Source organism: Oreochromis aureus, linkage group 7 (genome assembly GCF_013358895.1).
Source record: "Oreochromis aureus strain Israel breed Guangdong linkage group 7, ZZ_aureus, whole genome shotgun sequence".
In the NCBI taxonomy this organism is placed as follows: domain Eukaryota; kingdom Metazoa; phylum Chordata; class Actinopteri; order Cichliformes; family Cichlidae; genus Oreochromis; species Oreochromis aureus.
This window is the reverse complement of record NC_052948.1, coordinates 44,531,934-44,604,022: the sequence shown is the minus strand read 5'-3', so window position 1 is coordinate 44,604,022 and position 72,089 is coordinate 44,531,934. Positions and strand designations below refer to the sequence as shown.

Genomic DNA, 72,089 nt, shown 5'->3' with positions numbered 1-72,089 from the left:
TAGGTCCACTCTATACCAGGGACATGTTGTTAATCCCTTCATTAGACTTTATGTAGTGTACTTACTATATGTATGATGACAGATGGATACAGAAAGATGCAAAATTTAATAGGAAAATGAACTATTTATTTTCAATTAAAAACCAACACAACTTGACTCTGAAAGTAAACTAGTGCTGAAAAGTAAAGATATGTGGATGTCTGGAACAAGAATAAAATAGATGTTTGTATAGTTTGAAATTACTGATCCTCATGCAGAATTTAGTCCTCCATAAATATCTTCCTCTGCTTCTAAAATTTTAAGAAATTTAGCATAAAAAAACAAAACAAAAATTTGTGTGTGTGTGTGTGTGTGTGTGTGTGTGTGTGTGTGTGTGTGTGTGTGTGTGTGTGTGTGTGTGTGTGCTAAATATCGACATAGTTAGCAGTAAATTGCGTCCTTATATTTTGCTCCTTGGAACTCCCCAAAACTTCCCACCTCTTATGCACAAAGTCTGTCTGTGCTGGTGCAGCATGTCAGTAAATCTGGCCTCTTGAGTCCAAAAGTCACCGCTGGTGGGCTGCTCCAGAAGGACAGATGGACTCAGGTGACAACTTGTGTCTCTCCCTCCGTAAGGCCGAAATGTAGACCTCCACAGCCTCCCCACAGCCAGTGTTTTCTGGCAGGTCATAAAAGATAATTGTGTTGCCTGGGCTTTTTAAGGGTTAGCCAACGAGAGCTCCGGGGTGGCCAAGAGAACTTAATGTGCGCTTACCATGACATAGAGACAGTGAGGCTCTACGTCTACACCAAAAGGACAGATAAAACATCAATCTGCATCATCTCTCCAATTTTAAGAAAGAAGGACAGGAAGGATGAAAGAACGGGAGGGGCCTTTTGATTGTTAGTTTCGGGCATGCACCATAACTATGCATTGAAGAAGTGTGTGTTTGTGTGTGTGTGTAGGTGTCTAGGTGTGTGTGTGTGTATTCCGACCTATGTGGGTATGTGTTTCTGTGTGTGTGGGCCATGACAGACCCAGACCTAGCAATCTACAGGGAGTCGTTGCCCTGTAGCCCCAACCCTGCTATAACTTCATTAGGTGCAGGTAATAGCACCGTAGTCCAGGAGCTCATAACATGGAGCCAGAGGCCCATCGGCTACCCGCCGGCCCAGCCCACACAGATACACTAGTGGTATTTCTCTGCCTAATCTTTGGCTATATGAGCAGAAGTATCATTTAGTGAGGAGCCTATATAACCTAATATGATATTGCTACTTGAAAGTTGGAAAAACTCACATTTTTTGAACAACACAGACATTACACAAGTCAATTCTCTCTATAAGTCTGCTGTGAAATGTGAATAAAGGCTAAGAGCAAATGACAGAAAAAAGCCATTGATTTTTAAAGTCTTCACAAATCCATATCTTTTCACACCACTGATGTAATAAAGCCAGGCCAAATGCGGTCCAAATTCTGCTGACAGCTAGGTTGTGGTTACTGCTTTGTTGCAGTCAATGAGAGAATGAGCAAAAATGTGCTGCTTCTTCAAAAATAATATATTAAACTCCTGGATAAAGCAACATAATCTTAAAATGTTGCACCCTAAGGTGTAACAATCGATTCCAAGTGGAAAGAATTAAATTACATTATGTCATTGTCTGTAGCCTATTGTTTTGGAAGTTGTCACTCACCCTTGGTGATCTGCCAGCTGGAAACAATGCCAGAAAAGAAGAAAGACTTGTTGTATAACAGCAGCATATTTATATAAGTCACAGGGTCACTTACATACTAGATCAGTAGATCATACGGAGACTTGAAAATGTTTTCCTCCCATTTATAAGCTCTCCATTTTTTTCAGTCCATTTAGGGCCAAACAACTAAATTCAAATTAGCTTAGTAACAATAAGTGAAACTAAAACTCGATTTAAATTTCAAACTATATTATATGTAATGCCTTAAATGGGTCCAAATAAAAGATATCCAGTACAGACTAAGGACCGACAGGGCTACCATCAACTACATTTTAGTGTGTGTATTGAAAGGCATGCCTTATTTGAATAATCAGCCTGGTCATATACCGCAACACACAAACACACACACACAGACACACACACACACTGATGTGAAGGAGCCCCTAGTTTATTTATTTGCCATGTGTCTGAACTTCCCTGTCTTGATGTTGTTGTGTTGTAAGTGAGTCAGAAAGGGGCCCCTAATTAAATCACGAGCTCTCCTGTTGGATTGAGACTATCCCATAGATCTATGGTAATACACAGCCTGGGGTGGAGGACAATTCCATTAGTGTAAGACAGGGGCTGTGGCTGATAGCGCTACAGATAGGGCCCCTTCCTTACTACAATACCTCTTGGCTGACTGGCCGTTTTCCTGTTTAGCCTCAAGTTTTATAGCGCTAATCAGCAGCGGTTGCCTAAATCAGAATACATCTGCCCCTCGCACTTGAGTGCTAGACATACAACGATGTAACGTCAACGGGCTCTAAGTACCTCGCTCTCAAGGGCACCGGAAATGAGGGGGCTAAGGGGCCACTGAAAGACATCGGCACCATCTCTTTATGCGGGCAGCCGATGTGCTGCTGCAAGGCAGTTGTGTCTCTTTATAATCGTCACACAAAACATGCGCCATTTAAGAAGATTTCAAGCTTTTTCTATGCCATTTCATGCTGATTTGTTCCCACTGTGAAAAGATCCCCCTAAACTGCCAAAACAGACAAGAAAAAAATCCACACTGGCAAATTGTCAGTGCTGATTTATGCGGTAGAGCACGCGGCCTTCATAAGGTCAAGAGTATGGTCCGTGGTCCCGGCTTCCCTTTGTGTCAATTGCTTTTTGATCCCACAGCTGTTGCGATAATATGATGTTCTCGCAGGTTCGTCTCTGTATCACAGTGAGAATACATAAGAAGAGCAGCATGAGAGGATGTTTTCATGAAATGATGATCTTATTGTGTTTCTATTCCAGAACCTGTGTTAATAATATTGTATTCAAAATGGTGATTGGCAAACTAAAATACTGTAGTTGAGTACACAGCTTTTTTTCTGCACAGTGGATTGTTTTTTGTGCCCTTACTTTTAGTTTTACCTCCCTGTGCACTGTGTTAGATTATCTGGCAGTGTTGTCATATTTACATGTGTTTTGATCATTTGAGTGTTTTGTGTTTCTTGCCCTGACTTTCAAACATCTCATCTCACATCTCAGCAGCCACATTGGTGAATATAATAAAGAATGGAAATGATAGCAAAACCTGTGACCTATTTTGAAAGTCAAATTGTTGCTTTTATTGCATTTATCAACATTCAGGGAGTGTAAAACATGCACGGACTACACTGTATATGCAGTTTTGAGCCACTGCTCATATTTATTTAGCTAATCTTCACAAAGTTATTCCACATGAGGGAACAAAAATAGGATAGGCTTTGGTAAAGCCTGTGATGAAAGCCCGCCACTCTTGTTTTTATTGTCCACTCTCCACCAGGCAGAGTGTTGTGGGAACTCTAGAGACTTGTGGCTGCTGTTTGATCACACTATAGGAGTCTGACCTGTCACTAAGTGGTGGCAAACATGGCCCACACACAGAGCAGCGAGGCTCTATGCATTCATATGTGTGCATGTGTTTCCCACACACAGTGCCACATACCTCACTAGAGCAGGCAGGTCATAACGTGTCAGGGTGTTGAGGATTCATAATGGCCATTTAGCCTTCAACAGCTAATATCAGCACTGCTGATTTACAAGGAATTGAGTTGTTCAGTCTCTGCGCTCGGAGCTGCTTCCATCACACCTGTTTGATATTAGCTGGTGTGAACATAGAACACCCAAATGTACAAACACATACAATGATTTATACAAAAACAATGTTGCATACATTTTCCCAAGACTGGACTTCATACCAGCGTATAAGATACACCCAAACATGTGGCAGCACGGCAATGGCTCTGGTAACCAGCTGTCTGCAGCCAGGCAGAGTGGCAAGGGACCACAGGGAGCCACTGAAACTCCAGGGACTATGACAGAAGCATGATGACAAGTGATGACGACGCCCCCCCTCATGCATGTGTCCCTAAACTGCATAGGACAGCACCCTCAGCAACAAGAAAGAGGGAGATCACGCACCATGCTAAGCTAATAGCCATGATATGCTCTGTTCAAGTCAGCTCTGATAGAGGGTCGACCCGTGATCACTGTTGATAGGCGAACAATGTGACTCGTGCATGTCGGATTGCATATAAGAAAATGGCAACTCGTCCCTCGAATAGTGTCTGAATTTGGCAATGAAACCCAGAAAACAAATGTTGAAGAAACTCCTGAGCTCAGAAAAAATCTGCAGTTGCTTCTGGCTATACAAATACATTTTGTTTTTGCAACACAAAGAAAGTGGTCCCTATCCAGAAAGACGCTTTAATGACGTTTCAGAAGCAACATCTAGAAAGACAAATACATTTTTACTTGCACTGCACATGTGTCTGTATTACTTGTATAAAATACTGTAGACTAAGGATAGCAACTAAGTCCAGAGATTTCGTTGGTGGGACTGATGAAAATATTGAACTTTTACTGAAAATTGCAGAGAAATGTAAGTGTAATCTGTCACTGTGGCAATGGGTCAGGAGTTTCCAGTTATGTACTGACTTGGCTATAATGTTTGACTGTTTAATGTTTACTTTTTGTGACTGTTAACACCCGACCAGCATATCGTCTGCACCATCGTATTTAAATGTGTCTGTTTCTGACCGTCTGGACTAAAACACAGCTCCATGCTTTTAAAACTGGTTTAGGGCTTTTCCAAAAGTTTCCATTTTAGGGCCTAAATTGTGGAGTAGTGTAAGGTGCAACCTTAACAAGGGTTAAACTTCTGCAACTGCAGGATTTGACCTCAAATTCACCCACAAAAAGTTTCAGAAATATCACTCGAGTGCTAATGGACACTGTGTTTGGTGTTTGTTAAATCTATTTGGTGCAGAGCCATTGTGCAAACAGCGTGCGCACAGAGGTTTGACTAGACACACACATACAAAAGCTCAATTTTGGCTCTTCAAGCTTCGGCTCTTTGCACACAAACATACACACTCGCTTGCCCCTGTGAACCAACTGGAGACCAGAGAGACATTGACATGACCCAGATAATAGGCCCAAAGTCTTGCCTCCACAATTTGATCAATTTGCAGTTTCCTCACAATCGCAGGCACCGTGCTGTCCCCCGCAGCTACTGTGTAGCCCCCCTCCCGACACACACACACTCAGCCATGCAGACACATCACTGCTCGCCACAGCAAGATGCTCTGCTTTTCTCCCCTTTTCCCCCCAAATCACCGCTAAGCCTGCCTGATGCCTGCTGCTTGGACACAAACGTCCTCTTGCTCCTGTCATCTCTAAGCAAGCACAGACAGGAGGGAAAAAGCCTGACAGTTTGTCTTGTACCATATGCCACGTGGCAGCAAAGCCCAACTGATATGGTCAGAGTTTGGGCCACAGCCAAGGGCTCTTTAAAAAAAAATCTATTTTATTTTGTTCTTTCTTGCATGTGCTTGAATCTTGGGTGAAAATGTGGAATAAAAAAACATCAATGTATGGCCGTCACAAGGTTGGATTTTTTTGGACAAATAGGTTCAGGAACTGATTTTTTTTTCTTTTTTTTTTAGCACTATTCCAGTAATACCACTGCAAGAGCCTCTTCCTTGCTCGTGTGAGAGCTGCCTTGCAGAGGAAACTCCCCAAGAAGAAAAATAAGATGTCTTATTGTCATTATCCCCTCCTTCCTTTCCTTGCCTGGAGAGATGTTAGTCTTCAGCCTCTCAATCAAGAAGTCACCTATGAGGTCTTTCTACACACAGCACCGGGACTGGAATTTGAGCAACACTGTCAGTGTGTGGTATGCTTGGTGAAGGCAAATTTGTTACTGGTGGTGTTTTTGACCTTTGAGGTAGCCTCGCGTCAATCATTATCCTCAGAGCAGAACGGCAGGTCAGAAACCCTCCAGCTACCTACAGATTTACAGAAAGTAAGGCTCCTACTCACAGCCAGAAGGGCTATAAGAAATATATGTGTGAAAGTATTAGGGAGATTAAGTATTTATTAGATTTTAAGTATAGATTTTTTTTATTTTTTAACATTAAACATTACTAAACTTTTTTTCTTTTCAAACAACAAAACAAGATATACTAAATCAGGGAAATACTGCCGTCATAATATGTTTTCCAACAAAAGCCCTTCACTGTCTTCTTTTTTATTTTGTACTTATTTTGAAAGAACAGACACCAAAGACGTGCAGCAAGAATGATTACACTTGACAGTGAAGGAAAAAAATGGGTTTTTTTTCCAGATATTTTATTCAACAACGTTTCCTTTTTCTATTTATTTAAATGATTTTTTTTTTTGTTTTGTGAATAGTACAGGCACTAGCTCAATCAACGTACCAACATGTGTCTGTTTAACTTTAATAGTGTCAGGGTAATCTCAGTTCAGGACTGAAATGTAAACTTTTTGTTCTTTACCTCATCATTCTCTCCTACTACATGTAACCATTCCAATATTTATATATATCTTCAAGAATGTCAAATCTTTAACTTGTCAATTTTCCAGGCTCCAGTGCTTCCACGGAGAAATGTGCTGTAGTGTGAAGTGGCTGTCAGTCACCACCTCCGTGATGTGTCACTCTTTGAAGCAGCAAAGCCTAGAACTGGGACAAAGTGGTCACCATTTTCGCTCCGATGGTTCCTTTTCCGCCTTCGTCGGGGCTGTTGCAAGAAGGTGGAAACCAGGAGTTGATGAAAGAAATGACAGGTGAGTGACAGACGCCTTGAGAAACAAGGAGGGGAGGGGTGGGTGAGGATAGTGGCGTGCTAGCCAACGAGGAATAGTGCCACAGGTGAAAAGGTGCCAGAGCAGTAAGACTGACGCACCTTGATGGCGCTGGCAGGCAGAGGTGACACAGGTGAGGGGCACCTTTGGGGAAGCTTGCAGGCTCCTCACAGCTGCTTCTCTTTGCCCCTGTCAGACAGATGCACAGAGAAGCACCCTTACACCGGAGACAACGCAATCATGTGTGTTCATTTGCGCAAATATGCTCACACTCAGAGTTTTATAATGCCAAGATTAAACAGAATAAGGAAACACAACACACAACAGTACAAAAAGCTAAAGCATTTATTTCTTAACATAGCAGTTTATCAAAAGGCTCTCCACAAACCGAGACACTGTAATATCTTCTGTTGTAAAAAAAATGAACTTTTGCTTGCATGAAGCCATAACTGTGTGACCTTTTAGGATACCCATTATAGATAATTAACCTCAAAATCAGTGATTGACTGCTGATCGGATTCTACCACGCCTTTATTATCTTTACTGCTCCTTGTTTCCCCTGTTACGCTCACAAGTTAATAACAGGTGCCTTCATAACAGGTCACTTAGCATGTCACCCTCTTCTTCCTTTTAAATCTCCATTTCCCCCTCGTTCTACACCCATTCTAATTACATTTTATTTTCATTTACCTCCAGATAACCCTAACATTAAGCACTTTTGGACTGCTTTCTAATGAATCAACTAATGTGGAGCCAGCGGATGACCCTGATGTGACCATTACGTTGTATGGAAATTAATGTATTTCCTCTCACTAAATTGTGCCATTGCTTTTGCTGACCTGTAATAACATATCCCACATAAGCCATATCAAAGCAACACGTCATGGGTATCAGTTTTACAGCATCGAGATGTGTCTTTTGTCCCATCTTCCTTCCCTTACACCACACCGGTGGATGGCTGCCCCTCCCTGAGCCTGGTTGTTCTGATGGTTTCTTCCTGTTAAAAGGGTTTTTTCTTTCCCACTGTTGCCAAGCGCTTGCTCATCTATTGTTGTGAATTTCCCTGCATTGTAGGGTCTTTACCTTATAATATAAAGCATCTCTAGGTGACTGTTGTTGTGATTCTGTCACGTCCGATGTGGCAGACGTGTGGAGTGTAGATAAGGACCCAAGATGCAGACTGCTTAAGTGGTGAGCGAGCTTTAATAACCAAAGGATGACACAAACGGAGAAGAGGTGGGCGAAAACCCAAAACCTAAGAATGAACTAAACTGGGAAAAGCTAAGCAAAAAACAAACCTGAAACCTTGAAACATGAAACGGAGATGCAGGGAGAATAATGCGGCCAGAATACGCAGGAAAATGGAGGGGAATAACACAGACGAAACAGCAACTAACAGAGGCAGACACGAGGTTTAAATACACAGAAGGATAACGAGGGAATGAGACACAAAAGGAGGGCACAGCTGGGAGTAATCAGACCTGACGAGACAGGGGAAGAGTAAACTGAACACACTGAGATAAGACACAGACCGTCACAATAAAACAGGAAACACATACACACAAAGACACAGACTAGCAACGCGGACTTAACACAGGGGTAGACGGCAGAACAGAACAACACTAAACCGGAGGAAGAACAGAACCAAAATGACACTGGTAGAAAACACAAAACGCTGGGTCAAAAGGACCCAGGATCGTGACAGTACCCCCCCGTCAAAGGCTGGCCCCAGACAGCCCAACAAGGAAACAAAACAGCCAGAGAGAAAAAAAAAAAACAAAACAACAAACAACCCGACCAGGGCGGGCGGTGGGGGACCAGGACGGAGGGCTCGAGGCAAAACCAAAACAGGAGCACAAGAGGGACAAAAACCAAAAGCAAAACACGAGCCAGCACCAAAAACAACAAAAGAAACACACTGGAGCCCAAGGAAACAGAGTCCAAAACAGAAAAGTTCAGGGGGCCGGCCAGGGGGCCGACCGCACAGGAGTCCAAACAGTTCCGGGGGCCGACCGTGCGGAAGGCCACGGTGGCGATGTGGACCCAGGTCAGGGGGCCGGCCTGGGGGCCGACAACCCAGGAGCCCGGACAGTTCAGGGGGCCGGCCGTGAGGACGGCAGCGGCGCCGACGTGGGCACAGTTCAGGGGGTCGGCCGTGAGGACGGCAGCGGCGGCGACCCAGGTGGAGGCGGTCCAGGGGCCGCCCACGACGGCGATGTCGCCTGGCCAGTGGCCTGAAAGGTGGCCAGTCAGCTGCGGACCCCGACGGGGTAGGACCAGGCGACGCTGAAGACTCGGAGGCCGGACCAGGCGACGCTGAAGACTCGGAGGCCGGACCAGGCGACGCTGAAGACTCGGAGGCCGGACCAGGCGACGCTGAAGACTCGGAGGCCGGACCAGGCGGCGCTGAAGACTCGGAGGCGGACCAGGCGAGGCTGAAGACTCGGAGGCCGGACCAGGCGAGGCTGAAGACTCGGAGGCCGGACCAGGCGAGGCTGAAGACTCGGAGGCCGGACCAGGCGAGGCTGAAGACTCGGAGGCCGGACCAGGCGAGGCTGAAGACTCGGAGGCCGGACCAGGCGAGGCTGAAGACTCGGAGGCCGGACCAGGCGAGGCTGATGAGGCCGCAGGTGACGGCGTGGAAGCCGGAGACGATGAGGCCGCAGGTGACGGCGTGGAAGCCGGAGACGATGAGGCCGCAGGTGACGGCGTGGAAGCCGGAGACGAAGAGGCCGCAGGTGACGGCGTGGAAGCCGGAGACGAAGAGGCCGCAGGTGACGGCGAGGAAGCCGGAGACGAAGAGGCCGCAGGTGACGGCGAGGAAGCCGGAGACGAAGAGGCCGCAGGTGACGGCGAGGAAGCCGGAGACGAAGGCACTGCAGCTGGCGGCGTAGATGGTGAGGCTGCAGCTGGCGTGAATGAAGAGGCGGCAGCTGGCATGGAAGCCAGAGACGGAAGCGCTGCAGGCGGCGGCGTGGAAGCCGGAGGCGGCGGCGCTGCAGGCGGCGGCGTGGAAGCCGGGGCGTTAGATGGTGAGGCTGCCGCTGGCGTGGATGGTGAAGCTGCAGCTGGCGGCGGCGTGGAAGCCGGAGACGGAGGCGCTGCAGCTGGCGTGAATGAAGAGGCGGCAGCTGGTGTGGAAGCTAGAGACGGAAGCGCTGCAGGCGGCGGCGCTGCAGCTGGCGGCGTAGATGGTGAGGCTGCCGCTGGCGTGGATGGCGGCGCTGCAGCTGGCGGCGTAGATGGTGAGGCTGCCGCTGGCGTGGATGGTGAAGCTGCAGCTGGCGGCGGCGTGAAGGGAGGCGGGCGCTGCAGCTGGCGGCGGCGTGAAGCCGGGGCGGGCGCTGCAGCTGGCGGCGGCGTGGAAGCCGGAGGCGGAGGCGCTACAGCTGGCGGCGGCGTGGAAGCCGGAGACGAAGAGGCCGCATAGCGGCGGCGTGGAAGCCGGAGACGGGCGCTGCAGCAGGCTGGGCGGATCCCTCGGACCCTCCAGCGGAGACAGGAGACGAAGGCGGGCGGTCCCTCGGACCCTCCAGCGGAGACAGGAGACGAGGCGGGCGGTCCCTCGGACCCTCCAGCGGAGACTTGAGGCGAAGGCCGGGCGGTCCCTCGGACCCTCCAGCGGAGACTAGAGACGAAGGCCGGAGCGGTCCCTCGGACCCTCCAGCGGAGACTAGAGACGAAGGCCGGAGCGGTCCCTCGGACCCTCCAGCAGAAGCCATCACTAAGCCAGCAGCCATGGAGGCCACTAGCACACATGAAAGCAACTGGCACTGCCCAGAGCACTGGCCCTGCCCAGGCAACGCTGACATGAGGTGGTACTCAGGGGGCTGCTTAAACTGCAGGGGTCCAGAATTAGCTGGGGCCTGACACCTAGCCTCTGGGGGAGCCCTGGAGTGGCAAACTGTACCAACGGCGGCTAACCCCTGAAAAGTACACTGAGAAGACGTAAGACTTCCTCCCTGCGTGGAGTGAACGGGTGAACCAGGTGGCCCTGGGGCCTGAACTACAAGTAACGGTGACACTGGAGGCACTGGGGCCTGGACTACAGGCGGCACTGGGGCCTGGACTACAGGCGGCACTGGGGCCTGGACTACAGGCGGCACTGGGGCCTGGACTACAGGCGGCACTGGGGCCTGGACTACAGGCGGCACTGGGGCCTGGACTACAGGCGGCACTGGGGCCTGGACTACAGGCGGCACTGGGGCCTGGACTACAGGCGGCACTGGGGCCTGGACTACAGGCGGCACTGGAGGCACTGGAGACTGAACTACTGGAGGCACTGGAGACTGAACGACAGGTGACACTGGAGGCACTGGAGACTGAACTACAGGTGACACTGGAGGCACTGGAGACTGAACTACAGGTGACACTGGAGACTGAATTACAGGTGACACTGGAGACTGAACTACAGGTGACACTGGAGGCACTGGAGACTGAACTACAGGTGACACTGGAGGCACTGGAGACTGAACTACAGGTGACACTGGAGGCACTGGAGACTGAACTACAGGTGACACTGGAGGCACTGGAGACTGAACTACAGGTGACACTGGGGGGAACTGAGCCGAAAGGGGCACTGGAGACTGCACTGAGGGTGAAGCTGGGGGCACTGGAAACTGCACTGAGGGTGAAGCTGGGAGCTCTGGAGACTGAGCAGAGTGTGGCACGGAGACTGAGCAGAGTGTGGCACGGAGACTGAGCAGAGTGTGGCACGGAGACTGAGCAGAGTGTGGCACGGAGACTGAGCAGAGTGTGGCACGGAGACTGAGTAGACGGTGAGTGAGCGACTGACACTGGAGACTGAGTGGAGAGCGGCTGCGTGGCAGCTAACTGAGCTGAGAGTGGCAGCTGGGCAGCTAACTGAGCTAAGAATGGCTGAGCAGGCGATAAGCTGTTTACATTGCTATCTGCAGCACAAAACACTGCCCCAGAACAAACAGTTCCACAATCCATAACGGAAAAAGAGTCCTCACCCACCACAGCCGACGATGTAGAAGTCCGAATGTCCGGCTGTGGGGTGGCGCGCCGGGCGGCGCGATCGACGTTCTTCCCGCAGCCGGCACTGACAGGCCGGTAAACTCGCATCCGGCAGGTGAGGCTGACGCGCGGCTGCTCGGGGTGGCTGTTGGCTGTCGCTGCTGGACGCCCGATATTTCCCAAGCTCGCGCCGCCTCCGGGCTTCATACAAGTTGGCCAATAAGTCCGAACATCCTCTGACCTGGCGGAGATAGGGATTTCCTTTGAGGATCTCCTCAATGCCATTTATCCCCACGATCCTAGCTCTCATATTCGAGGTGTGGGTTATCCACTCAACCAGGCGTTGGACTCGCATCAGATCGCTCTCCCCGGGTAAGTCTGCTGGATCCATGTGTTGGCTGTTTCGTGCTGTCACGTCCGATGTGGCAGACGTGTGGAGTGTAGATAAGGACCCAAGATGCAGACTGCTTAAGTGGTGAGCGAGCTTTAATAACCAAAGGATGACACAAACGGAGAAGAGGTGGGCGAAAACCCAAAACCTAAGAATGAACTAAACTGGGAAAAGCTAAGCAAAAAACAAACCTGAAACCTTGAAACATGAAACGGAGATGCAGGGAGAATAATGCGGCCAGAATACGCAGGAAAATGGAGGGGAATAACACAGACGAAACAGCAACTAACAGAGGCAGACACGAGGTTTAAATACACAGAAGGATAACGAGGGAATGAGACACAAAAGGAGGGCACAGCTGGGAGTAATCAGACCTGACGAGACAGGGGAAGAGTAAACTGAACACACTGAGATAAGACACAGACCGTCACAATAAAACAGGAAACACATACACACAAAGACACAGACTAGCAACGCGGACTTAACACAGGGGTAGACGGCAGAACAGAACAACACTAAACCGGAGGAAGAACAGAACCAAAATGACACTGGTAGAAAACACAAAACGCTGGGTCAAAAGGACCCAGGATCGTGACAGATTCAGTGCTATCAGTGGTGGCTTGTCAATCGAGGGTTTTAGGATCATGTGTTAAATTCTTGCGAATGATATAATTATGTATCGACCTTGTTGTACAGACGCCTTGTATGGACGAGACTATGGACGGGCCAACGGTTTTTCGGTCACTCAGAGGTTCTGAGGCTCAGTTTCAATTGGAGCTTGGAATTTGCCCCTCAGAGTGTAATTTTGTGCATCCCTGACCAGTCGATATGGATTAACTACCTGCTTTAAGAATTTGATTGGACAGTTCAGCATCATTCACACATTCACACGTCGTCACAGCGCAGGCACCCTTGTCTTGGTATTCACTCGTTAGCTAGCTTTTGACCGAGGATGGCTGCTGAAACAGTAAAGTTAAATTCCATTAATAGAGGCCACTTGTCCCAGTTGATCTTGTCTTGAAGTCTTCATTTGATTTGTGTAGATATTTGTGTTTTAAAAGGTTTAAGAAACATTAAAGTGCTTGTGTTGGGTGAAAATTAGTGGATTTTTTTTCCCTGACATGTAAGATGCTTTAAATGTTTGACTCGTCAGACCGAACTGCCAATCAGAAATGCACACATTGATTTTACACTGCTTTAAACACTAGAAAACTTTAAATATTACCACTCTTTTAATCATAACTTTTGTTCCAAAGGTATTTATATGGTGATTGGAATTCAGCAGCTTAACTGTACCATCCAATTATTACGTCAATCATCACTGATTTAATGGGCTTAAGAAAAGAAAATGTAATGAATGGGTCTGCATCAACAATAGACGGCATTCTAACAGCATCTAAAAACAATAATGCTTTTTTCCATTGCAGACGAAATATGAATTAATCAGAAGTGTGATATTTTATTCAGGGGCCCTCAGTGCCAAGCGAGGCACCCATCTGTCTCTCATCTCGCCAGTCAGCCATGTCATGTGGGACCTAAGTGAAAGAGAAAGAGAGCCTCTCTGATTGCCTGCCACCCAGCTCTTTGCTGCTGTTCAGTGTCACTGCCACTCACTCGCAGTTCTGATGTGTTCGTTCCTCTCCACCTCCATTACCGTCACTCTTGGTCGACGCGCTTGCAAATGGAAAAGCATACAGACTTTCAAAACAGAGTAAAGAGAAACGCTTCATTTATGTTTTAGGTGTACATGGACACTTGAAAGGCAGAACAAGAATGATATTCCGCCTTAACGTTGGCTTGCATTAACAAATATGTTTTTGAATTTCAGCATTGAGTTGTTATTCAGGTACCCTGAAAATCTAGTCTACAACTAACATGGTGCAGTTGTCATCTGAGCGAGCTTGCTTATAGGCCCCAACATTAGTGAATGGAGATGTTTCAAGCAGGCAGAGAGACAAGGTGGATAAGAGGTCAGCATTCTAAAGGGGTGACCAATTGGATCATGACCCATGAGGGACAGATATGGGCAAGGGATTTAGTCTCAAAGGTCGCACTGAGGTCAAGGAGTGTCTTGCATTCCAGTCTCCTAATCCTTTCCCTGCAGTCTGGAAGGCTGGCCTTCGCTGCTCTACACATGCATGCCCGCACACACATAAATGTCTACAACTCTCACTCTGCTTTGAATCGCTGTGCCCCTCGTACATTCAAACACAGGTTGTGGTGAAAGATTGGATAAAGGGACTTAAAATAAACGTCCACCTCCAAGTCTGGAGAAAGCACTGGCTTTGGGTGCTGTCCCCACTCAATTCCCTGACCTTCCACTTATCCGCCCACCTCCTACTAGGCCATCGAGTTTCCCCCATGCTGAGCCACCAGAGCGCCGAGGATGTAGGTAATTTGTCAGGGCGACCTAACCCCCACTTTTCATGCTTGTGTGTGTCAGCAGACAGGCATGTGTATGCACCAGGGGCTTTCTCTAGGAATCTCCCAGACTGTGTCGCCAGTCCAGGCAGTCCCAGACAAGTCATTGTCAATGGCTGCGTAAGCAGTGATCATTCTAGGAGCGATATATTGAAACTGGGGCAACCTGACCATGGCAATCTGAGCCATACATCAAGCAAGAAGTGACATGCGTGCCACTCAAAACTGTGCAGCATTTGTGGCTCCTCCCTTGGACACTTTTATGTTTCTTCCACACAGGGCATACAGTGAGTACTACATACCCCAGATGATTTTGTAAACCGAACCTGTCGACATTTACTCTGCAAATCCCACCACACACACAAAACACACAAACATGGTGACAGAATTGCTCCATCTGTGGCTTGGACTGCATGAAACACCGCAGTTTGTGTGTAGCAAAGAACACCAAGCATCAGCCTCCTACTGTTTGTGTTGGACTAGCCCTCCTGCTGGGCCTTCAGTAGTACTCCCCGCACCCCCTCCCTCACTTCCTATCCCACTACGCTATACCAAACAGAGCCAAATAAAACACAGGCTAACATAATGTAGCAGCATGTCAGTGGTGGGCCCTGGAGCAAGAGTGAAACTTGAGCCACTCTGTACCAGCCATTAGGACAAGAGTTAAAGCAGCTACGATTTCTTCCTACCCATACAGCCCTTATGTTGTCCACTGCAAGGCCTGTGTGTGTATGTGTGTGTGCGTGCGTGCATGCATGCGCTAGCAGCAGATTGAATGATGTATCCTGTGTGACTGTGGTGTGCTCAGTGGGTCAGAGTGAAGTCCCAGCAGGGGACTACTGCTCCCTTGGCCCTCTGGCCACTGCACTTCATCAATCTCTCCAATGGGAAAAGCCTGCCACTGGATCTCAAGACTTTTACATACATGATGCAGTTCACACAAAAATAAAGCAAAAGCAGGTAAACCAAAAAAACACTTTTGTAAAAAAAAAATGGGCAGAATCTCAGGTACATGATTTAGGTTTTGAGCATCTAGCAAACAATAAGGATGTTTGTATTTGGTAATATTTAAAGAAAGGCTTTTTATTCAGTGGTCATTTTGAGCAAAAACTATCAGCATGGCATCTTATAACCATTTATTCCCAGGTCACTTGATAGAACTGAAACTAAATTCAAATTTTATCACAATGTTAGTTCTTTTATCTTCTCTTAAGCTTCCATGTACTTTTAAATGTATTAGCAGGGGGATGTTTTGTTCAATTTTTTGAAAGCTTTTTGGTCATTTTAAGCAGCTTTGTGTTGAAATTGAATATTTTACATTTTTGATTTTCAACATGCTATGCTAATTCTTCCACAGTCTGTAGGAGTACATGTATTGCATGGAAGGTGTGTTGGACAGGGATTCTGGAACTGGATCCCATAACTGGCTGGAATGACACTGATGAGGTGACGGCTGATGAATGCTGTATTTAGGTCTAACTCTTCTCACGGTAAGATATACATTTGACTGCTTGCGGCACTGGCAAAATCCCAGTTGTGTTATGCCGCACATAACGCTAATGGAACAAATTAAAAAGACTTACGACCCACTGAAATTGTCGTCTGGTTTTGTTCTTATCAGTGGTGAGAATTTCTATAGCAGGTAGATTCCTGTTGGGATCTCTTGGGCCTGTAGACAGAGTTAAAAGGAAGCATGAGCACACATGGGCGTATGTAAAGGCACACAATCTGGCACAGTTCCTGGCTTCAGATGTGGGCTGGGTACACAGATTCAGGGAAGGTGAGACATAGCAAACCTGTTTTTGTCTTGGTGATGATTCTAAAACTTGTAGGGAATTTCTTATGGCTGAGCAGGAAACAGGGATCTCCGCTCACCCCTTCACTGAGTTCTCTGAATTCTATGTGGAAGCCTCTAAATGTGAATCAGATTTGCCAGCCGTGTAGGCTATGCTATGCTATTTTTGTCAAGTAAGAGGAGGCAAACTAAGCTGTGTTTCTAGTCTAATGATTGACAGATTGGGTTTATAGTTTATAGCTGAACATAACACGACCCAGACTCAATCCGAGCAAATGTATACAAACATCATTCATCTATTTCAGCTAAGCAAGCTTTTAAAAGTTGAATCATTGCTTTGTCAAGTCAAGAGGAAGCCGTGAAAGGGAAGAAAGGAAGAATGAACGAGCAAAACGGAACACGAGCCGGAGCGGGTGAGGAGAGTTGGTTTACAGTGCAATCAGCATTAAGGAAATTGGTTTGCACTAGCGGTGCAAGTGGAGAGAGGTGATTGATGCTAAGTTAGGCTAGCAGGAAGGAAGTGGAGAAATTAGCGGCAGGCCAGGGCACTGAGAGCTGTCAACTACTTCCTGGTCAATCTGAGGTGTGAGGTATGCGTCCACTGCCAGCCATAATGTACCACTTGTGCAGATTAAGAGTCGTACACAGGCAGGAAAATCGTACACAGGCAGTTTCTACAAAGCATTTAAAAAGATTTGCAAAGCATACACCCATCCGTATTTTTTAAATTTTTTAAGTATTTTAAATTACAAAGTTAACATATGACCTCTTTTTCTTGATCTCAGCTCGCTTGCCTCTGTAGACAACCCTTCAACAACACATCACCACAACACAGTGCAGTCTCCGGGGCACTGTGTCAAAACTTGGCTCTGTGCATGCCAACAGTGTAGCTATGTCAAGCCCCTGACAATAGCAGTACTAGCATACATGCAGTGTAATTAAGCAAGGCAACAGAGGACAGGCACAGAAGAGGAGAAGACACAAAGATGCCCTTGATACTTGGGTGTCGCACTGACAGCATTTCCTCTGACAGCTTCATCTCGTAGGCCACCACAGAAGCCCTTACGTCTTCTGACATGTGCTTTAGTCATTCCTGCCTCGATTCTCTGTTTCCTCAACGTGACGGGAAAGAATGGATAGTAGGACGGAGAGTTAGAGACGGGCGGAAGGATATTGCGGTGGAGGTTGGTATCAAAAGTCAAAGAAAGGAATTGGTGAAGACACAAACCATTCACCTACAGAGAGGCTGAGAAACTGCTATTTGAAATTGCGAAAATGTTTAAGATTCGTTCCCTGTGTTAAATATTCTAATGTGTATTTTTTTGAAGGTGTGGTAATGTTTTTGAACTTGGGAAAGCTTTCACAAAATAAAGCCATTAAAACAGAGCTAGAGCACATTGTTAACATAGTTTCCAAGCTGGCAGAATGAATTTAAATTTAAAACATTTTTGGGAGCGGCTAATGTACCAAAAATGATCAACATGGGGTTTGGTTAAATAACATACAATAAAAAAATATATAAAAACATAAAGAGGAATGTCAGATTGCATAGCAGAATGATATAGTGTTGCACTTCAATAGGAATTTATGTCAGCTCACTAAAATTATGACATGTAAACATGTTCATCACCCCTAAATGGCATCTAGCAAGATGTACTTAGCTTTTCTTTGATTTGCTGAAGCTGTAAGATATGGGAGTCATAATCAGTGAATATCAGTGATTAAACACTTAAATCAGGCATACCTGTCAAATCTGGAGTGAATGAAAATTTTAAGATGACAATCTGTACTGACTCAACATTGCCTAGCAACAGTAGTCAAAATCTTTAACCCTTTGAGTGCTGGATTAAAAAATGACACCAAAATTTAAATCAGGGCGGAGATCTGAATTTTTTTTTTTGCAATTTAGGTAAACTGATCTTTTACAGAAAGGAATCAGTGAGAGTGAGCGAGAGAGAGAGGCACAATAAATACAGGATTCCCATTTTTATAGAAGCCCATCTTTTACAAAGCACTCCGTTTCTCTCAGGCAAGATTGAGTAATGCCCCTTTCCTCCCTTTCACCCTCTTATCCCTCCACTGCCCCTCCTGTTTCTCAGTGACTTGCCGGCTTGATTTATCTGATGGAAGGAATTCTGTGCAGAGCTGTGGCTCTAGTGGTATCCCTATACTGTAACCTTTTCCCCTCACCAGATGTTCCGCTCTCAAAACACGGTAATGTTCGCCCCCGAAATCCTCATATAAACATATCAAGTGGTCGCTACATGCTTACCCAGGCCACGGCCGACAGAAGTGACAGGGACGGTGACACGATCTTTGGGGATTGGAGGGCAGGGGAGGAGGGAAAGGGAAAGAAAAGCAGACAGACATAGAGACCACGATGTCAGACATATGCTCACGCCAGCTGATGACACCAGGATGACCTGGAGGAGTAAGGGGAGATAGGGGGCACAAATGGGCCGATAACTCCCACAAATGTTGTAATGGTTGATACTTTGAGTTCAGCGGTTTGCTCGGATCTGAGTGCCTGAACTGATTTATTGTATCCTACCTTTTTTACACAGAATTTTCCCTTTACGTGCTTTTTGATTCAGTGCTGGAACGGTCCGGCAAGAGGTAAGGAAGGCTTTTAATGGACCTGCTGTAAAACCAGCTTTTATTAGGAACGAGAGCTTGACATGCTGGAACGTTATTACCATAAATATGTAAATTAATGTTAAAAAATATATACACAAGTCCCATTTCAACAAATTGCACTTGTGTTATGTTTTAAAACTCATAATACTGCTATGTTATTTCTGCTGAAAATGAACACAAATCAAATTTTGGCTTAAAAGCCAATCAGGAGCCTCATTCTTTCGTAATTGTCTGAATCCAAAGCTGTTGTCACTTGCAGGTAAATATGCAGTTACCCACTAAGATATGCCATAGCTAGCAGGTTACATTAGCAAGGCAGGGTATTAATCAATAAAACTAATGCAAAAATATAATTTCAGGTCATATGTTAGGTTCAGCACCAGCTTGAATAAGATTTTAAAGGGTTAGGGTTACAGTCACATTTCAGGTGTCTGTTTTATGCTGTGCTCACCAAGCCTTACACAGTATTTCTCCACAAGTATAAATTTAAGATATTTGTAGAGAATATATGGTTTTATGTACACTTTGCATATGTGGAAATTATCTTTGTGAAGAAAACAAGACAGATAAGATAGGGGATGCGGAGGGCAGAGATATAAAGAGACAAAGAGAGATGATGATGACTATCCTGATGATGATTGGGGTGGGGGGTGGGGTAACTTGTGTCAAGACCCCGACAGCTTTGACCGCCTCAGCCAATATTTGTCACTTTTGGTGTGCATGAATTCTTGATTTGATGTGCCTTAATTGATTCGGCTCTGCCCAACACTGTCTGGCTGCCCTCCCCACTCCCCAATAGCTAGTTCCCCTTTTCCTTTCGACCTTCCTATTTCCCTATCTATCTGTATCTCTATTGCAAAGGATGGGAAGTCAAAGCGGTGACTGGATTGGAGGACGAGGGGGAGTGTGCGCCGATGCTGCCCTACCTGTGACCCCGTCCATGACACAGTGAGCCCCAAATGGCAGACAAGATGGAGGATCAAGTGCTTCAAAGTAAGTTAAAACCCAACAGCCCCCCTTAGATGATAAACGAGTTTTGTAGCAGGAAAAAGCCATCATGTAGCTAGCATGACACCTGGGCTTTGGAGCACATGTCACATCACGTAGCGAAGAGAGGAAAGGGGAGGAAAAAAGACATGAGTCATTCCTGAGCTCGGACTGAACTTCTGGTGCAGACCTGTACTGTAGAGCTTGTGTCAATGTTGCTCCAGTAGTAAATTGTCAAGATTTAGTAGTGGGATTTGTGTTTCAAATACGGGTACTTTGTATCCAATAAGAACAAATTTTTGTAGTGCTTTTAACAGATTTTCATCTAATTCAATTACCAGATTTCAAATCGTCAGTTTCCAGGTATTTTGCTCCCAGATCATCTCTGTGTGCCCCGTTTCCATGGCATTCAGACCAAGGTTAGCCACTTCCAGTTTCCCTCTGTGTGTGTATTTTTTCAGTGTTACATTGTTGTGCAGCACTTTTACCTTGGTTATTCTCGAATGCCAAAACACAGACAAAATTGATTTCCTCTTCCCTTATTGTAATGGCAGTAGCATGCAGGATTTGAGGGGTTACTGCTAGATGCAGTGCTTTCCGCTCTCCTTAGCCTTGGACTGAATGAAAGGTAAGGGAGTGAGAGGAACAAACAAAAAAAAACTTGTTTCATTAACACCTCAATATATGTGGACGTGATGGTGGAAATCTTGGGTGGAAAGTCATCATTACAATAAGAAAAGTATAAAAACACTGTAAAACTCCGTCTGAACTGTGGTGATGATTACTTGGTACACTTCAGAAAACTTAGTGTAAGAGCATAATAATGCACAACACCCACCTATGTGTATGTGTTGAAAGCTGCTAAGCTCCCCACAAATCCCTTTTGAACAGAGTAAAGCTACACAGCTCACAGCTTGTGTAGCTGAGAGCTGCACAGTCTAGGATGAAACACAACTGAAACCGCTTTCATGCTTTTTACACAGAGCATAATATTATTATTTACCGTTTCATTTTCCGTTCAAATTCAAGTAATACGAGATTAGTTTAATTTCAAGCTAGGTTTTCCCACTTTATAATGAAACTTGGATCGCACAGAGCGACCTGTAATAACAGAATGACCAGGTCCTTCCTTACAGTAAAGCACAGAAGGACCTGTCAGCTCGAGATTTAAATGCATACTTGATTGCTTTTAAAGTGGTGTCACTGATATCCTGTCACGATGTTAAGTCTTCTTTGTGGGGTGGTAAAAGCCTGAGAAAAACTTCTTTCGGGCAAAGATCAGGAAGGTGTAATTGAAAGGAACAAGTTGCAGTTTTATTAAAAAAGGGCATCTTGTGCTCCCACCCAACTCCACTCCCACCCCCGCACATTATGTTACTGTGCTGATGTCACATTGATTATGCTGATCGTAAACTGCCTTTGTTTGTCCCTCGCCTCCTGCCGTCAGTCATCCATCTGCAGAAGTCACACTAAAAGCCATCTTTTGCATGTTTTTTGCATTTTTAGGTCTGGCTGCGGATACACCAAGTCCCTCCAGAGACCGAGGCGACTCCCCTTTTTCTTTGCACACCAGTATATTAATTGCTTTTTACTGTTTCCCTTCTCTCCTGAAAGTTGCCACATTCTGACAAATCAACAACAATAAGGTTCTTTTTTCTGTTGCAGGCCACAGCCAAGACTAAAAGGGTATAGAGTCACTGAATAATCCATGCAGGATGCATTGGAATGAAGGCTTTAAGCTGGTAACAGAGGAGTTCTAACAGGAGGCCATTTGGCTTTCTTTCTGCTTTGTCCCAAGTGTCCTCCGCTCCCAGCTGTGTGCATGTCACAGAATGGGACTGTGGTGCGAGCGAGGATGGGAAGATGTAATGCTGATCCAGCTAATCCAGCTCACCCAACGAAGCATTGTGACATGCTTCATCCCTCTTTAGCCGTAACTTCAGGCAAAATTAGAGTTTTTAGCATTCATTTTTAATCAGCACATAATAAGGAACGTTTCGCGTAGCTTTTTAGATGAAGCCTAACAATCCATTATGCTTGAATCTCAAGAAAACACACCACAGGATTTTGGTTGTGTGCTCAAACATTTTAAAACACAGATGTTGCAGCTAAAAAAAAAGAAGTAAAGTTTTATTTTTTGAAAAATACGCATTGTGGCCACATACAGAAAGATTTACAGCCACTCATTAGGTTTTATTGTTTATTCCTGATTTTAGTCATTGTCTTTTTGACAAAAACAGCAACTCCACCAAATATTTGGGAAATTACGGAGACAAAAAGTCTAACAACAAATTACATAATAATCTGAATTTGTTGCAAGCTTAACCAGCCTCTCAACACAGTAGCCTGCAGCAGAAACAAGAGCTCTCACTGCTTAAGCTGCTAAACTACAGCCTGCCACTACCGGTAACATGATTCTTACTCATAGCATATAGGAGAAGCAAAGATGGAGTAATCGGGTGCACTTAGAGTTATAGAGGTCTTAACTAAACTGCAAGATTGGTAGATTTACTCTCTTTAATATTAGTATTCAACAACATCCTTGAGATTTTAGGTCCTACTTCAATGAATCAACTTGATTAATTTTATCGGCCATGTTTAAAAAAAAAATATTGGCCTAAATTAATTAAATAGTTTAAAATGATGATCATAACATTGAGATAAGGTTAAATATGTATAAAAATTACTTGCTTGAGAAAGGAAATTACAGCACAAACTCACGGTATTGTTTTGTACTGGAGCATTAATATGCGAACAGTACAAACAGTACATCTAACTGTGTGGCTATGATATTTTTAAGCTTAGTAAATAGAAGTACAGTTTGTTTGGAAAGTACAAGTTTGCACACACACACACACACAAGCAGCTACTCTGCATTGAGCGAGGAATGCTAAGGGTGCAAGGGGGGTCATCAGCAAGTGTTTGGAGCTTGAGTTACAGGGCCAGCATCTGCCATCCGGCCATCAGGCCCTCATATCCATCACTGGCCGATGGCGTGGTGCAGCCCAGCGTTTGTAAAAACACCCAGAGGAAATGGAGTCTCTGAGCCAGACAAGAATAAAATTAGCTTGATGACTAAGTTCCTCCTCAGGTCCCAGTGGGAATAGAACTCTGCCATTTGTTTTCATTACTTCCCTTGGCTGTAGAAGGGGGACGACGTGCGTGTGACTGTTTGTGTGCACGTATGTTTGGACTAGAAGGTGTTTGTCTGCGTCTGCGTCCAACCCTGAAAAAACAAAAAAAACAAAAACATCATCGCACAAAAATAAGCATTTTGTCATTTGCGCTCTCGTGTGGGTTTAAGGAAACATATACAGTCGTAAAAACGCACCACTTTGATTTGAACGCTCAGTCCATGTGTAATATTTGTGCTCGGTCCTTGGAGGTGACATTACCGTTTGGAATTGTTCCACCAACCTTCATGGCATACAATATTGGCTTTGGCCACTTTATTGCATTTGCCTCAGAATATCTAATAAACACGCAAAGGTTATAAAAATTGATTTGCTCGCAAATGTGTTTTCATTCATTACCAGTGCTATGACCTAAGTCGAGTTTTGCTGAACCAAACGTGCACCCAGCTTCTTCTGGGTGGCTGCTTTATTGCTAAGAAAAAGCAAAAACATAATCAATTCAGGGCAAAGTTAAAGTTATGAAATTGATAGAAAAATGGCTGCTTTTCCTTTCGCTCTGTTTTCCATTTCCTTTTACTCTGATTTCTCTGCAGTGGATCATGTGCACATAATCAATTAGACTTTAAAAGATTATTTAGTATGCATGAAACAAATAATGAGCCTGTTCTGCTCATGCAATGTAATCAAGATCACCGAAGCAGATAAAGAGCAAAGCAAAATAAGGTAACGAGCAAAATGTTTTAAAAAACGACATAAGCTGAAGTCAAAAGGAAGCACTGAATCAAAAGGAGACATATGTACACGTTTTCTCATAAACACTGTATTTTCTGATGATGTAGACAATCTTTACGTATTAGCTGCTTTCCTCATTTTGCTTTAATTGCCAGCGATGGGCTCTTTCAGTGTGTGCTCACACTGCACAATAACTGGCCTTCTTTGTTCTAAACAGGTACAAAATCAAAATGCAGCAAAGAGGCGAAAGCCCCTTTCCTATTTGCGCTGAAGAAACAATGTTGGCGTACTGTTACACTGCGAGACCACCTCTAAACTTTACCTACTTCACTGCTTTCTTATGCTCTCTTTTACACATACACACACACACACACACGCACACACCTCAGATTAGTTCCAGCTTTTACCCAGGGTGCCTGTTAGAGCTGAAGTGAAGACATCTTGTACTTCTTTAAAGCATGTAGCATTAACACCTTTGCCCCCTGTGTAAACTCTGAGTGCTGACCCGCAGCGGTGAGTGAGAAGCGCACAGCTCTTTGGGATGCAGCAGTGTGTAACCCTTAGACCTGTGCGCAAATGCTGCTACCACCACAGAGACTCGCACTTTTTTCAGTCAATGCTCTGTAGGAAGGAAGGAATCAGGAAAGGGAATATTGGGGGTGAAGGAGAGAAAGTGTGTGTGCGTTTGTGGACGTGTGTGTTCTGAGAGAGGAGATGACAAAACAGGCCAATAGGTTGGCAAAGGCGGAGGCCTTGAACCTGAGGTGTGAACAGGGAGATCCGCTCACACGTTCCCTCTGTAACGGTTGCAGGTTACAGATGAGTTCATTTAAATCACAATAAAACTCAAATAAATTCTCACATGCGAACAATCTTTATTTGATTTATTTAGCCTGTTGAAAAAACTATGCACGGGTAAATGTAACAATGTTGGATTGGTAATATTAACAATAACAAAGGCAACTTATACCTTTTTCCCCCTTTATTACCCACATAACAAATAATATCTTCAAAGATTTTGTTTCAGTATAACTGTACATGCACAATGGCCCTGAAAAAAGTCTCTTTGATAAGCACACGCTGCAAAACACTTTGTTTTTCTGTTGCAGTCTGAAGCTGCTATTCAATACCAGCTTCCCGAGTGAGAGTGTGGGAGAAGTTGATGGTTTGGTTTAGTAGAGCTTCGGGATGTTTGGTAAAATGTGTGCATATTCTGTGATGATCACATGTTTTCTGTTGGTGTCATTGTGGTTATGTGTACAGCTCAGCTGCTCAGGTTGTTGTCTTGTTTACTTTTATTGTAGGGTTGCTGGGTTGATGACAACCTCTGTGCTTTCAGAGTTATAATCTCATGTTACTCCTGATTCTGGCTCCCACTTAAAATAATGTGGAATTTAAAAAAAGAAAATTAAGTTTTTTTCTTTTTTTCTTTATTTTAAGGCATTTAAAGCACTTCATTTAGCAGAATGAACAAAGGAATACTGAAATCGTATTGAATACATTTTTTTTAAAAATATAAAAGTTTTACAAAGACTATTACTGATTCATTCAGTAACAAAGGAACACTTATTAGAGATGAGCAAGCAGAAAATTTTGGAAATTACAATGTCTTTCCGGAAGCCATGTAATAATATCTCTGGTTAACACAAAAGTCCCTGTTTTCAGAAGTTTTCATCCAAAATAAACCCCCTATTCAGCCTGTCCTTGAGGACAGTTTTCTATTTATAAAACATCAAAATCACTTATTTTGGACATGTATGATTTTAACTGGACAGCAAATACATGCTGATGGTGAAAATGACCACAGGACACCGTCATTACCGACATGAATTACATTTTATTTACTTGTAGGTAGCCAAAAAAAATAAATAAAATAAAATAAAGACATTTCTAAACAGCTTACATGAAGTAAAACTGCATATATGTCTGTGAAGGTTCTCAGTCATCCATATAGGTAAGGTGCTTTTCATTACTTTCTATTGTTTTGCCATTTGTTTTAAACACTCTTTGAACACAATGCATTTCTATCACTTCCATCTGAATGTAAGAAAGCAACACACATTTCTTTCAAATAGAAATTAACGTACAAGTGGACACACACACTTAAAAAAGGAGAAAAAGGAGACAACGCAGATCACGGAAGAATTACACAACATCCCAGAGCCACTGCTGTTGAAAGGGGGAAGTGATTTTCTCTAATGTATATCTGTGTTGTGTCCTTGTCCTGGCTTAGCTGGTCTGGACAGAAACAGTTAGGGGGTCCTGCAAAAACATGGGTCATGGCAAGTGTGTATGTGTGTGTGTGTGTGTCAGACGCCAACAGAAAAAAAGAGAAAAAGAGGGAGAGAGGGAGAGGGAAAGAGAGTTTGCCGGTGACAAGGAAGCCAAATAAAGGGAAGAAAAGCTCCATTTCCTCAGCTAAATGTACCCCTGGGAGGCGTAAGGGAGGGACAGAGAAAAAGAAAGGTTATGAACCGACAACTCTCCTGAAAGGCTCCAGATTTACAACTACCAAGCCCTAAGAGCTCTGCCATGCTTGCTTCTACAGCCAGTTAAAACAAATTGCAGCCGTGTTTCAATCACCCACATCCCTTTCTTGCTCATCTGCTCTAGCTGTGCGTTTGGCTGCAGAGGTATTTCTCTCTCAATTAGTCCTAAATAAATACTTTCCTCTACTGAGGCAATCTTCATCCACTGGAAAGTCCCCACATGCTGTACGTACACCCACAATCTCCAGCTCCGAGTACTTTCGCTGCTCCCTTTTTTCCTCTTCCTATGTCATCACAGATTTGGACCTGGATGGGCTTCAAAAAGGGAAGGGCTTTGCTCCTAGAAGCTGTCGTCGCTTTTGATGTTGTTTACTTTTGTTTTGTCACTGTTGTGAAAAATTAAATGTTGAAAACTAACAGGTTTGCTTTATGGGGAAAAAAAATGACACTATCCGCTTCCTTTTGTTGCGCTTCGTCTCAAAAGAGAAGGAAAAAAAAGCAGCTGAAACAAAACATGCAGTGAGCAGCAGACTGAGTGGAATTCCTGAAGTACAGCGTGGGGGAACGGAAGAATGCACATAAAACAAATGTATACTCCCTGTTTTGTATGTCTGATTGCAAGTTGTGGTCAAAATCTTTCGTAACTCGATACACTGTTTGATTTGGGCTGAAATGAGAAAGAGCAACATCAGGCAGAAGGAGCGGGGTGGGGGTAGAAGATGGTTGGGGGCACGTACGGGGTCATACGAGTGTCTTTTTCATGTTGCAGATTAGAAGCAGATGTTGGTGGGATTACACCACCGGTGTCATCACTCACCCCACAGCTCCACCTCCAATTCATACACACACAATACACATGCGCACAAACACACACACTCACAAAGAGGTAAGAGAAGTTTCACAGTCCTCTCAGCCATCCATAAAGCTAAGGGGTAAGCGAGGAGCAGTAGTGACTGATGTGATGCCACTGCTAAATCATCCTCTTCTGAGGAAAACTGAATTGTATGAGAATATATTGAGCATGGAAGTCTGATTTTTGAACATTTTTTTCCTTCTGACAATCTAATCCTTCAAACTAATCAATCAAATCAATTCAAAAACATAAACAAATGAAATACAAGATGACACTGACGGTGCCTTAAGGCGCTACTGTAATGCATTTATCGTAAGCCAGCTGGAGGAATGTGATGTACATGGAAGTGTTTAGCTACTAAGTACTGACTTATTGCTTCATGAAAGTTAATCTTAATCTACAGTTGTAGGTTTTTTGTCTTTTTTTTGTCTTTTTTTTGCTGGTGGATCAGTTTGAAGCATTGCCGAGGTAGAATGGATTTCATTACAGCTCTGACAAAGCATGGAAAAGTTAAAGCCATTTCTATTCCTTAGGGAGGACGCTGTCTGGCTTGAAAGGGAGAAATCTAGCTCATGAATGAAGGATTTACTTCACTGAACCGAACACTCGCTGGGTCCGTTTGTGAATGAAAGGATCCAAGTGAATCAGACACTTGCTTTCTTGTCAGTGATCCGAACACCAAGAGGAAATGAAGAACCAGTGCATGTACACTACTGCAATGCATGAAGCATGCACAGTTTTTAGTGTTAAAAACGCAGAGAGGACCTGAGAAAAACTTACCCGAACTGAGGAAATAGGTTTTCTGAAATTCTGAGCCAATGGAAAGCGTTTAATGAAGTGATTAGTACGTGTACCTGTAACCACCAGATTTTTGTGGCACTCAGTCTTTTTTTTTTTTTTTTAAGCCAACAAACTTGAATTTTGAAACCCTCCAATGATTACATATAACACCTATGGTAACTTTAACACTGCTAGCTCATCCCTCACTCATGTTGCTAACTCTTTAGAGAGATCCACCCCCACCACTGACCTCAGCACCATGCACCTCTCAGGGCCTTGAAGTGGTCCTGGCCTGGATGATAAATGATGTGACTGAGGAACCGTTGTCTACACAGAGCTTATTGGAGTACCTCTGAAGGCTGATGTAATGGCTCTAATCTCATGAGGACTGCTCCCATGTGTTCAAATATGTGTACATGTGAAATTTTACAAATGCACAAATGTGTATATAATGCAGGCGTGGTTTGTAAAGTCTTAGCTGTGTGATGTCAGTGACAGAGTCGTGTATTCTGGTGCTGGTGCAGAGGACAGGAGCCTAGAGGCTCCATAAGAGATAACTGTAAGGAGAAACAGCTGAAAGTCACAGCGCTTATTGCTCCTGACAGGAACCACACTGAGGCTGTGAGCATGGTCACAGCTGCTGAGAATAAAACCACATCACTATATTGGTCTGTTATTTTGACCACTGTAACTGTATGGTGACGCCTGGCGGCCTTGTTCTGGTCAGGGTCAGAGGTCATAAGGGGATGTCAGAGGTAACAGGGATCAACTGTGACTGTAGGCATCCATAAAAGAAATTGTGGGCATGTGAATATGGGAACTGTTAGACTCGGGAGACGTGTGTTCATTGTAAATGGAGCAAGGGGTTAGAGACCACCTTGTAGGGGGAAAAAAGAAAGATGTCCATTAAAATCTCAATGTAAATCGAAAGTATTTCCAATCTTTAACAAGATGGGTTCACAAATATGAAAACATTGTGGAATTCTGGAGAGATACTGCCATTGGGAAAATATGAAAAAATGCTTGTTTTTGTTTAATCATCAGGACAGTCTTATCAGAATTGCAAGGAAACCTTTCATTTAAGAAAACATCCTCACTGTTCTGAAAAATAAGTCCTTTAAAGATCCTATGATTACAAGCTATATGAATGCTACATGCCAAACTATGTCTGCTATAGAAGAGGCACCAGAAGTAACAGTCAGCACAATGATTAGTATCTTTCAATATATTTTAAACCAAAACCTAAAAAAACAAGAAGATCCTAAAGAGACAGGTTGTATTTTTTTTTTATTTCCATGAACTCAGTCTTTCAGGTAAATCTCAGTATTTCTTGGTATTTTTGAGGTAATTCAGTGATTTAGAAAAACATTCAAAAGTTTATCATACTTTGACGTATTGTGAAAAGAATTTAGAAAGATGGAGTATTTTGTAAGATAATTGTTTATTCAGAAAAACTGGACATTGTATGCGTTTTACAGAGCAGACTGACTTCACACAAAACAATTTGCTTATGCACGTAAACTCGCTATGAAATGACTCAAAATCCACTAAACCAAATATAAGATCCTGAAATAACTGTTTGTTCGGTATTACCAAAACATGATTCATAAAATTTGATAATGACTTCATCTTCACAGAAGAGGATAATTGCTGTTGTCCACTTGCAAGTAAGAGTGAAAATTTTAACAATAATGTAGCAAAAAGAAATTCATGGCATGTAGTAAAAGCTTTTATTTTTAATGCTTGAATGCTTAAAGTGCACACATTTTAAAAATGTAAAGAAAAAAACAGAACCTTGTGTGATGTCTAAGGAAAAGCAGAAAAATAAAATAAAATAGTGTGTGTGTGTGTGTGTGTGCGTGCGTGCGTGCGCGTGCACGTGCGCCTTTGCGTGTGTGTGTGTGTGTGTGTGTGTGTGTGTGTGTGTGTGTGTGTGTTCTGAGATCAGAGGCTGTAGACAGTTAAGATGTCTGAAGGTAGGAAGACATTTAGAGGTGCTGATGTTGAAGAGACAGGCCGCTGGAGATTAAAGAACTTAAGGCAGACAGTCGTTCGGGGCAGTTCAAAGGCTGGACTTTTGTGGGGGGGGGGTTAAAGAAAGGCTGTCTCCACAACTAACCACCACATCACTTTAAAGGTACAGAAGCAATCACTTAAATTTGCTTATACATCATTAACCGTTATATATTTATTTTTCTTGTTTGTTGAGAAAATTTTAGCACCCAAGACCCAAAGTATGCATATGTAAACCCACGGGAACAATGCAAACCTGTGTTATTGGACCTCTTTAACTCTTTATTTTCACTAAGAGATGTCAGAGCACTTAAGCTTACTAGAATACCAACTTAACTGCACAACATTAGAAGAATAATAAGTATGAGACTGCGGCATTATGAGAATGAAGGACAAACTAAATGCTGCTTGTCATAACCTATATTTAGTTTCAAAGTGTAACTCTGTGCCCCCTTATCTCATCCACTACATGGTAACTGCATGCAAGCATCGAGTGCTTCCTGAGAACAGCCCTAGAGCCCCGAGAGCCTGCTCTTGAGTGAGTGTCTCCAAGCTCTTGACCCAGCGGTACAACGTGTAGATACCCCTAACAATGGCACCTAATGCACAGCAACAACATTTTGTTAAAATTCCTTCTTAACTAACAGGCTGTTGTTCTGTTCTGGTTTTAAAGTGGGTTGTTATGGGATCTGCTGATATTTAGATGATGGTTTCCTTTTAAAAAAAAATTTAATTACATTGTGAAGCATAATAAACAACACTGTTTTTTTTTTTTTAAAAAAACTACAGGAACTAATTAGCAACATGTACAAGAACCAGGGTCTGATAAGTAGACACTAAAAGGGTGCATCTATTTTAGCACCTCTGAGACACATGATCCCACTATGTCATTTCAGGGGTGCATAACTCTTAATGCAAAACTGCCAATTATATCCAGGTTTGCATCATCAGAGTATCACATGATACAATATGGAAGAACCATGTATGATACCCCAAGCCTGTTATTGAAAGGGATTGTAACTTTCTGATGCACCCAGTTATAAAAATGGACTGTATTTCTTCTACAATGTATTTGTTGTGTTCTTGTAAATTTCACTTTTTATTAGAATGTGTTTTTTTCCTGCTTTTGGAAGACTGAGTTGTTTCTGTCTATGAAATAAAGGCCTTATTTAGCTTTTTATGAATGATGGTTAGCCATCACTACATTCTTGCAATTATCACTGACAGTTAAAAATATTATAGTTTCACGGTAGTAATGATTTGTGGCCACATGCCCTAGCTCCCTGCCCTAATAGCAATTACTGTTGCCGCACAATCCAGCTAAAGGCAATATTTTCATGTTTAGTTTCTCTTCATTGCCTTGACCTCCACGGTATCCTGGATTTATATCCCAGATCTGCTCCCTCTGACCTACAATCAACCTTAATTAAATCAGCAAGACGTATGGTCTTTTCTTTCATTTCTATATGTCTCTGTGTATGTACACATGCATGCATGTATGTTTTTCCACATTCTATCCCTCTCCTCTTTTCTTTTTAGCTCCTCCACGTTACTTTTCAGCAATTGAAATCAAGGTAATGACTGGGCAAGGAAAAGGAATGTTCTTTCAATAGATAATTAGGGAGATTGGTTTACCAGGGCCACTCAAAGCCTTTTCAAATGCAGGGCTGAAGCCAGGCCTTGTTGTCGGGTGAGCCCAAAAGACTCCCAAGAGAGGCATTCGCCTTGGCTTCATTTCTCAGAGCAGGTGCCTGGCAGGTAGTCAATGGAGACGACCAGTCGAGATATATAAGAAACCCATCCCCCTGTACAAGGGGTCAACATCACAGGTCAGGGGTCATGAGCAGAGGTCACAAGGTCAATGTTTAGCACACAGGACTGGCCAGATGACTGGAAATGCATCCTGAACAGCCACCTATCACATGTATGACTGGATGTGTGAAGAAAATGAGGACACACTTGTTGTTGAATGACAGCTAACGTTTCTTTCATCAGCCATAAAAATAGATAGATAGATAGATAGATAGATAGATAGATAGATAGATAGATAGATAGATAGATAGATAGATAGATAGATAGATAGATAGATAGATAGATAGATAGATAGATAGATAGATAGATAGATAGATAGATAGATAGATAGATATTTGTCATTTCCTGTAAGTTATTATTGACAAAGTCTCAAATAACACAGCGTTGCACATGAAGGTATCAGCCCACCACCTTCATACTTCACCCAGCCACCATCTCTGGACACCTTGTGATGATCCTGGGCTGCACCCCAAAGGAAACACTATATAAATGTCAATGTACTGACTACTGTAACCGTCACAGCCATAAAGGGGGAAGCACAGGAGATTTTCTTTCTGTCACTCTAGTGGTGGTTCCTGGAAGTGCAGCTGTGATTTAGGGACAGATCCTCTTACATAGCAGTGGACATGAGCTTCTGTGACACGAAACTGAAACTGTGGTCGGTTGGCAAAATGTGCACGCTCAATCTTTGCTGCTTGTTCATGCATCTCTACACATGTAAGGGAATGGTTACAGAAACTACTGTAGGATACACAGACATATCCCTTCTCAACCTCTGTGTTACATGTATGAATTGTTTAGGTCTCTACAACCAGTTCTGCATTAGCATTTGTGGAAATACGAAAGCAGCATATCCAATATGCATGTCAATTTTTCTCTCTCCAATCAAATAGAAAGCCTGTGAGGTAAATATCTATTTTCTTACTGCCTGGCTGTTTACAACAGGGGAGAGTGGCTATATAAACCATGTGTGGCAAATGAAGAATTTCTTTATCGGGAATCGGCTTGGCCAGCATATGCTGGATATAGGAAACCCATAGCATCAGTGGCTTCGTATTGGCTGCAGAGGTCAAAGGCTAGGGAAGGTCAAAGGTGTCGTCCTCCTTTCTCATCATGAAGTGCATTAACATCTTCTCCCTGTCCCATCTTATCCAGATGGCTAACCAGGCCAGAGGACAGATGCCCCATTTTAAAATATCTTAGGGATCCAAAACGGACCATCGAGAATAAATATGGCTGCATTTTTAGGACATCATATTTCAAAGGAATATGGATACGGGTGGATGGAGATCGCCTGCACTCAAACTGCGTTAACTATCTTAGCTGATTCTTGGTATGCAACAGGTTGCTCTATTCACTATATGTTTAAATTATATAAGTTTTCTTACATTTAAAGTTTGGAGGCGAACATGGAAGAAAGAACATGAAAGAAAGGTGGGAGAAATTGGAAATTTGGGATCTCATTTAAGAGAAAACACAAATCAGATGTGTTAAATATCTTCAGTATTGTTCTTGATTTTTTCCAGGATTAAACCAAAAATGAAACCTAAAAAAACCCACCTATAGATGTTTACAGTATCATCACATAGTGAGAAAATGAAAATATTTTTCAGGTCTGATTAAAATCAAAACACGCAGACAAGGTTGCTGCTGTTTTCAATAAACAATCACTAAATGTTAAGAGAGAAAAAAAAACGCAGAAACCTTAACAGAAGGTGGTGACCTCACTTGTGTGCCTAAGTAATTAAATCACAGGGCCTTGGAGGACATATGCATTCTTCCACTTTTGCAAGAATATGTCACATGATCGCCAAAGCCACATGATTAATGTTGTAGGACATTGAAGGGTGATTTTAAAGCTGCCAGAACAAATTCATGCATAATTTTTCTCCAGATTTCTCTGCCATCAAAACTCCTCATTCAGTGTCTCACGTCAACCAATCAGCACAGCTCATACACAGATGACTCCGCCTCTCAGAGCTAGTCATTATTTTTACAGCACCAAAACCCTTCCAAGCATGCCCACAGTCAAACGAATGGAGCCACTCCAAGTCAAATAGACTAGGGCACCCTGCCGAGAACTTTGGACTGGCCCTCATGCAGCTTCTCACACATATACACACATTCAAGTTTATAGAGTGAGGCTGTGAAAAGTACACACTTTCTCTCTCACACATCCTAACACACACGCACACACATACACAAACATATATGGCAGCTATCCTGCCCAGAGACCTCTGACTTGAACCTGCTGCTCTCACTCAGCAACACATAAATCACTGGGCTCTCAGCAGCACTGCTGGCCCTCAGTGCCATGCTGAACTTGACTCCACGGGAATAAAAGTCTGTAACTAGATACAAAAACTAATCCAGACCAGAGACAATTGCTGGCACACAGAGGCCCTAGAGGTGCTGATACCCCTATCTGATGATATGCCGTCTCTGTTATGGGACCTATGACTTCTGACTTCTGAAGCCCTGCTCAGTGCTACTGGTCAGAGACAAAGAGACAAGAGGAATGAGTGAGGACATGAAGGAAAGTGGACAATTAAGATATAACCCGTCAAGCCATCCTTAGACATGGAGAGACCATTCTCTCCAGTTCTCACAGGTACAATGCTACGAAGCTCATTTTACCCCTCTTTCATTTGCATTTTATATTAACAAATACCACTACACCTCTACTTTTCAAGTGTATAAATTAGATTCTGCATTTTACACTACTTTAACTATTTTTTAGCATTTGTAGAATGACATTAATTAGCTGCTTTAGATTATTTTAGAATGAGGGAAAAAAATAAGCAAAAAGCTTCTAAAATATGACCAGTTGATATAAACAAAGCAAAGATTGTTAAAAATGATGTCCACATGAAACAGCTACATTGTTAGTGTTGTGCTTGCATGTATATACAGCTGCAATGATAATTCTTCTGATAACTACAAAAAAAGATCATTCTGCTCTGCACTCTCAGTATTTTCAATACTTTGCTAAGTTAATTTGACATTTTCTGTGATTATATAAGTAAGTAAGCATTTACAATACTTTTACTGTCATATATATTAACAGGTTCATTAAAGTCAGGAATAAATTGGAGTGAATTAGGTGTACCACACAGACACCCACCCACACACACACACAGACACAGACACAGACACACACATGAGAAAACATAATGCGAACAATCTGAAATCATACATCAAGCATTGACAACATAATATATGATCCTGCCTTCTGCAGGTGTTGCCTTCCTAAATACTGGGCATGAGCGTATGAATAATCCAAAGTACTCGCAGTTATTAACACAAGTGAAATAAGTAAGTTAATCGTGCCTTTGTTATAGGTCAGGAAGATAAATGAGGCTATAATAAAAGACAAAACTTCATTTGGGCATTTCCATTTCCTTTTGTTGTCCTGTTAGTCTAGTTACGCAACTGACAAGAAAGTACAGCAAAGCCCTAACAACACCCTGCTGTAAATAATCTAGGAGCCAGTCCAGTAATGTGGCTACCTCCCACACCACTCCCAAACTGTCTGTTGCGCTCCTGCAGTACTCTGTAAGCCACCATCCCAGCCCCCCCAGTTACAGCAGCAGGCCTGACTCAAGCTAGTAATACAGGAATGTCTCTGTCCACTTCTGTCATGATAGAGTGGCCACTGTTTAACTCTGATAACATCAGGCACCGGGGCCTGCACAGCCACAGGGCTCCGAGACACACTTTTATGACTTAAGTATCTGGGGCTGATATCTACTGCAATCAGTGCTATACACCCTCATCACATACTTAGACAGATAGTGAGACGCTCTCTGTCTTTCCAACAGATAAACACACACACACACACACAACTTCAAAGGACATTTCCTTGACTAATATTAATTTTCTAGAAACTTAGTCTAACTTTAACCATAAGTATTACTTGCCTAACCTTAATTTTAGCCTTGAAACATGCCGATGTCTTTTTGAATGTTTGAATGCTGAAAACTTGCAAACCTTGCCAAACCATAACAGAAATTTTAAACAGAAAGGTCCTAATATTGATTTTTTTTTTTTGTTTATCTTATTATGACTAACCAGTTTGTAATGCCACATCGGTGGGGAAACTGAAATTACTGACTATACCAACAATTACAATGCATGTGTGTGACATACGTCACCCAGGTTGTGAGTTTAATGAGATTTTCAGATGCACAATATGATAGAAGTCTGAATCTGTAGCATTCGAAAAAGAGACAGAACCAAAGCTAGCATAAAAGGATTCATAAAAGGATGAGTATTATGGGGGGAAGGACTTTATCGTCAGTAATAATAATAATAATAATGTTTTAATGATTGGGATGGAGACTGTCAGTCTAACATATCAGTATAAAACCTTCAACAGGTGTTTAATTGGGTCGGGATCTGGTGATAGCCCCTCTCTGTATGTGTGCACAGGAAAAGCAGTTGCTGTGCTTAAATAATTATTCAGACTGGACTTACTTCTCTTTTTTTTAACCGTTGCATTTAATTTGTGAGTGCATGATTGTAGTAGACACTGCAAAACAGCAAATTCCATCTCAAAAATGCACTTTTCACAAACTGAAGTGCTCCTTAAGCTGTACTATGAACTGTGTTGTAAATCTGTTGCATCCAGTTAATAAAGCCCCACCTAAACCACTGCTGTCACTTGTGTCAGCTTATTGAGACACCACCGAGCGCTTTTACTCCTCTTTGACCTAAGAAATGGGGGGGTGTGTGCCATTTGATGGACAGCCTTACTTCACTCTTTCACAATGATGGTCAGTCAAACAAACAAAAAGAGGGATGAGATGAGTTTCTCAGGGGAGTGAGGATAATAAAATCAGAGTGTCTGTGTGTCCTGAGAGGGGGCAATATTTGATGCTCTAACAAAATGAAGGTCTTTGGCGGCCCAGCCTGGCAGTCTTTTAGCTAAAGCAAGCAGATTTCTTTGAAGCCTGGCCACCAGGGCTGAAGAGCCATTACTCCCAGGTTTTTCTATACATTAACCATGCTACAGTAGCACAAGTGCATTACAGACAGCCGCCCCAGCAGGACCCAATTGTACTCCCTCTTGTTAAGTATTACCCCAACAGAGCTTTTGATTTTATTTTCATTTTTTTTCTCCACATGCCGCTTATCCTCCTCCCCGCCCCCGATCAGATTAGGATCGATTGCTGCGTAGCAGAGCTTGCCCAGACAGAAGGACCAGAACAACGCTACAGCGTGATTGTGCTCCTCAGGCCCCGCCTTGGAGACTATTCAGGCGACTAAATAGAATGATTTGCCCTTAGATGTCAAATTTCCTCCGAGACAAGGATGTCAATACCAATTAGATTGTCTGCAGTTGCCGTAGTTACGCTAGCCTGCCCCACACACCATTGCCGCCACCCCAACATCTTTCCCTCTAAAGATACACTCGCGCTCTTTTAACGTCTCTCTCACATCTCTCTTTTTTTTTGTAGGCAGAGTGGTGGTCTCGGCACCAAGCCTTTAGCCTCAAATCAGTTTTATGACTGGCGCTGCGCAGACATTAGGCTAACTCCATTAGCCTCTTGGAGATGGCCTGAGGGGATACTGAGGGGCCAAGGATGGGACTGGGTAAGGGTGTGTGTGTGTGTGTGTGTGTGTGTGTGTGTGTGTGTGTGTGTGTGTGTGTGTGTGTGTGTGTGTGTGTGTGTATGTGTGCATTTAGCGAGAGGGTGAAGGGGTAACATTGTCTTACAGAGTCTTCTGGCATCTCCTTAAAGGTCACTGTCTGCTGGTCGGAGGAGGCAAAAGCCCACTGATGCAAGAACATAAACAAGAAAGAGAAGTGGGCAGAAAATGGATTAATGAACAAATGTAATTAGGAGAAAGGGTGGATGGAGAGAGTGGGAGAGAGGCCTCTGTCTCCACTTAGCATCATGGCTCCTGCAGGCGCTTAAGTGCTAACATGACAAACAGATGTGGCATCGGCTGGCCAGACATAGGACGAGACACTCGGATACACAGAGGGGCGCACAAATGCATCTTCACATGTATGAAGTCGCAAGCTGTCTTTTACTCTCTTTTCTAGTCCTCTAAAAATGAACCCACAAAACACAGAAATAACATAAGAGAACTGACAGTAATTGCAGATGTTTTGCTAAAATCTGCAGAATTACTCATGAGAAAATAACAGAGACAAAACACAAGTTCACAACAAGTTCAACTATGTCCGCGTGAGCAAGATATTAAGCAGCAGTGCAAAGATTAATTTATCAGGAACTCCTTCACAATGTCATATCAGGCGCTTCTACTGATACGCTAGAATCTATAAGCTTTCAGTTATTGTTTTCTGCCTTTGATCTGTCAGTCTAGTGATAAGTCCTCTGTGTATTTTACTCATCTGTCAACCATTTATTCCTGCATATGTGTTACCATGATGTCATCATCTCAAGATTTCAGCTTAAAACCTGCTGATACACTTTCAAGAGGAGAAAAGGTGCACTATCAGTGTCCCGATACACACTGATAGTGCAGAAGTTGTTCCATCAAACATTTGACATCACTAAGTCAATAATATGTGTTAATTTCCTTTTATTTTGTTTCTGTGGCATTTGACCCAATAATATGAAGTCTTATGCTTTGTTTTATGGGTTTCAATTATTATCAACAATAATTATTGGGTAACTGCTGCAATTTACTGATTAACTAAATTAGTATCTTTCAAGAAAGTATTCAAAGCATTCTGCTCTTTTTTTATAAGCTATATTCTGTAGCTACACTCGGGGAATATTTTTGAGAGCATGTGCAAAATAAAATGTCTTGCATTTAGTCCCATAGTCAAAATTAAAGCTTTCCTGTTCTCAAAGCACCGGTTCAAATGTTTGAGATGCATGGGAAAAACAGCTTTTCCGTGTAAACACTGAAAACTTTCCATCACTTTAATGTTAAAAGCACACTGTGCACAACTGGCAGACACTTTCAAAGTAATATAAAGCATAACCAAATCCCCTTCTTTCACTACTCCACCCGCCCTTCTCTCCCCCTCTTTTCTAAGGGCACAGCACCACACAATCAATTGAGGAATGGAAACACGGCTTGCATTTTGAAGTTGGTTTAACCTTGCAGTGACACCTATTGCGGATGGTTTGAAATGGTTGAGAAGAATAGTTTCCGCATGCTGGATTCTGCAATTAGGCAGCACATCTGCTCCAGCAGCAGCAGCAGCAGCAGCAACAGCAGCAGAAGCAGCACCCTAGCATCCCCCCAGAAACTTGAATTTTGGCATTTGTTGAGCTTGCCGTTGGTTGTCAGCCAACGCAAACAGTTTCCACTGCACAACTGCGAATAATTTTATGAGATGGATTTCAACTGGACAATTAGATGGATTTCAGCTGTGAATATTTCAAAAAAGTACCATGCATTTCCAATCTGTAAGTAAAGTGACAGATTAAGGGAACAGAATAAACACAGATGCAAGTCACAAAACAGGAAGAGCACGGGGCTCAGCAAAACGAAGAGTCGACGAGGGATAGACAGAAGGAACGATGAAAGAAGGGGAGGAGAGACAGTGACAGCCATGAGACAGAAATTTACAACCAAATCATCAGTTAACCACTTCAATCATAATGGATCAAGCCATTAAATTTGCATCTTTTTTTTCTAAACAACCCTCAGACTGACACTGACTACAGATCATTAGCTTGTATTGATGGCTGATGCAACTGCGCAGACCGAAAGTCTGAGAAGTTCACTGTTTGTCAGTTAATTCGCCACATGTAGTCAGGAGCAAAACAAATGCCTTCCCTCTCAATTTACGCATGTCTCATTAAATGCAATCCAGTTATTTCAAGTTCAAGACTAATGCCTTTTGCTCTCGAGTTGGCATGTTTACTTTGGTCTCGTTTTTCTTGTGCTGAATAGGCACAGAATGTGACCATTAAATATATTGCTGATGGAGAGACAAGGGGAGGGAAACATCAATATTAAAGGGAATTGGAGTTACTGCCGCCTGTGTTACATGACAGGCTATCCCTGGTGACATCATCACCAGGTCAGATAAAAACTAAAAAGTAAGCAGTAAATTCACAATTTAAAATCAGAAATTGGTTAATAGAAAAAGCAAGTCAAGGATAAAACATCTAAATAAACTTTTAATGAATATAGTCGAAATTTTAAGATTCTTGGGTTTTGCTTAAATTAAAAAGGTAAGAATATGATTTAATGTGACCGAATCCACTGAAGCACTGGAAAATCAGATTGTTTGGAAAAAATGAAAAAAACAAACTAACATTTGCTTCACCATTATCTGTGAAATTAGCATCTGTGTAATGAAAAGAATATGTGAAACAAAGGGACCTTTGGACATGGCATACTCCATAAAACCTTACTTTCAGCACCTCTGAAATTAAACCTAAAGTCGCCCCAGAGGGGCTATTAGATGACAAATCCTTGCTATTGACCAGGTTCTGCCCTCTGCTTGCTCATGAGTGACGTCCAAACCTCTTTGATGTCCCTCACCACAACAACACCAGCTCCACTTCCTTTTCTCGAGAAGTACAAAAATGTGAGTGGCGACTTTTAGGCAATCGAAAAAGAGCAGGAGAAGGTTAAAGGGGCGAAAGGGGACTCACAACACTCAAAGTAAGCCAGATGTGGAAAACCGCGCTTGCTGTGGACCTGCATTAATGAAGGCAGAGATTCATCTAAGGGTGCTGATAGGCAACAGGATGCCGTGTGATAGGCCATTGCGCATACACTCACTCACCTGGTCACATGTGCTAGCAATAAGTTAGACTTGCTGCCACTCATTTCAATCAAGCAGATGGGATACGGGTGAGATTTTTCAGAGTTTTTTCACAGAGATGAGAAATAAAAGCATATGGGAGAAAGAGCATACACTGCTGAAATGCAGCATACATTGTGTAATCTGTAAGTAAAGGAACTGATTTACATTTAGCACAAATATATTAAACTTACATACTGGGCCCTAAAACAGTTGTTTCAAGTGATGCAGTGCCACTTTTTATAATAATAATAATAATAGCTTTTAAATGGGAAAAATAAACCATAGTGTCTATTAGTTTATATCTGGACAATGATACATTCAATTAAAGCCAAAGTAGTACTTAGCACAGAACATTGTGTTGTATTGTATAAATGCTATTTTATGTGGCAAGTTTAAAAACAAAAATGCCTCTTTTAGTTATAAAAACTTTGGTGATAAAACACAATAATTTTAAAGTCCTGCAAATAATTTATCCTAATATAAATCAAACATACATTTAGTGTGTGCTATTAAGTATCATTACCACAATGCTCACAGCTATTTTGTCTTTTGTTCTTTGATTTTTATTCTGGTGGAATAAAATAATGATGTAGATTAAGGTTAATATCCCACCCAATTTACTATGTCTGCCTTTTAATTTGTAATGTTATTTTCATCTATATTAATTTTGCTCATTTAAAACTAAATGTATCTGACAACTAGAAAAGGAGATGTTTCGTTTTAGCATAAATGGGCCAGTGTCAGTATGGAGAACAGTAAATCAGTACATATATGGCTGCAAATGGCTTTGTGACTTTAATTGTTATTGTTATCATTAGTTGCAAAATTCTGCAATATTACCTACCTTAAAGAAGGTCTTATAAGGAAGACCTAGACTCATATCTCTGTCTAGGAGACTCATGGGCGTTTCCTTTTATACACCTTTAAAACAGCAGAGAGATTTCAGAAAGGAGTTTTTAAGTAGGGGATTACCGAGCTGCACTGGTATTGCTACAAGACTTGTTTTTCGTATATGATTTGATCATACCATCAAAGATACTAGTGCACTTCAAAGGTACGTAGAGTGATTAGGCATATGTGTACAGAAGACAGTATGTACACTGTAGTGTGACTCACGTCTCTGTTGCAGCAGTATCCCTCCAGGGCATTCAGCGGAGCATGCATAACATACAGTATGCCAAAGATCTCCACAATTTAAACCGTAAGGCATTTTTTTACAGTAAAAAAATAACTGTTTGAATATATTAGCATTTACAAAAAGACAGCAGAAAGCGCTGCACGAAAGGAGAAGGAGGGAAGAAAAGAGTGAGGGAGAGCAGAGGGTGAATGAAAATGTAAAGACTGCTTGGAACACTAATGCTTAAACTGTACGTGAACCCCTAAACGCCAACAAAATCTATTCTTCGTCGTTACACATGACCGCAAAGCGCTTGCAGCCATCATGCAGGAATGCTAGGTTGAGATGTTTATAGGCTTTAAACATACATATTTCCTTCCCAGGTAAAATAAGTAAAAGATCTTTGCTCAGTACTTTAACTTTAGGTTCTGATGTGTACTGACAGTTTGAGATTTGAGGTGATATATATATATATTTTTTTTGGTAAAGAAAAAAATATAACTACTGATTAAAATCTTGGTTACAATTACCTCAGCAAAAAATCGACACTGTCGAAACAATTTTTTTTTGATCAGCTACAAGTTTGACAGCGTTGTGGCGTGTAACTACAGTGCTGGTTTTCTGATCTCTCATCAGCTGCTCTCAGTGACACATCACATTAGACTGGGACTGAACTGTGGTAATGATAACCACAGTTGCATGGTTACGATGGTATTTAAGAAGCCTAATGCCCTGTTTGTTTTCCTATGTGTTCTCTCAGAGGTGCTCTCAACCCAGCAAGAGTGTCGTGATTGGTGTGTTTTTGTCTGTGTACATGTTCGGAGACACTCCCTCTCTTAATCTGGGCAGGCCTTTTTCTCCCTCTTCATGTGTCTGTCTCCCAGCTTCATTCAGTAACTCACTTTCCCTCACTCACTCTTTTCTTTCCCTTTCTACTTCCCCTCTTTATGTCTGCTTGTTTCCTCCTCCTCCTCCTTCTTTCTTCTGCCCTTTCTCCTCCCACAGGGGCTGTATGCATTCCTGCCAAGAGGGGCGGAGGTGTCTGTGATCCGGCCTCGATAAGGACCAGACCTCGCCTCCACGCTACCCTCCCTCGTGTTCACCCTAGCTCTCACCCCCTCCCTGGGAAAATGGGTGTACCCTCCTCCCTGGCAGGGCACCGGCTCCCCTTTGAGTGTGCTGCCATGGCTGGCAGCAGAGACTTAACATGATTTGTTTGTCTGCTGCTGTGTGTTTGCACCAAGCCCTAGCACCAACCTCCATTACTCCTGTCAGAGATCCAGAGGGCTGGTTAGCTGGTGCAGATCAGAAGCGAGGCCGCCAGAGGCTGGATGTGGAGGGTTAAAGGGGTGTTAAACAGGCTGAGGTAAGGACGGCTAGAGATGCACAGGGGTTTGAAAAGTCACATAATGGAAGCATTCAGCATTTTTAAAGTAAGTCAAGCTGCAGCTGCCTGTAAGAAAGAACGAAAAGAAAACAAGCACACACTTTCACACGCAGACACACACAAAACTATTTCACTAATCACTCAGTTTTTATCCATGAGGATTGAGGGGTTTGTCATTCTTCTTTTTTTTCTCTTTTTTTTCTTGGTGTTTTGTAATTGGCTCACTTCCTGGTGCACTGGGAGACAGCAGGCACAGGAGCGGCTGCCCAGCCGGCCCATTGATCTTTCATCAGCCCATAGAGTTAAAGTTGAAGGCAGGAGGGAAAGGCTGGAGAGGCAGTCCCTCTTTTTATGGCAGCCCGCTGGAGCCTGCCTCGGATTGTTCCCTGTTTCCTCAAATTGTTTTTCATTTAGTCAGGCTGCAGCGCCGTGCTGCTCTGAAGAGGTGAGGTGGAGTGTCACAGACATTTAGGGGAGCACGTAACAGCTACAGTCTGGGTAGGTGGATACAATAGTATAGCACAACTGCTTTGCTGATAGCATTTTAGCTTCTATGTGTCTGTGTGTGTGTGTGTTTGAGTTTCTGGACATATGTGCTACTTTAACCATGAGGTTTTCGCTGTATGAAAATGGCCTACAGGCTGAAGGGCTTTGTAGCAGATGATAACCTCATAGCCTTATGAGCGATTATCGTAAGAGTCCATTCAACTATCTTTGACTCTATAATCTTATAAAGCTCTATTTTAGATATTACATTAAAGATATCATTACTAGAGCAGCAATAATCTTAGATGACACACTGGAGTACCACTAATTTAGTAGGAGATGATATAGTATATTAAATTGCTTCACTTGATAATATTTCTATTAGTCAAAGCCATTTTAGATTATGAACAACTATAAGAGGTCTTAACAACAACTCAAGTTTCACTTGAGGGGCTAAAATTACCTTGATCAATTTGCATGAAAGCCATGGTAGTGGTCAAGACATCCACGTGACATCCAATCAGAGGGTCTAATCAGTGTGTGGGTGTGGTCCGTTGTATCCCCAACAGTATTCCATTGATCTGAGCTCCAGCGCTGAGCTGCAGCAGTCATGTAGGCCCTAAATTGGTCATCTAACTGATATGTGATATTAGGATCCTTCTTCGAGGAAGCTCCACAGGGATCTGGTCAGAGGGAGAGAGAGGGGGAGTGAGAGAGAGAGCGAGAGAGGTGGGGGTTGAGTGAGAAAGAGAGTGAGAGAGAGAGACTTCAGATCACCAGATCAATTTTCACTGGACTTTGAATATTTCATGGAGTCTTGCAACAGATACACGAATAGGCTAAATAACAACAACCCCATCCCATCACAAACATACATCGGGTTGTGTAATCTCAACCAAAAAAAACAAAAAAACCATGAACATAAATATGGTGTTTTTAATCCTTCATGAACTATAAAAAGGCTTGCACATCAGAAAACAAAGCCCTACTGAAAGAAGAAAAAAAAAAACATTGACTGCATTAATAGATTCCGGTGAAAGGAAATTTATTGCACAGCTCAGAAAGATCACTCTGAGAAGATGATGCCCAGACGCAGAGACACGCAAACACACATGGCCCCTTCACCCAAAGGGCCGAGTTAGGGGAATCATGTCTGGATTATGTTTCTAGTCCCAGCAAACATGTGGCTGATATAAGGCTCAGATAGTGACTCAGCCCTGGTTCTTAAAAGTGGACAGAAAAGACAACCTCCTTAAAAAGCCTGTGATATAGATTTAACAGATATGCCTGTGTGTGAGTGCATGAGGGCATTTGATTCACATGTCTGCTTAATTCTGTCTAAATTGTGTAAGATCGTAACACGAATGTCTCATCACTAAAGAAAAACTTAAATTGCATGCTGTGTAAAGCAGACTCTAAATCTATCAGGACTCTCAGCAGTAACAATGCAAAGGGGGCAACACACTCTTAGAGCAATAACCCACACCTGACCCCTAAACCTTCGTGCATGGAAAGGATGTTGTTTCACCGACTGTCTTCAAGTACTTTCCTCTCAGAAAGACATCAATGAAACCAGAGCTTGTCATGCTCTGTATTTGTTTATTAAGTATTCTACTGGACTGGCTCACTCCCAAGATGGCTGTAACTGAGAGATTTGTTCATGTAGGCATTAGGGCTGGCTATCAGTGGTGAATTATTTATTGCAAAAAATCTTCCTTTCCTTGACGGATGAGGGAATATGTAGGACTGCTCACTGACTCTGCCTTGTATTAACAAGCAGGATGAAAACATTATTAAACACTGTACACTGATGCTGAGTTCGGGGAGAAAAAAAGGTGTGGGAATATTTATTTAGAGGAAAATAACAAAAATATTCACAGGTAAACTGCAGTAATACAATTGCAAACAGATGATCTGGTAATACATTTGCCACAGTACACTGCTTGTTGGATGTCTATTTTTTCAAAGGAGATTTAACATGTGTATTTTGATAACTAAATTTCACTACTATATAAATTAACAACATTTAAGTGATTAAAGGTTATTTAATCTTTTACATGTTGTTTTTTGTGCTTTCTTGTTTCAGCTCTTTATTTCAAAACTCCCAAAAAGCTGTCAGCCTTTCAGTGCCTCATTAAAATGTTTGAATGGTGCATATTTAAAACAAAAAGAAACAGAATTAATGTGATCAACAGCAGCATGTGCAGTCTGCTTCCACTGACAAGAGCATCAGGAATTCCACAGGGGAGAAGCAGTGCTTGCAAAATATCACCTCGGTGGAACCCCGACTACTATTTCAGTTTATTTAATAAAATGGAAGCAAAAGAATAGACACAGGTCTTTGTGTGAGGAGAAAGTCTGTGTCTATTGACATCTTTCCTGACAAATTTAAATCACAAATGATTTGTTCAAATCAGACTAAATCACATTTTGGTTCTTTTCTCTGTCCCTTTATTATGCTAGTTCTAGTAGTCTGAGCAGTGAAAGAAAAAGGGCAGAGGGGTCTGGCAATTGTCATTCAATGGTCGAGCCATTTTGGAAATCACCCTTCTCTTTTTGTTCCTGCTGCCTCCCGCTCTCTATTTCCTTATGGCGCGCTAGATGGAAGGCTTCCCTTTATGATTTCCAAGATACACGTACACCGCCAATCCTCCTCTTTCTTAGAGAAACAGGCACATATAAAATGACTGAATGAGTCAATCTTACGAGCAGAAAAAAAGGAAAAAACCTGGCAGTTCAGTTGACAACAGGATAACTATATAAAGCTGATTAAGCACTACTTGAAAATTCACAAGAAGATACAAGGACAGTTTACACAAAGGCACCTTTAAGTCCTAAATCAAGTAAAATTTGGGTAACAGTGTTTAAAAAAAAACATTTTTAGTATATAATTCTAGTCAATGTGACATTTGTAAACTTCAGATCCAATCTGAATAAAATTACCCTGGCCCTATAACCCAGGGACGTCCAAGCAGTCTTACAAAGAGCCACTAAAAGGGATCCATGACCCATTTTGAGTCTTGGCCCATATTTCAAGAATAAACACCAGTGAGCCCCAGCAGCATCTTCACTGAAAGAAAAAAGAAAACAACAGAGAGACAAAAACAGAAAAGGAAAATGTTCCTCACCCCAACTATTTAAAAAAATAACAACAGTGCAAACATGATAACTCTATATAAAATCTAAGCCACCAATGGAACTACTGAACATGTGCATGCTGACAGTGTGATGATGTTTTGAGCAACTGCAGACCTGCTTTAGAATGACCCGAATGTTAAGGTTTTAATTTGCAAATAAATAAATAATGAGTCAGCCTCCAAGCTGCCAGTCTCACACTGAAGGAAAAATATTATCATCAAAAGGGAATAAAATTCACTGGCATCACCACTGGACACAAAGTAACCGCTGACTTTATGCACCGTGTGTGTGTGTGTGTGTGTGTGTGTGTGTGTGTGTGTGTGTGTGTGTGTGTGTGTGTGTGTGTGTATTTGCTTTTGCGAATGAGGGAGGTTTTTGAGAAGTTTTAACCCTCTGCCTAAGAATGTCAAACAGCGTGGAGTTTTGAATTGTGTGACTTCTACCTTGTCCTCGTCATAAGGTTGAATATTAATCCACAAATGACCTCCATTTTTCACACCTGAATCAAAACACTCAGGACACACACGCACACACACGCACACATAGGGTATATTTTCAGAGTAATCCTTATCACACTGTTTGTGCCAGCCTGCAATCAGACACCAGGTGATGTGGTGTGGTGGGAGGGATATGAAGCAGAAAATGCGAGCATGTCTTCAGTTTTGTAAAGGGCTTAAAAGGACTGCACTGAATGCTGGAGAAAGAATTGAAAATCAAGGTGTGAATCAGTTTCTAATGTGCTTCTGTGTGTGAACCTTTAGAGAACGGAGTATTTTAAAGCTACTTTAACATGTTGCAACAATAGTCACTGTAGCAAAACCTCCAAACCGAATACAGGAGTAAGATAGCAGGTAAAACTGAAGTAGAAAAACAGCAAATAAATTAAAAAAAAAAAACTGGGTGTAGCCTATGTATTATTAATAACTGACACTCTCAATTGAAGTGGTCATTTTGAAATCCATTGCTGTGATATTGCTCTGATTATGTTTTAATTATCAAACCATATTACCTTCAAAAAATAGTTTTAAAACATATTCAGTGCTCTATACCAGGGTATGTTGCAAAAATATTTTTTTTTCTTACTAATATCCATCAGTAGTCCCCACTGCGGAACAAACCTGGAGACATGACATCAAACGATCATCAGTATTTACATGACCAGGAAATGTCCCGAGAAATGTGTTTGGAAACGATTGAAAAATGATGACCAAGCGCTGCTTGGCCGGACGCGTCTTGCCTTCAGCGTGGAGTTAGTTTGTGCGCCAGGCGCCGAGGAGAATAATCTGTTTACAATGTGTGCGTTGATGGCCATTTTTTATGATGTTGTTTAATCCACAGTGGAGTAAAGGGTGGGCTGTCTAGCAGAGCCCCAGACAAACTGGCTCCAGTGGCCATCTCTGTAGCCTAGGCTTCTCTATTTGAGCCGAGAGACAGGTGTAAATCTCTCCTGCGATCTTTACTCTGCACTCTGCGCGACACTCACCTGAAGGTAAATAAATGGTTTATGGCCAAGTAAATGAACCACCTCTCCTGCTTTGTGGGCTTGTGCACCGAAAAAAAGAAGAATAGCCTCAGGGTAGATGTCATTGTCAAGAACTGAAAAAGGAAAATGGACAGTGTGTGGTAGATCCTTAGGGAGGGAAATATTAATATATCGATTTGTCCATCTATCGGGACGGGAAAGACGGCATTTATTCATAATTTGACCATAAGACATCTTTGTTAAGCTTTTTTTTTTTTTTTTTTTTTTTTTTTTTTTTTTAGAAAATGAAGAAATATAGTTCAGTTTACAGAAGCTTCTAAATAGCTGCTTTTTAATCCAGTCAGAAGTATCCAAAGCTGAGTAGTGGTCATGTAAACTTGATATAAACATAACGCAGAAAAATGAATTACAGTTGGCTAAAATATTTCCAGAAAATGTGCGCATAGATAGCTCGATTTCGCTTACTAGCAGCACTATAATTACTGGCGGATGTGTTTGACTCTCTGTGTGTGAATACTTTCAGACACCGTTATTTTAAATGGATTGATATTCAAAACAATCTCAGTGTCCCTGGATCACTTTGCTATGCTGTCATTGGCACCCGTAGGGTGTGTGTGTGTGTGTGTGTGTGTGTGTGTGTGTGTGTGTGTGTGTGTGTGTGTGTGTGTGTGTGTGTGTGTGTGTGTGTGTGTGTGTGTGTTGAGACAGAGCAAGAGAGAGAGAGAGAGAGAGACCAAAAGAGAGAGAGGAGAGCTATTATACCAAAGTTCTGCAAAGTAGGTCTGTGCCATTCTTGATTAGGGATTGTTCCCAAAAGATGGTTGCAGACATGAGATAATGAGGTCCTGTGATAACGCGGGCCTCCTTTAAGTTTTTCCCATGAAACGAGACTGTCGCCAGTCCACAAAACGACACTGTGCATCGGCACCACGCTACTCACTTCTCATTTGTCGAGCACAAAAGCTGATCCACCCCAAATCCGCACTAACAAACCAGGGACCGGGAGCAAATCATATAATGTTCAATCGTATTCACTTCTCCACTAATTAACTGGACTCCCACCTTATTCTTAAATACAGTGACCAATTAAACTGCCGTGTTTGCCAAAGGTCTCTGGGGCCACAGTCGGTCGCCAGGAACATTTGTGAAGGTCTGCGGCTTCACTATAGGCAATGGATCTTATTAGGTGAATGACCCCAGCGAGGAAAGGTTAGAGGCTTTTTCACTGTCGTCGTTTGAAAACTAAGATGTTTCCTAATCGGATTTTAATTGCTTGGTTGAGTGGCTGATTCGTGTCCTCTCAGTGTCCGCAGTAGGATGAGTTTGTATTTCTGCGCGGATCCGCAAACATATGAAATCATGAAGTATTAGATGAAATTATAATTTTAATTTATAAAATTATAATTTCATCTATAATCTATAATCAGAAATATTTATTTAATTGAAGAGAAACCCGTGGCTTTATATACAGGGCTGAAATCAACAGGTGTAAACAGAATCTTTTGAAAATGACGCAGTTATAACTGTTTCTGCACAGAGCAGTGATACTTTAATTTAAACCCCCCTCTCTGTCTACTTCACAGTGAGATCCAATATCCTAACATATAGCTATAAAGGCGGGCGTGATCACAATGACCATCAGTCCAGCACATAGACTCACTAAGGGGGCACAGTCACATGAATTTTTTTTTTATTTCTTTGCCTCGGCAAATGTGCTATTTTTGCAGCAGTTGCGCGTACTGAGCCTACCCTGCGCTTATTAGAGGTCACTCTAGACTTCTATAAGTTAAGCCAAGCAGGTTTAGCTTACGTTCAAATACTCCCCCTCATTACCCCAAAAAATGTCTTTATACAAAACATCTGTGGGGGAGTACAATAAATGAAAGCACGGCTCCAAACCGCATCCTACTTCTTTTAGATTTTCATGTGGTTTTCGTGTATTGTCTAACTCAGTAAATACGGCCAGTCTCATATTTCAAATGTCACAATTCTCTGACGACTTGCAATTTGAACATGAAAAAGCAGCAACGGCAGACAGCTAGTAAAAAGAAAAAGGGAAAAGGTGGCTCTGAAACTTATTACATTCACATTCACATTTACTTTTGAACAGATGTATTAAAAAGTTTATATATATATATATATATATATATATATATATATATATATATATATATATATATATATATATATATATATATATAGAGAGAGAGAGAGAGAGAGAGAGAGATATTCATAAAGTTGATGTTTCAGTTCATAACAGTAGCTTAATTTATTTTTGATATAAGCATATAGCTAATTTTAAAGTCCATTAAATGACCCAGTTAATTTATGATCGTAACCCATCTGAGAAATGTACCTATTAGGGGTTATCCACAAATCCGCATCGTTTTTAAGCGCTGCATTTTCTATAACTTTAAAAAAAAAAAAAAAAAACTATCCTGCTTCTAAATAACATAAAGACTTTCGAGATCTTAATAAACATGGAGAATATGAACATAATGTATGTTGCTGTCTGTTGTTGATTTCTCAGAAGAGAAAACGTTTCAACTGCAAGCAACTTAATGCAAGGCTCCAAATACCCAGAGGAGGTTTCCGCAAACATTTACAAGGCATTATAGTTTCAGAAGTTACTGCAGGGATGCATCCAAAGCACGGAGAAGCATGTGGGAGATTCAATTGACCGCACTCAACTTTGCCGCCGTTTGAGCTTGCAGCATACACTTCAAATTTTTGTTCCCGCTTCTGACAAAACCGTTAATTCACCCAGAAACGGGAGGTCAAGTTTCAGCAAAAGCAGAAAAAAAAAGATGGGCCACAGCTCACAGGAACATTTGTGTAAGACCGCAAAGGTTTCTGTGTACAAAGAGCTCCAGTGTGCCCTGGGCTTTCCTAAAATTATCCGTCGAGCGTTATTATGACACTTGTTGCTTCTATCTATATGCTTGAAAAATGTGAAGTCAAGAGTGAGTTCACTCAGCTCAAATTTAGCAGGTGTGTTTAAGAAGAAGGGTATATAAATATGAATAAATTCTGTGAATCCTGTGAACGATCTGACAACTAATCTGAACTTTTTCAGTTCATTTTGGAGCAGTTTTTGTCATAATTATTTAAGAGGAGGCACTTAAAAACTTGATTTGCTGTCTTTTAAAATAAAGCTTGGGTTGTTTCACACAAGGTGCAAATTCAGAGGCATCTTTTTTATTTGGGTTTCCTCATTTCCTGAGTGATATCATTATGTACCTCATAAAAGCTCAACATTTTACCACTATCCTATGTGAAAAAAAAAAATGTACGTGTTACACAAGCCTGTGCTGTTTTATTTCTTTTTGCATGCCTGTCTTCTGTTGACTAAAACAAAAAACTAATGGGATGAGCTGCAGTGAAATCCGCAGTGAAAAGGGTGGATTATGGGCTCAGGCCTACACACAGCACCTGTAGGGAGTGGCTGGAGAAACCTTCTCAAAATAACTCACAAAACTTATCCCAGCAGGTTGCAGCGAGGTTCAACAGGAAATATGACAGACCACCTGAGGCACAAATCCAGGAAGACCTGGCTTACCTTGAGGGTACTGGCACCTAAGATAGTTTTATAAGGTCATTTAGGGATGGGGTGCACTGCTGTTTATGTAGCATAACTGGGCTGCAAATTTTTTACTGCATTTAAGCAGCTCCCTTTAAGTCATACTCACAGCCTTGATGTGGTCTGTCTCTGAGCCTGAAGCCTCCTTATTTCTTATTGAATGTCTATCACAGTACTTACCATAGATTTACTTTAAAGATTGGTATTACGCTTGATCCATTTACCTCAATCACCATTCTTGGTCAGCAAATATCTGATTGTGGGACAGAAAGACATAAAAGACATGTATTCAACCATCCCGTCAGTGGAAATCAGTGCTGGTTTCTTTTACCAAGCTTTCCAGACTGCATGGCACTTGCTTTTCCGCCTATGGTTTTCCATTTCAAAGCCCTGTGTCTCCATGTAAATACAAAAACACAGTAATCCAATCTGACCCCATTGCAAATTTTCCAGAAACTATTGGGGGGTAGTGGGGTTGACATGAGCCACACACTTATCCCACTTAACCTCTAGAGAGAAGCCACCCTAACCCCTTAGTCCAAGATTCCCTTGGTTGAGGAATGCACTGCTTTATACCACTCTGCTCTTAAAAGCACCGTGTCTTTAGGTTGCACTCAATGGCAAAACCTTATAACTTTGTGAGACCATAAACCCAAAGCAGCAGAGTGGATGCCAATGGTGAGGAAGCTAAATGGACAGCAGATACCAACATAGGGGCCTTCCCTGGCCACCGTTCTGCCCAAACCCAAATAGTTTTTGATTTAAACCCAAAATAGTCCCTAACAGTTACATCTCATGAACATAGCAGGAGCATATTTATACTGTGCTAACTTGATGACAAATAACCTGAGGAATTTTCTGTTCCCCATTTACTATTGTTTGCTTTTTAGCATGCAAAACTAGTTCCAGTAGGATTCCCATTGCTCAGGATACAGCAGGAAAGATGCTTATCTCCCACGTTGGCGAGTGGTGGCACGTAAAGCAAGCTGAAGACTTTTGACACATGGTCCACATCTGAGGCATTTGCAATGAGTGTCCTGATCACACAGCGTGTAGCTACAGAGAAAGCCTGACGGCTGTTTATGGGGTTGAGCAGACAAATCCCCCGCATTATACTCTACAGGTGATGCATGCCACTGGACTGGTTTTGTTCTAATAGCGTTGTGTACATTGCACTTTCAAAACGCAGCTGTCAGTTCTTACTCTTTTCTGCAGCAACAGGAATAATGGGCATGGCCTGGTTTATGTAAATAGGAAACATTTCACAAACTTTTTTTGTGGGCTCCTTTGGAAAATGCAAGCCATTTTAAACAAAACAAACTCCTGTGATTTCTTGATCTAAACACGATTATACTGAAATGTTTGTATGTATAGTTTCTCAATATCTAAACTGGCGACACTGATTTCATTCCTTTCACGTAATCAATAAATGTATAAATGAATCAGTTTGTTTTTTATACCTTGTGTCAGATTTGTTTGGGTTTTTTGCTTTGTTTTTTTGCACCCCAGAGGTCTTTAAAGCATTGTGTCCTGTTTAAATTATGAATATAAAGCTTTATTCTTTTCCCCCCCATCTTCCAGCTGCCTCATCGTTGCTGATGCAACTTTAACCAAAAACAGCAAATATCTGCCTAAGATAAAATTTAAAAAATACCATTTTCCTTAGTCATCCTGTAGTCAATGTTTTGCCATCAATAGGCACATCCCCTAATTAACTAAAATAGTATTCAATCAATAGCCATAACTGGCCATTGCAAGAATTGATGAGAACAAGGGTTGACTTGACAAAAATGATTGACAGGGACATTTCATCAACAGGTAAAGAGCTTATCAATCCTCCAGCCAATTGACTAAAACATTTGTGTTATTCTGGCTAGAGCAATTTACAGTCTGCACTCTTTTGGGGGGCAATATGGTCTTGGTTAATCAATTTTAGCCCCACCTAAATGTCTGAGGTAAATGGTTTGTATTCAGAAAGTCATTATGCTGTTAATTGAAACCCCTCCCCCCCTCCTCTGCTTCTTGTTGGGGTGTACATAATGAAGTTTGGGGTCATTATACTTCTTGGATATCCCAATCTTGTGATGTTTCCTTTTCCTATCATGTTCTGTTAGGGCTGATGATTCTCACCAGACAATCTCCTCTATCCAGGAGTGGTGCCACCAAGTCTGTCCTTGCTTATCATTAACAATCTGCAAATAAACAGGACAGCATACATTACATCACTTGCAGCTCCATGATCAATTCCAGGAATGTCTTTGAAGCTTTGCTTAATGAACCTACACAGTGTAGCTGCTCTGTGTAGTTAAGCAATGAAAGCTTCATAACCCATGACATCAGTGCAGATTTTTTCATCCCTGATAATATTTTAAGGCTTGTAAAGGAATATAAACAAAAATAAAATAAAGTAATAAAAACACAGAGTGGTTGTAGTTTTCTCTTCTTCTTCTCTACCTTTTTTCCAAGCATCTTAAGTCACATCGTTCAAGGATCATTTCGTAAACTGTGTGGACAGTGCAGCATGACAGCTTTAAAACACAAGCCATCCCCGAAGCTGCCTAAAATCACGCAAACCACCCACCCACCCACACACGTGGAGTGAGAAATTTTAGAGGCTGTCCAGTCAAATATACTACCCCTTCTGATTTTGATATGCATGATCTCTGTAGAAAAGGGAAGCGCTGACAAAGTTGGCTTCATCAATCAGTTGTGTCAGCTCAGACCTTTTTATAGCCTCCTGAAGTCCCTGAGAGCCCTAACCCTGTAAAAGTTTATAAGTATTGACCATTCCCTACTTGCTTAGCTAATGAAGGCAGCTTGGCCACATAGCCTGGAAGGCTGCCACAGTGTCAACACTGCTTCCTATTTGATGACACCTTGCGCTAAATTGAAATGTGCCGCTAATGGGGCCGAGTGTTTAAAGAAGAATAAGCCCCAGTAATTGACACAGACCTGACCTCTCTTACACAAAGAGATGACTGCAAGCTCTCATATAGAAAACAGCACCTTAATGCTGGACATTGCACGCACAGTGTAAATGTTTAGCTACTTACGTCCTGGTGTTCTGTAGGATCTCCATTCAGTCAGAAGTTGCTGGAGCTTATCAATAGTGGCGCATTTGTTTTCTATAGCAAATCAATAACAGAGAAAATACGCCACATCCGAGTACATCTCCTGGGGAATATATGCATGCACTCCATTTTACGCACTTGTATACAGCATCTACACAGGCAAGAGGGGCAGGTTTCTAAGACAGCGCCTAATAATACTTATGATGAAGAGGACATCCGACCGACAATAAACAAAAACGTGCACAACATGCGCGCGGTGGTCTCACACTGATACTTGCGAGCACGAGCAGTTTTTGTTGGCTCCCAGAATAAGCCCCTAAGCACTTGTTTTCAATTCAGTGCAAGCTTTAACAAATTCTAACAACCAGTGTGCAACAAGCAGGCCACATTTGCAAGTTGTGAAAATATTCAGAATCGTGCATGCAGAATCATCATAATTCACTACATCCCTGTTGATTTTTGTAAGAATTTGCTCAGTCCCTCAAGGACTCTCAGATCCACGCGGTCCCCGCCTGGATCCATGGAGACAGACAAATGACTGAGAATTGATGGTCAATGTTTGCCCAAGGCTGCTGACTGGCCACTGCACTCTAGTTTACTTGTGAATTAGTGGTTAAATTGCATTTTGGAGAGCACTAGCGTGTCTTTGTCTTGGGTTCACTTCGACGCTGTGCAGAAAAAAACTGTCACTGCACCGACTAATGAGCTGCTTCTAATTGGCGTTTTTAAGCATCTTATAAGTACATCAGCATTGTTAATAGGCGCATACTGCATATTACCGTTATGGAACTGCACTGTGGACCTTAGGCTATAGCGGTTATGGAAAATAGGTTATGACAGCTTGTACGGGTGTAACAGGAACAACACTGGCTCAGATAGCTCAAAAAAATACCCGTGCATTATCAATAACACCTAGTTGGTTATTCAGCGTGAGCAACTGTCATTTTGCAGAGGCAGGCTATAACGGAATTGTTTCCCAGAGACAGTTGTGCCGGGAAAGTGTGCTATATTTAACAAGAGAATTGATTGGTAGGCTATGATTCAAAACATAGACGTTTTGTTGGGGAAGTGATAATGCAGTAGCACAAGTGAGCACATCCTCCCCGAACTGTGGTCCTCTGGGTATTTGCGCGCAAACTTGTGATACGGGATGAGCCTTAGCGAAGATGAACTTGGCTGTTAACAAAACCCATTTCAAGTCGAAATGAAAATATTCATATTCACTGGCTCATCAAAATAATGTATTAACATTTCCACACCATATGTACAGCACGCGTCTCTCACACCGAGTCAAATCCAAACATGGCTTGATGAGGAAAAGTGGAAGTGAAGACCTCACTGTAGGGAGTATAATCTAGGAAGATAATAAATAAAATTAAAAATGAACACACCTTACACCCGTGAGCTTTCAAATTTTTAAAAATCAAAATAAAATTAATAGTCTAATAAACTAATTCAAGTTAAAATAACTGTTCTCGAAAGCCTCACAGGTGTCATAATATTCGCCTAACGTTATATTACAGTCAGGAGCTTATCATAGAGCGCTTCATCCGTCACCCGGTCATATTTTCCTGAACTTTGATTTCAAAGGAGGTCGTTACTGGAAATGTTCCTCTGTTTTCCGGTGCTGATAAATCTGTGCTCGCAGACTCTGTAAACTGCGAAGTGAAAAAAATAAATTGTTATATTAAATTATTACACAAATCTGATTATAACCCAGCAGGACTGCCTTCGTGGTATTCAAACCAAAAAGAAAAAAGAAAACACGGTGATACGGTGGGGAATGGGACAGAGAAGGAATTCAGCAGCGCAACACAACAACCGGCCGACAAAGCGAGCCGATCTCCCGGCTTGGCTTGTCTGCTCTCTCCCTTTCGCTGGGTCTCACACACCGACCAATAGCGCAAGTTCTATAACGATGTTGACATATTCACACAACACTGGCTGAGGCAGGGTGGTGTTTCACGGCAAAGCCCTTTTTAGTTTCCAAACACCTTTTTATAAGTCTGAAGTCTGTCCCCTCCACCCGACCTGTTAAAACCACGCCTACGCAGCCACACAATTGGTCCGAAAGCGTCAAAGAGCCAATCAAACCGAGCGCTGCTACTCTCTGTTGCATACACATCCATACAGTATGAAGCCCTATGGGCCACAGAGGCGCTAGGAAAATCACGGAGCTGGGACCTTACCACCTCTCTTTCTCTCTCTCTCTCTCTCGCTGGCCGTCAGCGGACTCCTTTCTTTTGCACACGTCTTTCCCTGAAATGTGTGTGTGCGTGAAAGGGAGAGGAGGAATAAAGTGTGTGCGCGCGTGTAAGGGTACATGTCCGGAGCGAGTAAAGGCAGGGGGATTATTCGGCGCTATCGAAATATTTCAACACGTCGCTTTCGCTGCAGGACTGAAGCCAATAAGAGGGAACCCATTTTAACAGGAATGCCGATATTGTAAACAGCAGCAGAAGAGAAGGAATGCACCGCAGTCAATTAAGTGACTCACCTCACTCGGTTTAATTCGACTAATGTCCGAAAGACGCAGAAAGTTGTCCGATGCGCGTTAACCTCCGAAGAAAATCGGCCTGGCAGCACTCTTGAAGATTAATGGAGAGCACTTCTACATTTCACTTTGCAGACTTTTGACCAACGATTCGGCAAATGACTGCAGAGATTTCCCGGCAACTTGGGAAAAAATAGTGGATGCTTGTTCCTGTCGAGTTCAAGGAGGAATTTCAAAAAAGCTTTCCAAATCCAGATTTGTTTTGATTTTTGTTTTTTATTTTGCCATCATTTGGCTCTGGTATACGCGAGCCTTAGTGTTCTAAGAAATATTGCTTTCCATCCAGTTAGTCGTCTACATTTGTTGCCTGCTCTTGGATGAACTTCCTGATGAGAGATCCAGTCATACAGGGATCAAGTATGGCATATCATCCGTTTATACCTCACCGGGGTCCGGAATTTGCCATGAGTGCAATGCTGGGTCACCAGCCTCCTTTCTTCCCGGCCCTGGCTCTCCCTCCCAGCGGCTCCCTCTCTCTGCCGGGTGCCCTTGGAAAGCCGATCATGGACCAGCTGATGGGAGCCGCGGAGACCGGCCTTCACTTCTCCTCTCTGGGACACCAGGCTGCTGCCGCCCACCTCAGGCCTCTGAAGACTTTGGAGCCTGAGGAAGAGGTGGAGGACGACCCAAAAGTTCACTTGGAAGCCAAGGAGCTTTGGGAACTTTTCCACAAGAAGGGCACTGAGATGGTGATCACAAAATCCGGAAGGTGAAACATGTTTGTGTGTTAATTCAAATAATTAAAAGAGAATCCTGTTGTGTGTGATCAAAATGTGGGATGTTGTGTAATTAGCCTGCAAACATAGAGATACATTTCTGCAATTACTTTAGCCTTCACATTACTCTAGGTTCAACTGGTTACGTTGACATTTCAGTCTAAATATGCCACAAATACAATGCTGAAACGGCATTTTTTAGTTATAGAGTAAAAACGCAACGATCAGCCATTTCTGATATCTATTTTCGCTTGTTAGATAAAAAGAGAAACTATCTGTAGCTATAGTGTGAATTTTCGTGTTTACACAGCCTGCAAAGACACTTTACTAGGACGTCTTTATTGGTGGGAAACATTCTACACTCGTCTAAAATAAAAGGGATTATGCATGCAGCTCATGAATTATTAATATTAAACCATGTCTTTCATTAGTTTTCACCTCAAAGATCTTATGATATAAAAACATGGCTTGCTAATATTTTTTTTACCCACTGCCCTTTTTATCTAAACTTTCTGTTGTCAGAATACTCTATTAAAGTGGCTCATAGAGCTCTGACTAAATTAATTTTATCATCACGGTAATCTTATTTTGTGTGTGTGTGTGTGTGTGTGTGTGTGTGTGTGTGTGTGTGTGTGTGTGTGTGTGTGTGTGTGTGTGTGTGTGTGTGTGTGTGTGTGTGTGTGTGTGTGTGTGTGTGTGTAGGCCTTTCGTGACATTAAGAATCAAGACACCATTTATTTAGAGTTTATGTCATATTCCTTTTGAGAATATATACTCATAATATATTTGTTTCCCCAACATAGTATAGTTAGATTAGTTAATAGCAGGCTGTTATACTGAGGTTATAGCGGTGTAATACACTTCTTAAAATCTAGACCTTATATTATATACGTGTTCCTAAAAGAAATAGTGTTTTTTAAAATATTGTTGGATATTTTACCCCTTGATTTATTTTCTAACGCATTCGTGTTCATAATATATTTTTGTTCTGTCACAGGCGGATGTTCCCTCCTTTCAAAGTGAGGTGCACTGGTCTGGACAAGAAGGCAAAGTACATACTCTTGATGGATATAGTTGCAGCCGACGACTGCAGGTACAAATTTCATAACTCCCGCTGGATGGTGGCAGGAAAGGCCGACCCCGAAATGCCAAAGAGGATGTACATTCACCCGGACAGTCCGGCTACTGGTGAACAGTGGATGTCAAAAGTCGTCAATTTTCACAAGCTCAAGCTGACAAATAACATCTCTGACAAGCATGGATTTGTAAGTTCAACTAATGTATGTCAATTTCCCTATTTATCAACTTACCGCTTTAGTAAACACATGTCGTCATGATTTAAAATTGATTGTTTAGTTTAGTTTTGTAAGTACAGTTTGTTTTTGTTTTTTTTAAATGAACACCTAAAAGACCCGTTCACAAAAATTAAAATGACAAACGTGGTCATGTTGAGATATTTTAAGAGTTATTTTTTATTTATTACAAATATCAAGCTTGATATTTAAACTCGTTTTAGTGCAGATATGGCTCGATTTGTCTATTTTATTACAGAGAAAGCTTATGTTTTAACAAACTAGTAGCGATCCTATAACGTAACACAGAATAAACAATGCCCAAATCTTTTTGTATTGCGAGCCGTTTAGAATTGCTCATGTTTGTGACTGTGTGTGTTGCAGACCATTCTTAACTCGATGCACAAATATCAGCCCCGTTTTCACATTGTGAGGGCCAACGATATTCTCAAACTCCCGTACAGTACCTTCAGGACTTACGTTTTTCCTGAAACGGATTTCATTGCTGTGACCGCTTATCAAAATGACAAGGTAAGCGCAATTATTGCCCAGAGGCCTGCTGAGCTTATATTCTGAATTTTCTTTCTCCAATGTAGCCTCCCTAGCCGTGCCAGACGCGCTTTACTTTCTGCTCTGCACCTTTTTGTTGTCATAAAATATGAAATACGTCATATTTGTTAGAGGCTGGGAGCTTGGAGTATCATAGCGTGGGTCAGGGTTTGGCGAAGGCGGGCAGAGTGATGGGTGGGGGGGGTGGGGGGTTACGACTAAGTGCCACATTCACCAGGCTGTGGTAGGAAAGTCATAATTCAGAGGAATGTTGTGCAGGTTATCTTTCTTTTATTTAATCACGTGGAAAGGATTTGGCTCAGACCCAGACCCACTCTCGTTCTCCCTGTCTTTGCATTTGTGATTGCACGCTGTGTGTGTGTGTGTGTGTGTGTGTGTGTGTGTGTGTGTGTGTGTGTGTGTGTGTGTGTGTGTGTGTGTGTGTGTGTGTGTGTGTGTGTACAGCTACAGTGTGTGCACAGGGGGCGAAGAAACGTAAAAGGGGGAAAGAGGGACATTGACTGTGGTGCATGGTAGCGTTTTATTCTTTGTAAGAAAAAAAATACATTAAAATAAAATAAAATAAAAATCATCTCAGTGGCTCTTTGGAAGAGCTGGAAACCCCTTGGCACCACATCTGCCCTCCCATCTGCAGTTCTATCACTGCCAGCTGGAGGGGAAGTGGTGAGTGAATAAAGTTTTGCAAAAATCACAAACAACGCTGCATACTTCACACTCGTGGAGAAACGTGCCAATAGGAGGACTCGTGCTTTCTTTGTGTTCGTGCGTCTTTTTGTTTATCGCGTTTTACCTCTAAAACCCCCCAAAATAAGTTCCACAAAACTTTGGCCTTTGGGACCAGTGATCATTGTGTCTTGTAAAGTTGGAACAATAACTGGCTTAAAGCTGCACTGAATGACTTTTAGTGGTGTTTCCTTTCCTATTTACTGTTATTTACACACAGTTTCAATTATTTCAGATAACGCAGCTGAAAATCGACCATAATCCATTTGCTAAAGGATTCCGTGACACGGGCAATGGGAGAAGGGAAAAGAGGTAAGCAAGAGGGAAAAACGTGAATATACGTGAAAATAAAGACTTACTTAAGATTTAGGCTACATGTAGACAGACAGTGATCTCGCTGGATTAAAATTACGTCTAAGCCTCCACAGTAACCGCAGGGAGTCCGGCTCTTCACAAGATTACGCTAGATCTATAGACTAATTCTAAAGTCATAAATCTTTTGAATTAAAATAATCTTAATAAGATTCTGCATTATTTATGTTTTTTAACTGTACTGTGGCTATCACTTATAATAACCTAGCTACTTGTGCACAGGAAACAGCTGGCCCTGCAATCCATGCGTTCGTACGAGGAGCAGCAGAAAAAGGAAAACGGGGCTTCAGACGACTCCTCTGGAGAGCAGCCTTCTTTTAAGTGTTTCGGCCAGGCCTCGTCCCCTGCCGTGTCTACAGTGGGCCCCCCACACCTGAAAGGTAGGCTGACAGACCCCACCACTAGTCACAGCTCTGATCACAAGTCATGTGTCAACTCGTAAAATTTCCACTGTGCCAAGACGTTTGCAGGGTAGCTGAACGTAATGTGTTGAATTAAATCTGCGAGGCCAAGCTATGAATGAATAGCTGATCATTTACATGAGGAAAATTGATAGGGAAAGTCTCTACAATGACTGTCTCGTTCAGATTAACAATAAACAATTAAAAAAGGATTAGCCTCAGTATAGCTGGTGGTATATTGTTAACAATATTCTGCTACAGCTGTTTTGGAGCAATTTGCAAAAAATACATTAAAATACTCAAAAAAGCCCATGTGAGAATGTGTAACACACCGTCAGGTATTATTGGAAGCAATGCAAATAAACCTCATCGGTGTGGATTACTATTGTGCAATAAATGTCCTGCGTGTTTGTTTTCTATCCGACCTCTGAGGGTCAGCTGTAGCAGGCTACCTCAGATAGTAGGAGTTATTATTATTGCCATGATTCACCCATGTGCGAAAGGGAAACTGATATTCTACTCCTCCTACTTACAGACTTCTGCGACAGCGATGAGGATAGCGACGACGAGAGCAAAGATGGACACAATAAAGATGGTCCGGACTCCAGCAAGATTTCCACCACCACAGAGGACGGGAAGGATCACGAGGCGAGTCCAGCTAAAGGGCATCCGTTCAGTAACAGTGACTCTACTAGTAGGAACCGCGAAAGCGGTTCCAGGACTGAGAAAAGCCAGGCAGACTCACGACAGAGCCCCATCACTGTTATCTCTAGTACCACCCGCTCTGGAGAAGAACTCAAGAGCCCGAACCAGGACCATCCCAAAACGGACGAATGTAGGTCAATAAGCAAGGACAGTTTCATGCCTTTGACCGTTCAGACTGACAGCGCACACATAGGTCACAGCCACCTGCATAATTTTGGATTTCCTACAGGCCTAACAGGACAACAGTTTTTTAATCACCTAGGGAGCGCACATCCGTTTCTCTTGCACCCCAGTCAGTTCAACATGGGGGGCGCATTCTCAAACATGGCCGCAGGCATGGGACCACTATTGACAGCCGTGTCCACGGGAGGGGTGAGCACCATGGACACAGCTAGTATGGCATCACCTCCGCAAAGCTTGACGGGGGCGCCAGGTCTGCCCTTTCATCTGCAACAACACGTCTTGGCATCACAGGTAAAACCCGTTTTCTCTGGCCTGTGGGCCTACCGCCAGCTTTGCGCAAACACGTGATTGGCATTTCAACACTGCCGACTAGGCCCAGATTTAATATCGTGTGAGATAATACTATGCATCTAATGCTCATAAGTTAGCGTGAACACGACTTGAGAAAGTGTGTGTGTGGTTGTGCGTGTGTGTGCGTTTAAGTGTGCGGCTGTATTGTTCTTGCGGGGGTTTGTTTATTTTGTTTTAAGGCCAAATGGGCTAATATTCGAAGTGAAGTCATGCAGCTGTATTTTGACTGAGCACGGTGTCGTGGGCATGGTTTTGCTAGATTTCACTTTGGACTCTTGTTGTTGATTCTAGAGTAACTATGTCTGGTTAAGAAAGGCTGGATTTGAGGCAACCTTCCAAAAAGCTTTTTAAAATTCTTCTGTTAATTTTGTTTTCATAAAAGGTCATTAATTGTGCGTTTTAGAGCCACAATGGGGAGTAATAAAATACCTTATGACTCAAATAAGGAAAGATCAATATGCTTTAATAGACAACAAAGTGTCTATTTTCCTCTATTTATTGTCAAAGCAAGCCTTATGGTTTCTTTAGCGGAAGCATCAGGGAACCCGATTTTTCACTTGCGTTCTTAATTCTTAAACAAGTGCAAAATGTGTTTTTAGAGTGGATCGTAAAGCTGAATATTTTGAATATTTGTGAAAACCCTGCGTAGTGCATGGAAGCTACAACGATCTTTACAAGTCAAATCCTCGCTCTGGATCAGTGAACGTAAAATCTCCAAGCAGATTCAATGAAGTGTGACAAAATGAAGCTTTTAAACTTTGGGAAAATCATAACTCAAATGCATTTCTCTTGCCTTTCCCCCCCTTTTGGGTGAGGGTCACGTGTTGTTTTACTCTGTTAGAAGTGTTTGAATGGTGTGATCAGCGGTGTGATATGTGGCTCACTCTCAGTTTCTCCCATTTACCCGCAGGGCATTGCCATGTCTCCCTTTGGCAATTTATTCCCTTATCCGTACACGTACATGGCAGCAGCCGCGGCAGCCTCGTCCGCTGCCTCCTCCACGGTGCACCGGCACCCTTTCCTGAACGCAGTCCGACCCCGACTCAGGTACAGCCCCTACTCTCTCCCCATGACGGTACCGGACAGCACGCTGCTCACCACTGCCATGCCCTCCATGGCCAGCGGCGGGGCCGAGCTGAAAGGGGAAGGCATCATACCGGCGAGCCCAGTGTCCGCTGTCACCCTGGATTCCACGTCGGAGGTGACCAGTCATTCGTCCACAATATCCTCCGGATCGGTCTCCATGTCCCCAAAAACTTGCACGGAGAAAGACGCAGCCAACGAGCTTCAGAGCATTCAGCGCCTGGTCAGTGGACTCGACTCAAACCAAGACAGGCCACGGAGCGGGTCCCCCTAGGATTTTTTTTGTTTGTTTTCAAATCTGCTTCTTGTGATTTTTTTGTTGTCTTGAAAAGTGAAACACATCGACACGTTGAAGGTGATGACATCACTGACAAGGACACCCTCGTAGACTGATGCAGGTTTTTTAAAAGAAAAGCTCAAACCGTGAACTGTTGGATGTTTTTCGTTTCTGAAATGCACTTTGTTTAATAATCATCGGATCTGTACATTTCTTTCTCTCGCTCTCTCTCTCTCTCTTTTTTTTTTTGTTAAATTAAACATCACTCGTATCCTGTCACCTGAATACCGTACAAGTATTGAAACTGAATCGCTGGCATGGGTGTGACTTACAGATTTAGGAGAAGTTGCTGCTGTGTCCTGTCTCCTAACGTTATTGTACACACATGGGGGGGTGAAGTGTTTTTTTTTTTCAATATGCACTCTGATTTGATTTGACTTGTCTGAATCCAGTACCGTTTGACCTACCTTTGAAAGACTGCTGTATTTTGTTGTACGCTATTAATTCATTGAAAACGTTGCATGCCCTCTAAAAGAAACCGAATGTCATTTCAACAGTTAAAAAAAAGTTAAACGAAAAATAGTGGGAAAATATTCCATTTAAATATAATTATCACGTATTCATTTAATTTTCTTTTCAATTAGGTTATGAACTGTAAAAAAAAAAAAAGAAAAAAGAAAAAAAGAAAATTAGTTTTTCTTTATGCTTTTTTTAATGAGAATAGGCCGATTCTAAAATGACTGGTGCTCCGAGACAAGTGTGTGACCCAGGCATGCAGGCAAAGGGAAGCAGGAATTTAAAGTAAATATAAAAGAAAAAAGAAATGAAAATGAAAGGTGGTATTGATCATCGCTGTAAATAGGAATATATAAAATATTTATGTAATTATTTCATATTGTTATTGCTTGTAAATACAACTGAGTAGTTTGTTTTTAGGGATCTGTTCTTAATTTATTGTCGATATACCTGTGTAAAGATAGTTTGTGGACTATTATCCTTTTTTGTTGCCATCTGCATTTATACCCCATTTAAAATATGGACTTTACCCCCTTCCCAAATATCCACTGAGCTAGTTATTCACACTCATGTGCCATTGTATTTTCACTTGTCCCCGTGTGTGAAGTCCTACTGTTTAAGACGAATGAAAAAGCGACAACGCACTGCACCAATGGCTTGAAAAAAACGTATATATTATTTTTGGAGAAGGGTTTTTAAAAGAAAAAAAAAGTGGTGTTGAAGTGTGAAAAAAGTGGACAATCTTTTTGTTATTAACATACTTTGCGAGTCTGATCGTAAAAGTGCCGCATACTCGAAAATATGAAGGTTTCTTTTTGTGTTTCTTAAGTTGTCAGTGGGTTATGTTGTATTGGAGTTATGTCTAGTTTACAACATCGACATCGTGTTCTTGAAAGTTTCAATAAAATGTTGAAATGCCTTTCTTTTCTTTTTCGTCTTTTTCTCTCGCTTTATCCTATACAGCGGAGAACTATTTTAAACTACAGTTCTCAATTAAAATCGCATACCGGCCTATAGAAAGCTGGGATTGTGCGACACAGTCGCAAAAATTTCTGCCACCATGTTTTTGATTACTTTGTGAAGGTGAGTGTAGTCTCTCACAGTCTATGCTGCGTTCAAAAAGTCCAATTAAGATAAGTCAGAACCTGGGATGGCTACCTGCATAAGAGGCCTCACGGTGTAATTCAGCGCCGTTTTTACGGGTCTCACTTGGCGTCAAATGCAAGCCAGAGTGTTACAAATGTACTGTGAATTAATCTTATTGTGGAAATCTGCAAGAAAGGTGGTGCAGTTTAACAAAAAATCTTGGAATTACTTTACAAGCTGAGAATTTGGAGGTTTTCAGGCCAGCAATTTTTGGATTTGATATCGCACCTTGAAAATGTTGATTTTGGCCAAACAGGTCCGATGTTTGGTTTCGGTTTAGTAAAAGAAAAGAAAAGAAAAAGGACAACATTAGAGGAGCCACATGAAACTGACACTGCTAATGAGGCAGCGTGGTGAAGGTGTGTTACTTTCGGACAGAGACTAAGACTGCAACATCCCTTGATTACCCTGTATATTGCTCTTCGTGTCGTGAGTTTATCAGCGCCGTATCTTTATTTGTATATTGTCTGGTTAATATGTAGCAAACCTGGCGCTAGTGAATAGGTGTAGACATCATACAAACTGTCTCAATTGGCCTGTCTTATTGCTCACCTGGCGCCTTCGATGGGCATATCTGCCATTTTATTGCACGGAAGGCGACAATGCGTCTGTAATAGTACCTAGATACGACGCCCCCAAGCGGCTATAGCGCAGGTTTATTAACAGCACACCAGGCCAAATGACAAATCTTGGGTGAGAGCTCTCTGAGGGGCCAGTGATAAAGTGATAACGATTGTTTGACTTGAACATACAGCTACTGTAATTTCAATAATTTGTGACATTTAATAGCTAATAAAGGAGTGTGTAATGACTTTGTTTAATACAACAAAAGTAGCACACAAACACACTGAAATAAAAGCTGTGCGTTTGATAGCCCCATCCCACGTGAACGACCACAGATACTGTAAGGGACATATAACAATATAACAATATAACAGTGCACGATGAACAATAAACAGTGACAGTAACAAAAGTACCGCATGTAAACTACTATACCTGCCTGCTTACCCCGATATATATATATATATATATATATATATATATATATATATATATATATATATATATATATATATATATATATATATATATATTTAAAATGAGGAGGAGGTGCTAATAAAGTGCAAAAATAAAACATATTGAGGGAACACTTTATTTATTTAGTTATGCGTCTCTTTCTGGAATTCAGCTCTCAGAGACTTGATGACTTTCGTTTATATTTACCTTTGTTAAGTCATTTTGTTATTACTGAATTTGGCTGTTAATAGAACTTATTTTGAACATTTCATTCATCGCGATGTGATGTTTGATTTAAATGTTCCATTATTTTTATATGTTTATTCATTTTTGTACCGGTGGATATCGTTTTACTCAAAGGCCTATATTATAGCCTGAACTTATAACAGTTTGGTATTAGAAGACGGCGTTTCCTAGAGTTGCCTTTAGTGAAGAGGCTCAACAGGTCGCTTTTATGTACGGGCCAGTTATGCCATCTAGTGGCAAGAAATCAGGAGTCACATGAAAACCTTCATTTTTTTTAAAAAAAACTTCAGCTTCTTCCTCTTTTTCACATAACTCAATCCTTTCTCCAGAATGACTTGATCTCCGAAGTGCTGATTTCAAATCTAAGCCCAAAACCTGCATTTACAACCCAAAAATGAAGTACTAGAAGTACTCCTAATAAACCAAAAATGTAAAAAGTGTCTGAAAAATGTCGTTCTTTTTTCCAAAGACAATTATAATTAATTTAGAAGTATAATGACAAAGTTATCTTGCATCTCAAAGTATACTAAATAACAGCCTTATAAGGAAAGGAGTGTCAACTGCCAAAGAAATATGTGAACCACACGTATATGAAAAAACATGCTTAAGTTGAATTACAACAATAATTATTCAGAGAATGAATTTCAGCTTGATCTCTGAATTTGCAGACTAGGTCTGTTTGTGTATACAATCAGAAAATAATACAAAAAATAGAAATGGAAATGTTAAACTCTTCAATGTTTTATATAACATTTAATGAAAAATTTTTTTTTTTATCATATTGTACATCTGATCAAATCTTTCACATCATGTCCAAGGATTCGATATTTACAATATCACTGTAATCATTTGTAATAATCAGCACTATAACCAGTATATTAATCTAAATGACTGTAAAGGTTTATAACTGCACATAATCCACACTTGTGGAAGAGTAAACTCCAAACTGAATCTTTAAATCTGCATATATTTGTTCAGCACAGTCACATTGTAGTCTAACTTGTGGCCTACATGGAGTTTTACAAAACCAACAATAGCTTTTAAATCTTTCATTGTTTGATGTCATTTTCATCATAAAGGTTTTATATCTACTGTTGTGATTTTAGTCTTCTTTTAAAAGCCCAGGAGTCTGTTAATAATGTATTGTTCTCAATACAATCCTGCTATTGGCCAGCAGAAAAGATGTACACTGTAAATGGGATTCTTATGAGATCATTTATACTATACACACATAAACACACACACACACTCAGAGGGAGAGAGAGAAATAGTGGCTTGCTTTGAGTTACAGATTCTTGCTGTTTCACATACACCGTTCTATATGTATTTATGAGTATATGTATAATATGTATGACTTTGAGAATACATGCAAAGTAAAATTGTAAAAAGAAAAAAAAAATACATCACAACTAATCTAACTGCAAGTTGGTGCAGTCAAGTACCACCTGAATATTTTGTGCAAATAGTAATATTTGAAATGATAAAAATCTTGTTTACAAAGGCGTTTCTATGGAAACTTGTTTCCACCACAAAAAATAAACTTCTTAGAAAATAGCTTGAAATTTTGAGTTATTAAGTCAAAATTTTGGATAATAACCCAAAAGTTTGACTTGTGAATGACTTGGAAAAAATCAATGGTGGAAAGAAGCTTTCTTTCTATTTATTTTTTGCAAACACTAAAGAGCATTATTTTAGTTTGAATCCCAAAATAGTGCATATATTTGATGAACTCAGTTACATTTGATACACTTTGGTTGTTCGTCGCTTCAACAATAATGAACATGATGTTAGTGGATCTGCACCCTCCTCCGTGTCATTCTTGAAGCACCTCAAATGGTCTGAGTGATTTGGGAAAACTGATTAAACTTAGCAACTTGCATTGCCACGAAAAAGGACAGATTGGTGTTGTCCTCTCATACAAAAACAACAAAAACGTATATTTTCTTTTAAATTTTCCCAAATAAGTTTATTTTTCATGTCCACTTCCCTTTTCTTTCATGTGTTGGCACTGCACTCTAGTGTCCAAGAAACGTTACTACAGTTATAGTTTTGATACAAACAAAATTATTAAACGATGTTTCTTTTTTTTTCTTTAATTTTCAGATGATACAATTTTTCTAGAATTACTAGAAAATTCATTAGAAGTGATCAAATACAGTAACACACTAATCTCAACCTGCAGTCTCCTACTCGATTTCTGGCAAAACATGCAAAACAGACCTGGAAGTCTTTTGCTCACAATCTTGTTTTTGAGGAAGAGAAATATATTTATCTTGTGTTCACTGTATTAGTTTACATAGAGAGGTATAGATAATTTCTTTTTATTGACAAAAGGGCAACTGAGATTGAACACAATATTTTAAAATAGATGGAAAGAAAGTGTAAAAACCATTGTGGGCAATCTAGTGGCAAAGTGGTTGGATGCAGGGAAAGAAAATACCTTCAGTGGTTTGACTCTTGAAGGGTTTGGCCTTTACTGCATGTCACACCCATATTCTATTTTCTGTCTTTACTGTTTCTAGTCCAGCTATCAAGAGAAAGAAAAAAGCATTTGCAAAGTATTTTTATCTGTTTCATAACACATTTTATTTTATTTTATTTTATGTGCAAAATTGGAAGTCATTTAATTGCATGTCGTGCAACTGAATCTGTATTTTTGGCGTCTTACAAAATGTGCACAAATACATCTGCTATAACTCATGAATAGAAAGTATTCTAGATGATCTTTGTGTGGTTATGTAAGTTGTTGCCTGAAGGAAAAAATAATAACACTGCGTGCCAGGCCAAAACAAATATTGAAAAGAAGACGATGCTGAAACGTTCCAGAGCGGTTGTGGGATGAAAGCCTGAGATCTAGCTGCGTGATTGCTCGTTTTAAAGGAACAACCCCTGGAGGAGTGCACTGGACTTTTGTTGTGAGAAGGTGTTGCTCAAAATCTCACCTCTGAGGATCAAGTTGCATTGATCTGAGACTTTTGCAGCTCTCTAACATGCCTACTTGTCAGTCAATGAAATTCTCCATTTCTGTTGCTGTCTATTCCATCACAATGTGTTACCCCGGGGCTGTGGAGGTGTGTCATGGCTCGCTCAAGAACATGATAGTGCAAGAATCTGTAGTTGAATCTGGTCAGATCCTATTACACAATGTGCAAGGTAACTTTCTTTTCTCGGATATAGCAGGTATGCAATGTCCCTGAGATTCAGTGTGTTTACCTTTCACTATAAAGGCACATACATATGATTTTCCTGGTTTTTGTGGGATTTTGTGAAGCTATAAACAATTTTTTAAAAACTTTCTATGAAATAGTTATTCAGTTTTTGGTTACTTAAAGTAGCAAAAAGTTTTTATTTAAGCAATATTTTTTGTACCATTTGTACCATCAAATTGCCAGAAACGTTAAATTAGTGAAATATAAGCCTCTAAATAAGTATAGAAAATAGAATAAACCAGTGGTAGACAAATCCTTATTTGTCATATTGCAAGTATATAATGCTTGCCTTAACGCAACATAATACTTTGATTAAGTCAACATTTGAAGTGAACAACTCATCCATGGAATATGAGTTGATAATCATGCCCGTGTTATCATCATATTCAAATGTACTGTTCATGCAAAGGACTTAATAATTAAACATCAATCATAACAATGGTACATCCTGTTGGATCCTGAGTGATCCAAAACATCTTAAGGACTTCATCATTTTTAAGTATTCAACTTAAAATTAATACATTGTCTTTCGGCTGTATTTGTAAGTTTTAAGCTGATGTTTTAAAGATAAATGTAAGGATGCATATAAACATTTCAAAGTATAATATGTGCATGTTATTGAATTAAGAAGAAACTACACCTTTCTTTATTCTGGCTTACTTTCCAAATTTTAAGTTTGGAAAATCCAGACAAAAATTATTTTTTATCATGTTTCTAATGAACATAAATTAGCTTTTGAGCATTACAAGATTTACAGATGCAGGAAAAAGTTTGTAAACCTTTCCAATAGAAAAAAATACCAGTCGCTCAGTGTTTTGTGAAGTTTAGACTTTAATCAAGATTTCTGTTCTTTAGACAACTCACTCATGTCTGATATTAATGTCATGTGTTAAATGACAATTATTTCTACCTTCAAATGAACTCAATGTTCACATATTTTACTACACACAGATATGTAAGATTATGCAAATTAAGTACTTCTTTTACATCTACAAATAAATTGCTAAATAGTTTGATTTGTTTAACTGGTTTTACCTGGTCTTTTCCTATGACGTTTTATGTGGAAATATGAAAAATTACAAACTTTTTTTCTTGTAATTAATAACATAAGACAAACTTTTTTTTACCCTATGGTATGTACACATGGCATCTGCAAACCCTAAAAGTAGATTTCCAAATCAATAGGAAAACCAGGCCACATGTGTGGTACTGTATGTCGTGTGAGGCATGATACATTGTTTGCACATGCAAACCCACTGCCGCTCTCTTGTCTTTTACTAAATGGGTTCTTTACATGCTTTTCACTCATTCGAGTTTCTTAAATGGAGCCGAAATCTCGCCACAGAATCCCTCCTTCTAGGAGAAGACGTTTAATCTCCACCGTGAGATGGAAGTTTAAATGAGCTGTGGGGAACAGGAGAAGACAGAAAACTCTCCTTTCACAGGCCTAATAGTCTCCACCGTCAGCAGCACTTCATACACAACCACTGGCTGGCAGATTAAAAAGAAGGTTCACCACACGCACAGACACACAGAAACACACACACACACTTGTAAATACACGAGTGGAGTCACAGTATATGCACAAGCCTGAATCCCAAGTATACAGAGTAAATATACAGAGTGTAATATTTAAACAAATACACATTTGCATGTGATTTTACATGTGATGACCTTCTTATGAGTAATGCAGCTATCCACCCACACGGAAACGTACACACACACTCACACACAAACAGAGACACACATGCACTTCATTTGTGTTGAATGTAGGTGGCTGCGTGACAGCAGCTTTGTTCGTAGCACAGTCACTCCATCTTCGTAAAGGATATGGAGATTTGTGGCTCTTTCATGTATTTACCCATCATCTATCTATAAGATGAAGGCTATGACAG

The 72,089-nt window shown here is 41.7% G+C and overlaps 1 protein-coding gene and 1 long non-coding RNA gene across 3 annotated transcripts; one reads left to right on the top strand and one right to left on the bottom strand.

The window, feature by feature from the left end:
- Window positions 1-23,012: 23,012 nt before the first annotated feature.
- On the bottom strand, window positions 23,013-57,457 carry LOC120441285. The gene is made up of 3 exons (XR_005613957.1): window positions 57,331-57,457; window positions 44,025-44,244; window positions 23,013-23,235 (listed from the first exon to the last, which is right to left on the bottom strand). It is a non-coding gene; the product is annotated as an uncharacterized LOC120441285 (long non-coding RNA).
- Window positions 56,996-65,495, top strand: tbx3a (T-box transcription factor 3a). Of its 2 annotated transcripts, none has more exons than XM_031757586.2 (7): window positions 56,996-58,096; window positions 59,101-59,368; window positions 59,780-59,926; window positions 60,924-61,000; window positions 61,283-61,440; window positions 61,997-62,640; window positions 63,611-65,495. In XM_031757586.2, exons 1-7 carry the CDS (start codon window positions 57,705-57,707, stop codon window positions 64,055-64,057), a joined length of 2,133 nt encoding a protein of 710 aa, XP_031613446.1. In that variant the 5' UTR covers window positions 56,996-57,704; the 3' UTR covers window positions 64,058-65,495. The 2 variants fall into 2 exon arrangements, with proteins under 2 accessions (XP_031613446.1, XP_039471647.1); XM_039615713.1 differs by having other exon boundaries at window positions 59,101-59,383.
- Window positions 65,496-72,089: the final 6,594 nt, after the last annotated feature.

Excerpts from the sequence above, each read along its gene's own strand:
- tbx3a (XM_039615713.1), top strand. The coding sequence starts at position 57,705 with ATGAACTTCCTGATGAGAGATCCAGTCATACAGGGATCAAGTATGGCA. Across the intron at positions 59,384-59,779 it reads GATTTGTAAGTTCAACTAAT|ACCATTCTTAACTCGATGCA; the intron begins GTATGTCAATTT and ends TGTGTGTTGCAG. Across the intron at positions 59,927-60,923 it reads CCGCTTATCAAAATGACAAG|ATAACGCAGCTGAAAATCGA; the intron begins GTAAGCGCAATT and ends CAATTATTTCAG.